At 36.3% G+C, this 59,040-nt stretch overlaps 2 protein-coding genes across 2 annotated transcripts; both read left to right on the top strand.

The window, feature by feature from the left end:
- Positions 1 to 28,322: 28,322 nt before the first annotated feature.
- On the top strand, positions 28,323 to 30,478 carry LOC129241654 (dual specificity protein kinase splB). Its single transcript, XM_054878101.1, has one exon. The coding sequence runs from the start codon at positions 28,489 to 28,491 to the stop codon at positions 29,761 to 29,763; it is 1,275 nt and encodes a 424-aa protein (XP_054734076.1). The 5' UTR covers positions 28,323 to 28,488; the 3' UTR covers positions 29,764 to 30,478.
- A 20,710-nt stretch (positions 30,479 to 51,188) lies between these two features.
- LOC129242463 (polycomb protein Scm) lies at positions 51,189 to 52,366 on the top strand. Its single transcript, XM_054879108.1, has one exon. It carries the CDS (start codon positions 51,213 to 51,215, stop codon positions 52,323 to 52,325), a length of 1,113 nt encoding a protein of 370 aa, XP_054735083.1. The 5' UTR covers positions 51,189 to 51,212; the 3' UTR covers positions 52,326 to 52,366.
- Positions 52,367 to 59,040: the final 6,674 nt, after the last annotated feature.

The raw sequence follows: 59,040 nt of genomic DNA, 5'->3' as shown, positions 1-59,040 counted from the left end.
TCGTATGGCCATCGAACGAGTACAATGTTTACATAAATGCAGGCAAACGTTTGGCATGTCGCAATATCCATTTTGATAGCAAGCACTAAATGCCTTAACAACCGCACTGTTAGTTTTGCCTTTTCCGAGCTGGATAAAGAAGCAAAGCGAATAGGTCTGGTTGGCACACTCGGCTATCGGCACCCACGTCCATGTTGACAGTTATGATTTCGAGGTTGTAAAAGATTTCGTTTATCTAGGAATTAGCGTTTACACCCATAATAATCTTAACCTTGAGCCTCTCCAACGAAGAATTTCTTTTGGCAATAAGTGCTACTTTGGACTAAGCAGGAAATTAAGTAGGAAAGTCCTCTCTCGACGAACAAAACTAAGACTCTATAAGGGCGCGCATGATGTCCTAACGTATGGCGCAAAAACGTCCGTGAGGATGGAGTGTTTAATATATTAGAAAGATTCAGCGAAAGATTTTTAGACCGTTGCTCGTTAGCGATCACGAGTATCGTAGGCGATAGAACAATGAGCTGTATAAGCTTTACGACAACATAGGCATAGTGCAGTAAATAAAGATAAATCAGATTCATTGGCTGGCTCATGTCATCTGAAAATAAACAAAGGCTCCGGCTCTGAAAGCACTTGATGTGGTGCCAGCTTGTGGTAGCAGAGAAAGAGGAAGCAGGGCCTCCTCTTGGAAAAATCAGGTGGAGAAGGTCTTGGATTCGTTGCTTTCTTCAGCTAAGTGAAGGCAGCAACGGGAGTTGGACTGATTGGGTAATGAGGACAAAACAAAATACCTCTATGAAGCATGGAAAGAGACTTAGCGTAGTGGGACACAGTGCCTAATACACAGAGACAATTACAGATGCAAAGGTGCAAGCACTTTGCTTGCTTCAGAACCGGCATAAAACCATATTATCAAATTTTCAGCTTTAAAGCCCAAAACAACTTTTGTCAATAGTTTATATTTTAATACCCGCAGACATTTAGAATCTGAACTTTCTCTCGATAAAAAATAACCAGGCAAGGCTCATAACATTCCATCCTCTTACATATTGTATATAGCGCTGCGACTTGGACGAGAGGAGTATTTGAGAGAATAGAATAGCAAAATGTATACATACAAAAAATAAAATAAAAATAAAAAAAAATAAAAATAATGAGAAGTAGTCATTACTGAAATTCAGCCAGATGTAGCTATGCAACAAATTCGTGTTATCACGAAGTCTACTCAACTACTTCTCAGAAAATCTACAGGTGCTGGTTAGCTCGTGTTAATATTAATACCAAATTGGAACACCTACGACTCACATGCCTCATACGTATCTACAAAGCATTCGAAACCGCAAAGCTTTCGCATCAATTCATCAAATGTAAATCAAAGCGCAAGTATAAACCGCGAAACAGTAAACATGACGACGGATCCGACACGTGAGAAAATATGTGCACATGTGTTATATATGTATATGTGTGTGATGCTGTACGTGCATTGTACATACACCGCATCAGCAAACAGCATGAGGCGTTCCTTCGTGACCGCATTGTTGCAATTAAACGAAAGGAAGCTCAACCACAACCACAACTCGACCGCATCACCATACTAGCTTACTGGAATTGCAGGAGCTGAGTGGCTTTGATTTGATTTTTGTTCTGAATGGTCTTCATTATAGTCGCTTATTCTTTGGTGTGAAGGCGTTGATAGTTTGTGACTTCTAATGCGTCACAAACTTATTGCATTCGTTGATCGAAAAACGTGACCAAAGTCGCACAGGCAGCTCGTTCACATGGACTACGCTCAAGTCAGTAGCACTGGCTTTTTTTTTAAAGCAGGTTACAAATTTTATGAATAAGATGCTCTATATTTTTTTATTAAAGATTTTAGAGCGGAAACGACATTGCACCATTTCCTTTGAAAATGCTGCTGAAAACGCTATTTCGGTTAACTGTGAGCACCATAAAGGTATGATAAAAAGTTTTTTGGGGCCGGAAGTTAAAAAAATGGACTTGGACGATATTCAGTTTCAGCAGCATTGTCCACCGTGCTACAAATACAAAGTCCATGCAACAATCGATATTTTGCGATGTCAATTGGTCATCTCGGACCTATATTATACGAACAAAGCACTAATGATGCAGGCTCTTGAGACAAATATCTGACAAATCAATCGTGAGATAGAGCAAGGGCCTTACACCCCAAGGCCCCAAAACCAAGCGTTCTGTGCCGGTGGGTAGTTTCAAAGGAAGGTGTATCACATCTGTCTATGTGGAGGAATCAATTTAAATAGGATCTTCCGGAATGAGCGAATTACCATTCTCAGCAAGAGTCAGGCTTCACCCCCGTGATATTAAGTCACCACTGGTCTTTGAGTGTTGAAGCTTAGGAGTGAAGAACTAAGGTTAAGGTAGGTCAGCCGACACCACATCATGGGGCTACGCCAGGCGAAATCCTTACTCGGGAGGGCACAATGATGTCTAAAAATCTCTCTATCTCTCTCTCTCTCTCTCTCTCTCTGATGTTTAAAACCTCTCCCCAAGGCTAAACTGAGAATGCTCTCGAGCAGATGGCGTAATCATTTGCACATTATCGGGATTCGGTCCACTAACGCTTGTCGTTTCTGTGCCCAATCCCAGTAGTATCCAATGCACCTTCTCCTTGAATGCAGCGCTATAGCGCAGATAGGGTTGAGACATCATGGCCATTTACAGCAGGAAGGAAGGCACAAAGTCCAACCCAACTCTACCTTAATTTTAAAAATCTTGATGTTGTTCCTCAAATGGAGAGACCTATAGTTTTATGCCGTTTGGAGATTAGTTTTTTATGAAGTGCTTTTCATTGCCTGTCGTAGGACAACCGCTATTAGAAAACACTTTTTCATTTTACTGTTTCATGCACGGAAATTCGAACCTATGCTCGTCGGAATGATAGTGGTAACTTGGAAAAACTTAGAGCCAAAAAAAGGTATCCTAAAACCTGGTAAAATTTATTTATGGCAATTTGAACCCTCTATTAGTAATATTTTCTCCGCCTTTTTCCTCTTCGCAAAAATATTTCATTCTGAAGAAGTGGGCGAATATAGGGCGAATTATAGCTGATACAACATGTCTAGTTCTGTTCATAGAGTTCTAAAATAAAGTTATTAAGTTCTTTGATTTACCAATAGCGAATTTTTTCTGAACTATTTATTTATTTATTTGTCTAACTACTTGTTTAAACGATTTTTGACAGGTTTATTATCTGAAGCAGACTTAGAAATTTCGCACAACTACCTTAAAAACTATCGGCTTTCTCATACCCAACTGGAAGCTTGCATACCAATAATGATTTAATGACTAATTTTCTATCATCGTCAGATCCATTAGGAACTCAAAACAAGGAAACAAGTTATCAAGGGGTTCCAATTTAAGTTTCAACACGGCGGCCATTTGGCCGATATTTTATTTGATACGTAATTAAGCTATACCAATATTATCATAACAAAGAGAAATGATAACAATTTCTTAAAAAAATTGTATTTTATTCAAAATCAACACCGGCCCTTAAAACTTAACCACCCTTTATTTTCGTTTTATTTTTTTCTTCATATTATGTAGAGCTTTTTAACCATATTTTTTAATGTATGTTTAATTAGAACAATAATTATAATAATACAATTACCAACAATTGTTATGCTTTAGTTTGCCAACACATCGGTATTCGGAGAACGTAGGCTCGAATCCCCGTTAAACACCAAAATTAAGCAAAAGTTTCTTCTAACAGCGGTCGCCCTCGGCAGGTAATGTCAAACCGTCCGAGAGTATTTCTGCCATGAAAAAACTGCTCATCAAAAATCCATTTGCCGTTCGGCGTCGGCATAAAAGTGTGCATTCCTCCATTTATGGAACAAAATTAAGGTGCACATCACAATTAGGAGGAGTTGCTTGGCCAAACACCTAACAAAAGTGTACACACCAATTATTTTTTTGTTTTTTTTTAATAATTTTGGGAGTAAAGTGCGTCGGAGTACTGTGCGTTGCGACGGTTATTTTCGATTCTTCTTTATACTTATGTATATAGTCGTTCCATCTCTTGTTCAACTAAACTTCAATATTTACTATAGAGCCCACTGGCAATTCGTAATTGCTTCTTTCGCTTTTCTAGACAACTTTAAGGTATCATTATAAGCTGCTAATTTTTTTCAATTGGGATATTATACGAGGGGTGCCTTTTATATGTCGGGATTAGAGAACAAAAAAAAATTTCAATCATCGAAAATCACTTTATTGTTTTTCAAAATATTCTCCATGAAGATCTATACACTTTTGCATGCGTTTGAATCAATTGTCGAAGCACTTTTGCCACTCTGAATGAGGTACCTCCAAAACATGCATTCTGAATGCCGCAACCGCTTCTTCAGGTGTCGAAAAACGTTGACCTCTCAGTTTGTTTTTTACGTACGGGAATAAAAGAAGTCATTTGGTGCCAAGTCAGGACTATACGGCGGATGACCCATTAATTCGATGTTTTGGGTGCTCAGACATGCAGTTGTTTGAGCCGATGTGTGAGAGCTCGCATTGTCCTGGTGAAGAGTGATCCGTCTTTGGCGATTGGTTTTCCTAATTTCTTGGAAGACAACTGGCAAACAAATGATTGTGTACTACACAGAATTTACTGTTCTGCGTTGTTCTAGTGGTACGGTTGCGACATGTCCAGTTTTTCCGAAAAAACAGGCGACCATTTGCTTGGAAGTGCTTCGTGCGCGAACAACTTTTGTTGGATTTGGCTCATCTTGAAACACCCATACAGTCGACTGCTGTTTACTTTCGGGCTCATACTCGTAAATCCATGATTCATCACCTGTCACGATGTCATCGTATCATATTTTTTGAGCATTTCCTTCGACCAATCGACACGAGCCTTTTTTTGAGCGATTGACAAATTGTGTGGGATCCAACGCGAACAAATTTTTTTGACAGTCAAATGTTTATGCAATATTGAATGTATGCTGGTCCCACTAATGCCTAAGATTGTCTCAATCTTACGATAGGTCACATGACGATCTTGCAATATCAGTTCGCGCACAGCATCAATGGTTTTCGGAACAACAACTGATTTTGGACGACCTTCACGAAATTCGTGTTGGAGTGAACTACGACCACGATTGAATTCACCATGCCATAGATAAACACTGGTCCTTGATGGAGCTTCATCGCCAAAAAATGAATTAAGTTCATCCATGCAATGTTGAGGAGTTAATCCACGTCGAAAGTTGTAAAAAATAATCGCACGAAAATTTTCACGATTTAACTCCATTTTTGGACCGAGATGAATCTTTTAAGTTACTGTAAACAACACAAATAGCGCTGGTATTTCAAAACGTTCTGAGTACGTAAAAACCAAAAAATGTCACACTTTGCGATACAGCTGTCAGTTGCCAGATTGCAACACCAGGACTGCCGAAATATAAAAGGCACCCCTCGTATAGGTACAGTGCAAATAGCAAAGTGGAGACCTTTTAAGTTGCTGAATAATACCTAAAACTTCTATCCTTCACTTTACTTTCTTTCTTTTTTTAATTTTTTTTTTTGATTTTAAATCATTTTCTTAGCAAATTTTTTCATTTCAAATTTCATTTGATTTTTTCATATATGTACAACTTTTTTTTGGACTCCGATTGATACCAACACATGCCACAAATGAATAAAAACAACACCTCATCTTCCAGTTCAATTCATATTATTTCAATGTTAAAGTATTTTTCAAAATATGAATGGCGTCAGAGTGAATGAACCAAAACCATAACCATATGAGTAGCCTAAGGGATACGGATTGGCTGGGTATAGTGATGGCCTTGATGGCGTATCCGGATAATACCCGTATGGCAAGCCGGTGGGCGTCGGATAGTAGGGACCTCGATATGCAAATCCAGCGGTTACAATGGGCACGGCGAGCACTAGTTCGATGGCACAAAGAAGGCCAAAAAACAACAAAATCTGTAAATTAAAAATCATTACTTTTCAAAATAATTTGAAGTGAAATATTTATTTGAAACGCATAAAAAGCGTGCAAATGCATCAGAAGAGTAGTTGTTTTTCCTATGACTCTTTGTTATAAGGTCCACTCACCAACAGCATTAAAATGCGCATTTTAAATACATTGCTGGTGCAGTGGCTTATATACCAGCGGCGTAGTTGCTTGGCGTCTCGGCTTCATTGCGTCTTTTGCAATGGCACTGCCAGATCTATAAAAAGGAGCCTAAAGGGCGCAGCAAAGGCAAACCAGAAATCAACTGAAGCTGACTACATATTGCGTTGAACAGGTTCATACAATTTTCTCTTTTTCGAACAACTCATTTGTCTACATTTAATGAATAAAAAAAGAAGTTTTATTGTTTTTATTTATTTTTAGAGTACAGGTTGTATTTGCATTGTATGTTTTTTTTTTTGCTTTTTTGTATGCTTTTTTGTATATAACTCGTTTTGATTTTCTTCGCATACTCTCGGCTCTGTTGCTTCAATTTTTTAGTAGTTACTTGTTACATACTTTGTCCTTATTGATATGATTACGAGTACTCACACAAGCATACATACAAGTTAAATTTATTTTTGAAAATAAAATAAATTGTTGAAGTTTTATTTTTTAGTTTATTATAATTTAATTTATCTTTATTAAAATAGCACAAGTTTGAATTTGTCTTTACTCTTCAAGGTGACTTTGAAGACTACTTTTAACATTAAAAACTATACTTATTCAATTTATTTTAACAGTTAGATTTATCTTAAAATGAAGAGAGAAAGAGTTCCCCATTTACTATTACAACAATTACAAAAATTAAATATATAACTTACATAGCTATAATAATTATTCCAGTTAGATAATGAAGAGAGCGAGAGCGAAAGGGGAAAGTTACTTATAATATATAACTCGCCTCTCCTTAAAGAATTCGAGTCTCGTCGAATCTTTTACAAATATAATATACAATCCGAAAATTTAATAGTTTCTTATAGTGATACAGATTTAAATCACACTTAACTAATAACTTGAAATATATTTAAGTTGTTTAGCGGTTTTTTTTCCAAGATAAATATTAAACTATATTAGCCATAAATATTCATTTCTTATTCTATAGTTTACATTTTAAAAAAATAAATATAGTGTGATTTAATATAAAAAAAATATTAACGAATAGTTTTCCATGTTTTGCTCTACAAATCCATTTCATTTTTTTTTATTATTATTATTTTTTTTATTTATTTTTATTTTATTTTATAGACTTTAATGGGCGTCTAAATTGTGCAGTGTCTACTTTATTAGGGTTGCTGTGGTGGTATCTGTTAAATCTTTTAGCAGTTTTTTGTCTAATTGCAGTAGGATTTTTAATATATAAATTAGATTTTTGTAAATTAAGTGTAATATTTTCTCTTTTAATATTTTCTCTATCAATGGTTTTCTTTTTAATTGCTTCAGATCTTACCTTAACCTCTTTTAAATTTATATGTAACTTATTTATAAAATCAATTGGTTTTAATTTAGTCGTGCTGTGAATTGTATTATTATAGTAATTAATTGCTTTTAGTACTAATTCTTCAGAGTCATTAATATTTTCAGCGTTTTTTAATATTCTTATATGCTCTAAGAGAGTCGAATGCATTCTTTCTACATCTGAATTTCCTGTGTGCGAATTCGGTGTTGTAAAATGAGTTTCTATATTATTTTCTTGACAGAACAGCTTTATAAGTGCATTATTAAATTCATTATCCATAATAATTTTATCAGGTTTTCCTAAAAATGCGATTCGCTCTTCGATTTTAGTTTTAATTGTTACCATATTTTTGTCATTTAGTTTATGTGCCGTTCCTAATTTCGTAAATTTGTCTATTGTTGTCAAAAAACTAGTCTTTTGTATCTGAAAAATATCTATATGTACTATTTCATTTGGTTTTTCTGGTGTTGGAGTATGTTGAAATATTTTATTTATTGGTTTTCTGTCATATTTGTTTTCATTACATATTCTGCAGTTATTGCAATATCTATTTATAAATTTTAATAATTTAGGATTATAATAATTATCTTTTAATTCTTCGAAATTCTCCTGGATTCCTCTATGGTTACCTTTAATATGAATATCATCAATGATATTCAATAAAGATTCCTCGGATTCAATATCACTAGCAACTTTTGTACAATTTATGAAATTTATTTTATTGTTACTAGAAAATAATTCAATTAATTTGTTCTGTATTATATTATATTTATTATTGTCAAGCTCCGAGTATACCCCAATTTTTCCTCTTTTTATTTCACGTCTAAATAAATCATTCAAATAATGAGTATTATTTAAGTCATTCTCAGACACATATATTATTTTATATTTTTTAAAAAGTATTTCGGTTTCTTTATTTTTATTTTTAACTATTCTTATTTGCGTCCTATATTTATTAACAATTTTATTTATTCTAAAGAAATTAATATTTACATTTTCTTCCGTACTATGATTTACTTCAACTCTGCTCAAAAAATCAGCTACCTTATTCTCCTTTCCCTTAATATATTCAATATCGAGATCAAATTCATCTAATAATATTTTCCATCGGATGATTCTAGAATTGGGCTCTTTAAGTGAATAAAGCCATTTCAAAGGCTGATGATCAGTTTGAACTAGAAACTTTCGACCAAAAAGGTATGGACGGTAATATTTCACTGACCATACAATGGCTAATAATTCTTTTTCCAGCGTTGAGTAGTTTTTTTCATGTCCATTTAAAGTCCTACTGGCGTAACTTACTGGTTTGCCATCCTGGCTCAACACCGCGCCAATAGCAGCATTGCTTGCATCCGTGGTCAATACAAATTTTTTATTAAAGTCTGGATAGCATAATATTGGTGGATTTGTTAAAATTTTCTTCAATTTTTCGAAAGCGTCAATATAAGATTTGTCATTAATATCAATTTTACTATTTTTTTTTAAATATTTTATTATAGGGCTAGCAACAAAGGAATAGTTTCTAATGAATTTCCGGTAATATCCGGTTAAACCTAAAAACGATTTAATTTCTTTTACTGACTTTGGTAGCTCCAAGTTTTGTATTATATTAATTTTCTCGGGGTTGGGCTTTATCCCATTATTTGTTATGATATGACCAAGAAAGTTTGTTTCTTTCGATAAGAATCTACACTTATCTATTTGAACCTTTAAATTGTAGTCATTCAGTTTATTAAATACTTTTTGCAAGCTTTCTAAGTGTTCGGTTAGCGAGGTTGAAAAGACTAGTATATCATCCATATAAATTATACAAATTTTATTTATATAATCAGCCAAAATGTAGTTTAGCATTCGCTGAAATGTAGCGGGCGCGTTTTTGAGACCGAAGGGCATTCGAATGAACTCGAAGTGACCACGGGGCGTTGAAAAAGCCGTTTTCTCAATGTCGCTTTCCTCCATCAAAACCTGATGAAAGCCTTTCGCAAGGTCCAAGGACGAGAAATATTGCGCCTTACCTAACTTGTCAAATAATGACTCTATATTTGGCAGAGGAAATTTGTCATCCACAGTTATTTCATTTAGCTTCCTAAAGTCTATAACTAATCGCCATTTCTGCTGGTTCGAATTATCGGACTTCTTTTTAACAATCCACAAAGGGGAATTATAAGGCGATTTGCTGGGGCGTATTATATTTTCTTTTAACATTTCATTTATTTGCTTTTCTATTTCATTTTCTAAAATCTGTGGATGCCTATAATTCTTGCAGTATACTATTTTATTAGAAGTAGTTATTATTTTATGTTTTACACAGGTAGTTGTAGTTAAATTTTGGTTTTTAATATAAAACGTCTTTTTATTTTTATGTAAAAAATTTTCTAATAACTTATTTTCTTCCTTATTTAAGTTTGTAGGCATTAAATCTTTGAATTTATCCAGCTCAAATTTTTCTATATAATTAATTTCCTCATAAGAAATGTTAAATTTATAGTCAATTAGTTTTATTTCGTTATTATTTACTTTAAGAGTATTATTTTGAAAATCTATTATAGCTCCAAAGGGCTGTAAAATATTTATTCCTATTATGCAATCGAATTTTTTATCAATAAAATTAATTAATTTAACAGACATGGTGCTATTTTTTTCTTTGAATTCATCCGGCACATTTACTATCACTTCATCTATAATAATATTATTACCGACCAGAGTATTTAATAAAATTGGTTTTATTAAACTTTTCTTTATTCCTATATTGGAAAAAAAATTATAATCTCCGAGGGTAGTAGCAGCACCACTATCAATTAGGCATCTTGTTTTTGTATTATTTATAGTTAATATTACTATGGGTAATGATAATTTCGAGGCTGCACAGGAAAATTTTCTGTAACGTGAATTGCATCAATTTCCATTGGTTCTTCATTATTACTTAAATGTCTATTATATGAATTTTGTTGATTTTGTCGTAAATTACTAAAATTTTCTAAGTCATAATTTTGGGTTTGTTGTTGCTGATTATTTCTGTTAAAAGTGTTAAAAGTTTGCGTTTGAAAATTTCTGAAATTTCTGTTACAATTATTAAAACCACCACTATTATTTCTGTTATTACGGCTACTATAATTAGGAAAGGTGCTTGAATTTTGAAATCTTTGAAAACCATTCCTATTTAATGAATTATTTGCATTTTGAAAGTTATTATTTGGAAAGGTATTGTTATTTCGAAAATCATTATTGTTTTGAAAACTTTTATACGCAAAACTATTCGCTTGTTTATTATTTACTAGTTTTATATCTTTTAATAAATTATTTTCTAAATAAAATGTATAAGCTATGTTAATAGATCTAATATTATTTTGTAGCAAAAGAGATTTAATACTAATAGGTAAGTAGTTTACATAAATATCAAAAATTAATTTTTCATTATTTTCAGGTGTATACAAAATGTCAGGTTCTAAGCTATACTTTGTGTTCATTAAACTTAAAATTTTACTTAATTTATAATGTAATTCCTCAATGTTTCTAGCTTCTTCGTTTAGAGCGTCACTTCTTAAATTAAAAAAACTTCTTTTTACTCCAAATTCCTCCTTAAGCTTAACTATTATACCCTCCCATGTAGGGTTAAATAAGGTTTCAACCGCCTTTAACGCCTTACCTTGCAGTCTGTTGCTTAATACTGTTTTTATTGTCTGTACATGTTCTGCTGGCGTTAGCTGCAACACAGTTGCGACGTCCCTCAGGTAGTTGCTGAGCGTATATTCACTGCTCCCGTTAAATGCAGGCAAGCTCCTCGCTTCACGCAAGCTCTCAGCTAGCGTCAAAGCCATTGTGGGTGTTGTTGTTTGTTCTAAGCAAACGCTGCTCTGCTTCTTTCTCTAATGATAGCTGGCTTGCTTTCTCTTTCGTCTTTCACGCCGTTAGCACTGGAATGCACACCGTACACTTTCTTCTCTTTTTCCGTTAACTTTTAACTTCTAGTAATTTCTTTTCCTTTTTTTTTTTGTTTTTTTACGAAGCCAATCTTTTTTCTTGTTTGTCAAAGATTTTGTCCGCTTTAAATATATATATGTACAGTAGTCATATCAATTTGGGCAGTAAAATTGCTCACAAATTATGCACAAATTTGCCGTTTTGCACTCAACTGCGCTAAGTTCAAATTATTTTCAACGATCATAAATTTGTTAGAACTATTCTTTCGGATTAGTTATTACACGAAATATTTTTTTTTTTTTTTTTTTTTTTTTTTTTTTTTTGGTTTAGTTTTTAGTTTTTAAGTTTACAAAAATTTCGCTTTTTGCCACACTTTAGTAATGTCCACTTGAATTATTTGCGGTTCACATCGGTTTGTTGAAAATTTTAACCTTTTCTTTTCCCGATTATCACTGGATATGTTTTAAGTAACATATCCCATCCTCGTCGCCAGTTAAATTTATTTTTGAAAATAAAATAAATTGTTGAAGTTTTATTTTTTAGTTTATTATAATTTAATTTATCTTTATTAAAATAGCACAAGTTTGAATTTGTCTTTACTCTTCAAGGTGACTTTGAAGACTACTTTTAACATTAAAAACTATACTTATTCAATTTATTTTAACAGTTAGATTTATCTTAAAATGAAGAGAGAAAGAGTTCCCCATTTACTATTACAACAATTACAACAATTAAATATATAACTTACATAGCTATAATAATTATTCCAGTTAGATAATGAAGAGAGCGAGAGCGAAAGGGGAAAGTTACTTATAATATATAACTTACATATTTACTTCACGGTATAATTAAGTTATTAGCCTTGAACTTGACGAACAGTGTGGCTTTCCACTTGTAGCAACAAACTACCGTGAAGGTAGCAGTGCACTGAATATAATAACGTGTGGCGCAAAATTAATCATCCATTTTGTATTTGAGTCACTTTTTTACTAAATGCAAAACAAAACGATTTTGGGTGATGGAAATTTTTATTTTGACCTTTATGAGTTCTTTTTATGGTATATTTGTATACCGTAGCGGTTTAGTTGATTGGCATAAGACGTCATTTGCAAAAATTAAAAATCCTCCGATAGGGTGATTAATTTTGCCCCACGTTGTATAGAAACACGTTAATATGTTTCTTATACTGGAAATATTATAATAGTTTGGGGAAAAATTAATAATTTTACCAATTTTGGGAAAATTAATGCGAAAGAGTACCTTTTTCTGATGAAGAAAATTCGATCTGGATAGTCCAGATGATTCGCAAATGTATTGGCATGATAAACGGAACAAAAAAGATGAGAAAATGGCTCGCAATTTCCGAGCGGGTTTTATCGTGATTTGGCCAGTTATTAGTGTTAAAGGTAAAATGCCTATCTGGTTCATATCCACAAAAATGAATAGTCTCAAGTATACAGAACTTATACCTAGACAAAGTACTCATTAATTTTTTTGATGATAATTTCGATGAGGAGTGGATTTTCTATCATGACAATGGAGCCGTTCATGCTTCCAAAGCAGCAAAAGAGTTTTTAGGCAGCGAAACTAATCCTTATTTCAGAATTGTCTGCCTGCAGCACAGACCTTCACTTATGGGTAATACGTAAATTTATGGGTAATACTTTCTCAATCGATTTTCAAACATGGAGGATAGTTTGATAGCGCTAAAACCCTTAGAAGTTCGACTTATGTTGAATGATCAAAAAAAAAAATATATTATAAAAACCTTAATCAAATCGATTCCACGACGACTTCAACAAGTTATAATCAAAAAAGGATCAACACAAACTACTATTTAAGTGCGAAATTATAAACTAATTTTGAGAATTCTGCTTGTTTTTTTTTTTAAATATTAATTTGGAGAAAAAGAACTCCCTTATTGTGTGTGTGTAGTGATCGATGTAGTAAGGTATCACTCAAACAATTTAAAGTTTATACTCGTGCCAAGACGGCATTTCACACTAAAAAAGTTCTTTAGCTGTTTTTTGTTTGTTCCATTCACTTGTGAGTTGCAGGGTGTGAATAGTGGAAGCCAACAAAGAGAAAATTCGGTACATTTTACAGTTTTTCTGCGATAAAGGGCTTTTCTGATGTTAAAGAAAATTTCAATAATGTCAATAACGTCGATAAAATCACAGAAATAATCGACGCCCAGGAGCTAAAGATTGATCTAATAGTTTTTAACTATTTGCGCAAATCCTTTACAAAAAAAATGGATTTCTTTTTCCCCAAACCAATATATTGTATAAGTACATATGCATATACCTATAATATACTCGGTAGAGACGGACAACGCAAATACGTGCACGCCAAATAACAGTAAATTAAACAAAAATTACTCGGAAAAACAGTATTATTCTTTGTGTTTGGTAACTCGTTTCTCCAGTCACGCGGCAGTTACCCTCCGTTCTACACCACTTTTTCAACCTTCGGTTGTACACCTCGGGTCTAGAACCCTATGCATTTACATGCATTTGTATGGGAAATAGTAAATATAGTAAATGCGCGATCATTTATAAGCATCGCAGGTGTATGTATATTTAAAATTTCTTACCTTTCTCATTGGTTTTGGCATACGTTGGGCTACCTACAGAAGAAAAAATATTCGCTGAAAATATTTCGGTTTGTAAAGAAAAACCTTTTTTATTCGTTTTTTGTTTTTTTTTTTTAATTTTTATTTTGACTTATTTCGAAGAAGGTTGACATACTGGATTCTTGCATACAATACAATAGAAACATGTTTTTCGATGAAGCCTTTCGCCTCCTTGTAGCTAAAGACGACAATCTCTCTTCGCCGAGGTTGTATCGGCTCCGGTTGGTTAGTGGACTTCAATACTCCCAGGGATAGTAATTGATTTGTTGAGAAACAACGGCTGGATTATTCATACGATTTTCGATGTTTGCAACGACGAATTTATTCGATAAAGTCGTCAAAAAATTGCGCCTAGCATCACTTTTTCTAAGCCCATCGACTTCCTTGCAAATACAAAACGCTGCCAATGCCATAACATCCAACATGTTGCAAAAGAAAGCAAAGGTCCATCGACTTGTCGGCCGTTTTGATTTGAAATGTGTGACCATTTGATCCATAGAACCGACGCCAGCTTTTTGTGCATTATAATATAAAATAGCCGATGGTTTTTTTACCTCGCCTTCACACTATTTAGTATAATGAACAGTGGAAAGTAAATTGACCGCTTTATTCTTCTTTGGCACATAGCTGCTGATTGAAAAAAGGTTTTCATGAAAACCAAATAATGACGAAAGCACTGGAATTGTTCTTTTTCATATCTGGTGGAAGATAACGTTTGTTGGATTATTGTAGGGCCGCTGTTTACATATCGGTTGGATAATTGTAGCATCACATTCTCCCCTTGATCAACTTCACGCTCTTCTCTTCTGTTCGGCCACAATACAACTTTCCTTGCAACGGATATTTTGTTTTGGAGTCACATGCCCACCAGATTATTATGCCGTTTCGCCGGTTTTGATGGAATATATTGCATGAATTTTGTTCGGCCTCGATATGGAAATAGTTTCTTATCGATAGTAATATTTTCGTGCGGGTCATAATTATCTTTGAGGTTTTCATTTAAGATATTCCATATATCACGAATGGGCTCAGCTTTATCGGTTCTTTGACGAAATTCACGAGTTCGACTGTTATCAAAATGAATATATCGCGTCAAAATTCTGAATCGATGATAAGACATAACTGAACGAATAATGGGCAATGAATCCGAACGCCACAAAACTACCGCTTTCGGCATAAAAGAATGTGCGTGTGAACACATATAGGTATGTATGTATATACATATGAGCTAAATGGTCGTAAAAGGTAGTCTAAATATAGATTTACCATGAAAAAGAAAAAAAAGCAGGTAAAATAGTCAAAATGTAGCATGTCACATATGTTTCCATACATTTTGTATAGGAGTCCAGCCAGACCCAAGGGGTACAATCAAAGGTGCAAATTTTCATACCCTTTTTTTCGTCCTGTTCGAGGATCCTGTTTAAATAATTGTATTCATACATAAATAGAAAATTAAACTTTAAAAAGCTATCTAGAAGCACAAGTCGTAAGCTATAAAAGAAATATGTTAAATCCACATACAAAGTCAAAAAAGTCTAGCCAGAACCGGGTGTACCACGGAGGGCTACAGAGAGTTTCAAGTCGACCCCATGGTGTCATTGGATAAACATTATAACCTCCCCTGATTTAAGTAAAATATTTATTTCTTTAGCTAAACAGAAAAACAAAACCTTCAGCTTGCCAACATACACACCAATTCATTTTATTGAAACCAAAATAAACGATGTAAATAACAGAAACATGTCGCATATGCAGAACTGGCTCCAGTACAGCGCCCCCCACTCCAATAGCCAAAGAAAAATAAACATGATTACGACGCTACAAAATGTGACAATATTCATAACCAAATCTCGCCGCACGTTGCTTGCAACGCATGCTTTATATTTTCATATAACTGGCATTCGTATTGTATTAGCGATACAAATAAGTTACGAAAGCTTCCTCTATTCCCTCGCTAAAAATAGCCATAAACATTCTAAAAATATCGTTAAACAACTGAAGCGGCATTTTCTATGCTAATAACTTGAATACTTAATTGAAATGTGAATTCGCTGAATATAGTTTGCTGTGGGTTTTCAATTGTGGCTCGTGTTCTGCTGGGAGTAGAACTCTTCCATTCAATATCTGTTAAATTGATTTATTATATGTGGAAAGGTTTGCGCTCCTTAAACTATAAATACTTTGTATGTGCCCGCCATAGACAAATGGGTGGGTGCGTAATTACCATTATACAGTGCACAAAATTTTTCAAATCCTTTTTGGCCGGGTAACGCAGTTCACTAAACAGGTTGAGAATATAAAATTAAAAAAAAAACAGAAACATTGTTGTAACAATTTTTTTTATTATAATCCGGTAGATAATTTCATGAGATTTATTTTTATTTTTATTGTTATTATTATCCGTTATATGTCAGTCATGGCTACGAGTTACACGATTCATTCGACCAGTCCAATTTTTGACTGCTTTTTTCCAAGAAATACGAATAACAAATCTAAATGAGCGCAATCAGCGAAAATTATACGCAAACCATTTTTTTAGTCACGTAAGCCAAGATGCTCGGATCACTACCTTGTTGCAGCCAAACTGCGCACACGCCTCTGTGCAGCAAAAAACGTGCATCTACCTACGCAAAGAATGTTCGACATCGAAAAGCTGCAATCACAACAGACAGCCAGAAGATTCGCCACTCGACTCTCACTCCTGCTCTCAGAGAGTACTGCCCAAAACACCGGCATGCACGAACAATGGAGCAACATTTCTCGTTCTCTACGTACCGCCGCCGAAGAAGAAATCGGATTCTGGCGAGCCCGAAAAAACAATTGGTACGACGAGGAATGTCATGCTGCCGCAGAAAGAAAAGATGCTGCCTATAGAGCCACGCTGCGCTCGGGCGTAACGCGACCCATGTGGGATCGCTACAGAGAGCTGGAAAAGGAAGAGAGACGTATTATCCGAAAGAAGAAACGAGAGGCCGAAATACGTGAGTGCGAAGAGCTTGAGATGCTGGGCAACAGGAATAACGCCCGAAAATTCTACCAGAAAGTTCGGCGGCTTACAGAAGGTTTCAAGACCGGGGTGTTTTCCTGTAAGAACAAAGACGGCGAACTGGTGACTGACGTACAGAGCAATCTTAAATTATGGAGGGAACACTTCTCGAACCTATTAAACAGTGACAGCTGCGCATGTCACCGAGAAAGTGAAGATCCCGATACCCCAATCGTTGACGACGGAATTGTCGGTTCGCTACCCGATCATGACGAGGTGAGAATAGCGATAAAGCGGCTAAAGAACAACAAAGCCGCGGGTGCCGACGGACTGCCGGCTGAGCTATTCAAACATGGCGGCGAGGAGCTGGTAAGGTGCATGCATCAGCTCCTATGCAAAATATGGTCGGATGAAAGCATGCCTGCCGATTGGAATTTAAGTGTGCTCTGCCCAATCCATAAGAAGGGGGATCCTGCAATTTGTGCCAATTACCGCGGGATTAGTTTTCTAAATATCGCCTATAAGGTTCTAGCGAGCGTATTGTGTGAAAGGCTGAAGCCCACCGTCAACCAACTGATTGGACCTTATCAGAGGACCTTATCGACCAAATATTCTCAATACGCCAAATCTTGGAAAAGACCCATGAAAGGAGAATCGACACACACCATCTTTTCGTCGACTTCAAAGCTGCATTCGACAGTACGGAAAGGAGTTACCTGTATGCCGCGATGTCTGAATTTGGTATCCCCGCAAAACTAATACGGCTATGTAAGATGACGTTGCTCAACACCAGCAGCGCCGTCAGAATTGGGAAGGACCTCTCCGAGCCGTTTGATACCAAACGAGGTTTCAAACAGGGTGACTCGCTGTCGTGTGACTTCTTTAACCTGATGTTGGAGAGCATTGTACGAGCCGCAGAACTTAATCGCTCAGGCACAATATTTTATAAGAGCGTACAATTGTTGGCGTATGCCGATGATATTGACATCATTGGCCTTAACAACCGCGCTGTTAGTTCTGCCTTCTCCAAACTGGATAAAGAGGCAAAGCGAATGGGTCTGGTGGTGAACGAGCACAAAACGAAGTACCTCCTGTCTTCAAACAAACAGTCGGCGCACTCGCGTATCGGAACCCACTTCACTGTAGACAGTTATAATTTCGAGGTTGTAAAAGACTTCGTCTATTTAGGAACCAGCATTAACACCGATAACAATGTCAGCCTTGAAATCCAACGTAGACTCTCTCTTGCCAACAAGTGCTACTTTGGACTAAGTAGGCAACTGAGCAGTAAAGTCCTCTCTCGACGAACAAAACTAACACTCTACAAGACTCTCATCATGCCCGTCCTAACGTATGGCGCAGAAGCTTGGACGATGACAACATCCGATGAAGCGACGCTTGGAGTGTTCGAGAGAAAGATTCTGCGTAAGATTTTTGGACCTTTGCACGTTGGCAACGGCGAATATCGCAGGCGATGGAACGATGAGCTGTATGAGCTTCACGACGACATAGACATAGCGCATTGAATAAAGATCCAGTGGCTACGTTGGCTGGGTCATGTCGTCCGAATGGATACAAACGCTCAGGCTTTGAAAGTATTCGATGCGGTACCAGCTGGTGGTAGCAGAGGAAGAGGGCGGCCTCCTCTGTGTTGGAAAGATCAGGTGGAGAAGGACTTGGCTTCACTTGGTGTGTCCAACTGGCACCGGTTAGCACGAGAAAGAAACGACTGGCGCGCTTTGTTAAGCTCGGCCAAAATCGCGTAAGCGGTTACAGCGCCAATTAAGAAGAAGAAGCCAAGATGCTTATGTAACATTTTGCACGTAGTCAAGAATTTTACGATATGTTGTGCTCAACGATTGATCATCTTCATAATAAATTTCAATCATTTTAACGCGTCATTCTATGGTGCAAAATTACACACCTGGCTCCTTAAAAGATGTCAAAGATGACAAAAAAGTACCATCTAGGAATTCTTGAGTATCTAGGCGCCACTTTTAAAAGGTCCCGTATTTCTAATTAACCGATCTGCCTGTCTTTCGTTCTCAACTTTTTAAAAGAAGTATAAAGATATGGGCTCAATAAACCGAACAAACGTAATAAAACTTGGCAAGGAGGTAAATTTAAAAGATTAAGGAAATGGGAACCAAAAATATACTCAATATTACTGAACTAAAGAAAAACATAATTTTCTCCCATAAAAGAAATTTAATTTAGACAGTCCATGAATTGACTTCATGAATGGACTCTTATGACATTTATGGCAGGAAAAGAGTCAATGACTGCGTCTTTCAGGAGGACAACGCATCAATCTATATCTCAAGCGCATTGTTAAGAAAATCATCAAGATGGAATCAGGAATTATGTAGCAGATTACGTTATGAAATAATCACATTTTCTGTAGAACATAAAAATCAAACAATCCGACGGGAGGCACAATTGTTCTAACACATAATGACGCTTAGACACTTCGTTGGGCGTTTGGCTGAGCTCCTCCTTCTATTTGTGGTACGCGTATTGATGTTTTTTCGTAAATAGAGAGACCTACAGTTTTTAGCCGTCTTCAAATGGCAGATATTCTTTTATGAGGAGTTTTTTAATGGTTGAAATGCACTCTGAGTTTTATGATTGCCCACCGCCCTTCGGTAGTTATGGCAATTGAGTAATAAAGCCTCCTCTTAATGAGCATAAGCCTCTTATCGTTCCCGTCCTAACGTATCGCGCAGAAGCTTAGACGATGATAATATCCGATGAGGCGTCCCTTGCAGTGTTCAAGAGAAAGATTCTACAAAAGATTTTTGGACATTTGCACGTTGGTGACGGCGACTATGGTAGGCGATGGAACAATGAGCTTTACGACGACAGAGACATAGCGCAGCGAATGAAGATCCAGCGACTTCGTTGGCTGAGTCATGTAGTTCGAATGGATAAAAATCCTCCGGCTCTGAAGGTACTCGATCAAGTAGAGAAAGACTTGGCTTCACTTGGTGTGTCCAACTAGCGCCGGTTACCACGAAAAATAAGGGTCTGACGCTCTCTTTTAAACTCGGCCAAAATCACGTAAGGGGTTATCGTTCCAATCAAGAAGGAGAAGAAGAAATTATTGCAGAGAATATTCGATGCATAAATATATGTAGGTTAACAGTGTGAAACAAAATTTTATATTTTTATCTCTGGAAACTTATTGCTTACGTTTGATAGCTTTGAGGTGCTAAGTCCTCATTCGGCTTAAAAAAATACAAAACAACATCTCTTCAAAGTTATGGGAAAATTTGACTCAAATAATGACTTCAAAGGTCAGAAATGATTATGGAAAAGATATACGTAATTATCCATATGACAGTACTAAAAACTGCATAGATATTGTTAGACTTTCACAAACAATATTTGAAGCTTTAGCCAATATGGCTGGCTCATTTCATTCCATCGCATTACAAGTAATTTTATATTGATACTCGTAGCAAAATTTCAAATTTCAACAACATTTGGTTTATCTACTAATTTTTGAAACATGACAAAATTTCATTTCGTAACGAAAATTTTGTTTAAGTTGAGGTAAAATATAAACTTCGAATCCAGCATCCTAAAAACCAATATATTTTATTTCTTGGAAAAAATCACTGCGTGGTGTAATTATTTAATACTTTACCTTTAGCAGCCTTGGTGCAATCAGAAACGAATATTCTCACTCATATTAAACTGTGTGTTTTTATAATAAAGAAGTACTATGTGTTAAACTCGGCATGGAATACTTTTCGTAAACACATTGCTCTATAAAAATGACACATTTGTTTTGTTTTGCGATCAGTTTTCTTGGGCAATGTACAATGAGCACACAATTGAAGCAAAACAGACGCTGTCTGCTCTATTAAAACCAAATTAGAGCAAACTAAGTGGAAAAAGCGTGCGTATTCGTGAACTGGATAACTCTAACTTCGCAATAAGTATTATATATAGAATTATATGCCAACGCTTCGGTTCAGCAGTATCTCCCACTGATTTGCTATAAGAACATAACTCGAAAAGTTATGGAGATTTCATTATGAAACTTGCAGGTATAACTGGGAATAGTTTCGGCTTTTAAAAAAAACGCCAAAAAAAGTATTTCCCCAAACAATGATAATAAGAAATTAAATGTCTTTCAAAAAAAAAAAATAAAATTAAAAAAAAATATGATTTATCCAAAAAAAAATTAATCATAATGTTTAAAAGAACCGAAGCAGTTGGAGTTTGTATGTATTGAGTTGAGGAATAAGTTCGTAGTATTTAATCGAAGACTTTTGTTTAAACAAAAACCGATAATTTTATCAATAAGTTAATCAATTACACTTGAATATTCGCCGTTGCTGTTTACAACTTACTCGCACCTCTCGACCAATTTGCTGATGCCGCTCCGCCAAACGGTTTGGTGTCAAAAAAGTTATTGAACCAGTTTTTAAGGACCTCTTTGTTACCGAAGGTAACGCCTTTCATATGGTTTGACAGAGAGCGGAAAAGATGGTGATCGGTGGGTGAAGGGCCGCAGAATACGGCGAATGCCGAAGGACCTCCCATTCGAGCTCTTGGGGTGCGGCTTTGACGATTTGTGCAACATCGGGCCTGGCGTTGTCGTCAACCATGTCGCTCAAGCCTTTTCAGTCGAATAGCCTCGTTCACGCGGTGTGGCTAGGCAATGTAGAAGTCCTTTTTGACCGCGGCATTCTTTTCGAGCATTCTCCAGTGCTCCATACCCTCCCAGTCCCACCAAACACATATTATGATCTTCTTTGGATGAATAACTCGAATTCAGAATGCCTTTCACTGCGGGACGTGTCATCGACGTCAAAGTCGCCATTTTTGAACTTTGCAAATCATTTGCGAGCTGTAAACCCCTTCTTATACACGTCGGAAATGTCTCGGGCTGCTCCGGCAACTTTTTGACCTCGTTGAAAAGCAAAGAGGAGCAGATGTCGAAAATGTTGATTTTTGCCTTCAGAGTGTTCCATTTCTAAGCCTCAAAAGTAATAAAAAATTAAATAATTCAAAAATACAATTAAAATTGTTTTGTAGAGCAGAAAGAGTTGAACTTACCCCTTGCCAAACGGCAAACAAATCGCTGTAAAATAAAATAAAATATGAAAACGCTACAAAGTTATTCCCCAACTTAATAATACGAAGCTGAGCTATTCAACACTAAGTATCCCAGGGAGGGACTCGAAGCTCCACCTGGGAAAGGTTAAAATTTTAAAAATCTCATAAAAGTGTATGTCATGAAAGCAATGTCGCATAAGGTACACCATATTTTTATGCCAGCGTGCACTTGTTAAATAATTTTGTTCCGCAGCATACAAGAATCAAGTTAGATATAGACGCATATTTACCATATGTATGTGCTCGTACACAAAAATGCTCAGAATGATGAGAGAAACCTATTTAGTCACGTCTGTCCGTCCGTGTGCACAACAACTCCAGCGAAAATTACTATATTTCAATGAAACTTGGTGAACAAAGTGCTATTACATTTTACTCTAGGTGTAGGTTGACGCTGCAAATGGGCGAAATCGGGCAATAACCAAACCCACCTTCCATATAATGTTAACTTTCAAAAAAGAAAAAGAAAAAATGTGATGTCTTTGTAAGTAAATAAAAAACCACTCACAAGCCCTGGAAACTAGTTTCCAACAATTTTATATTTCGCAAAATGGTATAACAAGCACATGCAAAATTAATTACAAACTTTTTCAATTTTTTTCTTAAACATATTATATTTGAATAATATGTAAGTCATATCAAAATTCAGTGCAGTGAAATGCTACGAAAAGTCATACATGTAACCCGATTTGGTTTATACACGGAATATGTCTTAGAAAATGTTTCAGTAATTCGGAAATTTGTACGAGCCTCGAGAATCAAGCTCAAAACAAAGTATAACAGCTAGCACTCCTTTAGTTATTTTAGCTCCTTATGTGAAGATGTTGCAAATATAACGATTGTACAGAGGTCCTTTCCTGCAGCCATCATACCTCACTATAACGAGTCTCACCTTTTTCCATTTAGTCCTATCAACGGCGTAATTCCATCTGTCCTTCAGTTCACACATACGTAAGTACCGGGAATGTTTAACTGACTGTTTTCTTCAATTGCCAAGGCGTAGTGCACCATGAGTACCTTCCATCGGGGCAAGCAGTCAATAAAGAATATTATTTATCCGGTTTGAAGCGTTTGAGAGATGCTGTACGTCGCAAATGGCCGGAAATGTGGGCAAACAGTTCTTGGTTTTTGCATGATGATAACGCCCATTGCAGCGAGCCCAAAATTGTGCTGGATTATCTGACCAACCACCAAGTAAATACCATCGTGCAAGCACCGTATACACTTGATATGGCCCCGTGCGACTTCTTTTTGTTTCCCAAGTTGAAGTTACCACTTTGTGGAAGGAGATTTCAGTCGATAGAGGTGATCAAAGAGAATACGGCGAAGGAGCTGAAGGTAATCCCTTCGTCGGCCTACCAGGGGTACATGGAGAACTGGGTTAAACGTGGGCACATGTGTGTTGCTTCAGACGGGTCATATTTTGAAGGAGATAAACTAAATTTGCCCGAAATTTAACTTTGTTTTGTTTTATTTATTTATTCCCGGAATTTTCTGATCATAGGGTACTCCTTTGACCTAATGGTGTTTGCATCAATAGCACTTCAAGCCCCAATTTTAACCTGGTGAGGCTTAGTATTATACTTTCCACAGTGCTGATGGAGGGAATAGACCTTTGCGCCCCACTTATATATTAGTCTGTGAGTCTCTGAACTACCTTCGAACTCTTGACATGCCTCTCTTCATCTACAGCGGCCCACCATACCAAGTTGTCATAAAACCTTCACTAAATATTGTAATAATAGAAAGCATTGTTACTCAATGCTAGTACGGTCATGCATCAGTCTTACTATCTGTGAAATACTTGCAAAACGCAACGAAAACAAAGTATCTGGTCGTCAAGATAGATCTAAAAAGAGAGTATAAAATACGAATACCCGACAGAAAAGACTGGCAGACCAGAGTCAAATCAGTTGATATTTATACTGATGACTCTAAGAAGGACAATGGCACTGGAGCGGAAGTGTACTTGGAACAATTACATCTAAATTGCTCCTTTAGACTCCCAGACTAGTGCTGCGTCTTCCAAGCTGAGATCTACGAGTACACCATAGACCAAGCAGCAAAAACGATAAGACTGACAGACTTACCTCCAGCAAACCTTACCATGTTTATTGATAGTCAATCAGCGATCAAGGCACTGGCCTTAAGGGGTTACATGGGTTTCGTCGGGTAAAAAAAGGATTACTCTCAATATTTTTTTTCTATCTTTTTTCTGTCTTATAGATACATATTTAAAGAATAATTTCTGAAGTTTTCAAAAAAAAAAAATTATAACACCTCCATTGTGACGTCATTTCCGGTGACCCCACGAAAAAAAGGTGCGTCCGCGTTGTCAGCATAACTCCTGACACAATCATCGAAAATGACAAAACAAAAATCAGTGCTTTAGTTAAGACCATAAACTCGAGCTTGAACGAAGGAAAGAAAAAAAAGTAAAAATTGGAATTTTGGCAGACATTTTTCCAAAAAAATGAAAATTTCTGTCAAATTTCCTTGACATTTTGTTTTTTTTTTTTTAATAATTGTAATTGAAAAAAAATCCTTCGTCCAAGCACGAGTAAATTATTTCTCGAACACCTGTGTAAAATTTCATCAAGATCGGTTGAGTAGTTTTCGAGAAAATTTGACAACCGACTTTGAAAACACGGTTCCGAAAAAAACGCGTTTAAGGTTTTGAGTAACAATAAAAGTGGCTTGGATAGCACACCTTCCGAAGACTGTATTTCCAAAACTATTATTCGGATCGACTTGAAAATTTAGGATAATATTCTTGAGATGTTGTAGAAATTAAAAATCGATTTTTTAAAGCCACGAAACCCATGTAACCCCTTAACGCGCATCAATTCAAGATTAGTTAAATAATGCAGGAGGTCGCTCACGGTCATCCAGCAACACAACACAACACCACACTTTGTTGAATTTCCGGCCACTCTGGAGCGGAGTGAAATGAAAAAGCGGATTAATGTACAAGGCTAGGCGAATGGTAGAGGACATAAGCATTCCTTTAAACGAACTTTACACTACGATTGACCTAAGCGTAATCGCGGAAACCAATACAAAGTGGTCTCTGACTACTAACTGCAGGCGCTTAAAAACCCAAAATGTCTGCTTGGATTCAGTAGATAAACTACCAGCAGGGTCCTGACAGGTGTTATAACGGGTCACTGCACTATTGGCACTCTAGCCAGTGGAATGGGTGTATCTCACAATGACTTCTGCAGGAGCTGTGGAGATGAAGAAGAAATTGAGTCGGTACAAGAGCTCCTCTGCGAATGCAAAGAAGCCGTGCCAAATATCGTGACGATTATTTCAATGAGGACTTGGGAAATTTGTAAAATATCTCACTGGAGGCACTAGTTACCTTCTTAAAAAGATCTAAGTGGTTTAAGCAATTTAGTCAAGAGAAGGAAAATAAATGCAGGTACAACTTACTCTCTTTCTTTTCCAACCAAACACTAAACTGTGACTCGACTCCAAAATGGCCTAAATGTATAATTCACGGTTTATCTAATGCAATAAGGAGATTTTCTTTTGTTTTATTAAGCCGGAAATGTTTTGTGAAAATATTTAGTACGTATATATACATATGTCTCACCAACGTGAAAAACTCAACGCAAACCAACGACAAACCACTTGAAAAGCAATAAGTGTTCGCAACAACGTCAGAAATCGTGCAATGGAAACTTTTTGGAAACTTTTCATTCTGACAATTTTCTTCAATTTTAGTGCCAATAATTGTTTATAAAGTATGGAATATACGCAGGTATAGAATGACACACGAAACTCACGTGCATTTGCCGCTAAACGAACTGGAAGTGCAATGAAGCGAAGGGATGAAAGCAGCATAGCCACTGCTACACAAAGTTGGCAGAAGAAACAATAGCGCCAACAAAAGTCACGTTTAATACACTTACACCTCTAACAAAACACAACACTTCCTTCAACTGTTCAAAGTGTTGGCAAGAATACCGCACAGGCGAATGACTGCTCGAGCGCGTCGTAGACAAAAGTTATTGAATAAGTGCATAGCCGAGTGATTGCAATGCTACTTGGTCACGTGCAAATAGAAAATATTTCCACAGCACTAGAATGTTTACCTTAGGCGCTCTTTCAACCGCATACTTACACATCTCAGAGCTGATGGCCACCAAATTCACGCGTCTTTAGCGGCTGAGTAGCGTATGCGACTCTGCATAGAGCATTTCACATATGAAGTGTTCAAAAAATGTGGGCTTGGCATTGTGCGTTCGCTTTTGGCTTCATGAGAAGTTCACGTTATGCGTCCAAATACACCCTGTAGAATTAGGATTTAAATTTAAAGTTTCTGTGAGCGAATGAGCGGGGAGGGGGCCGCATTAGCTTCGTTATTCGTGCAGGTTATTTAGATACAATGTCGCAGTGGACGGCTCGTAACGTGCGTTCGCAATCGAAACGTATTTCGAGATCAATAATTCGTGTGTAACAGTTTGTCATAGATTTTGGTCACGTTACAATTTTCGACGTTTATGTGATGCCCCAAGTGAAGATTTGATTCGTTCATGGGTACAAAGGTTCCAGCAGCAAGGTCGGTGCCAAACAGTCCACGGCCGGAGCCCAGCTGGACATCGAGAACAAATAAAAATATTGAACTCGACGCTAGAAATTTTCACGATAATCCACATCAGTCCGTGCGCAAGAGAGTGACTGCCTTGCGACTTAAAAAAAACTATTGTGCATGAAATATTGAAAAAGTATGTTAGTCTTCAACCTTTCAAAATTTTGGAGTTTAAAATGGAAATTCAAATAAGGGAAGTTGCCCTTATTGGTCACCTAAAGGCCAGAACTCATTATTAAAATATCAACAGTCACTTCAAAACCCCAAAGTATTGGTTTGGTGTGCATAGTCAAGCAATGAAATAATTGGACCATATTTTTCTGAAAATCGCACAGTTTCTGTGGACGGTGTCTCTCATGGACGCATGCTAAACGATTATTTCGCTTCAATAATGAGAGAACATTCTCCTTTCAGTACGCACACATAGTTTTAGTAAGATGGCGTGATGCCATGCCGCACATGAGCGGAGTGACAACGGCGATACTGCGTTATTTCTTCTTACCCCCATGGACTTTTTGCTGTGGGATTCCTCAAAAATCAAAAGTCTATTAAAAGAAAATATCGTTCGCGAGGTTAATGGCATCCCGACATAACTTCTCCAGCGAGTGGCTCGAAGTACGGAGGACAGTTATTGAAATAAAATTGTATCATTAGTAATTCTCTTTTAATTTAGCTTTTAATTAAAAATTAAACAAATTCAGTTATGCTATGAATGCACCCATTGCGTGAACCTCAAGTGAACTAAATAATGTCAAAGATATCGACTTGTGATTTACTGAAGTGGCATTGAGAAGCTTAGTTCTAAGGCATATTCATACTCATAGATCCGATTTATAGGTGCTTAGCTAGTAGGTAGATAATTGTATGCCTTAGTTAAATAAATAAATGAATAAATAATTCCTAATTCTGCCACCGGCCTCCGGCCACCCTTTATAATAACTATGTCATGCGATTGACTGCTGATGCGGCAGGCTGCTGCGAATGTAACGTGAAACGACGATTGTGAAACTTTCATAAACATAGCAATACAGTTGCACGAATCTTTTTTCCGCACACGACTACAAACGAGCACCAAATGACGAGTCGCACACTTCCAGAGAATAAAGTTCACGAACACTTGTTGCTGCCTCGCAACGCCGTTGCCAAAGCTCGCTAAGCTCAGTTCGTGTCTGCTGTAGCAATAGTTGCAAGAATTCATTCAAATTTTTCTATACATATATGTATGAGTGGTTTGCAGTTGTTGTTGCGATTGGTGCGAAGGTTGCATACGACGCAAATAAGCTTCGCTATAACGGTTCCCATTGAAACGATGCTGTGATAATGTGAACGAATACGGCCCCGTCCCTGAGGCAGCTGGGCTATAAAAGCGCTGACTATGACTGGTAGCAGGCATATGTTTGTTGCGCTTCAAAGCTGGAATATCTCAGTGAAAATTGCGGAATATACAGAAAGTGAATAAAACCGTTACTATTTGAAAATACAAGAGAAATTGTTCAAATAAAAACGTTTTGAAAAAAAAATAAAAGTGTGAACAACAAAAAATAATTTCAATAAAAAGTTATATAAAGCTTGGCAAGTACTAAAATAAACTAAAAAAAAATACAATATCTTGCAAAGAACTGCTGAACTAACTGAAAATTCTCAAACTGTGTGGTTACACAAAAAGTGTTTTTAAAAAAGCCAAATCAGCGGTTTAAAGAAAATAATCACTAAACTGCTAAAAATATTGTGAAAACAACCAAAACTACAAATATTTTTGGCAAACATGAAAATGGATAACTTAACGCCGAAAAAACACAACACACAATCAACAACTCCTCTCAAATCTACACCCGTTACATCAATGTCTACCCCAAAAACCACTCCCCCATCGCCACACCACGTCGATAACAAACTCTCAGCGGAGTCTTCGACGACCGACAGCAAAACACCTAAAGTCAAATCAACATGCGATCTTAAGACAACACGCAGATTTTTGAGTTGCATAGGCAAGCACTTGGGTTGTTCCTTCTTGCAACAAAATCCGCGTCATCTCCCACAAAAGCAACTTCATTCGTATGTGTACAACAGTCAAGATGATTTACCCAGCTCTTCGACAGATTCATTCTCACTGAGCTATGAGCGTGGCTCCCGCATAGGATTTCACCTCACCGGTTCAAATATTGATCTGAGTTACAGTGGCGCTGATAATCTGGTACAAGAGTCGAAAAACCAAAAACAGCGAAATCATCATCAACAGCAATCGCAGCATGCCTCGCGTTACACCCTCTCCTCCTCAGCGTACAGTGGTTTATCATATTCGCCTGCTTTCTGTCCATTCGACGTTGATTGTTTGGGGGATGCCTACAACGGTGATGGTGATGATGAAGCGGATGTATGTTCTTCGTTCAAAATGTACCGCCAGCATCATTCGTCCGATGTCAATGTGGCGCATAGTTTCAGCTCCGGCCAAAATAGCGATACGAATAGCAGCGATGAGGATGATGAGAATTCAAATCACAATGAACGTTGTGAGCAACAACAAAAGCGCAAATGTACGCGTGAACATCACCAGCAACATCACGGTCAGCAAAAGCAGTCCAGTTCACATAGGCGTCTGCATCTTAGCCGCATGTCTATTGCTTCGTCGGTGACACGTATGTTGAGCCATTTCATCAGCAGCCCGTCGATGAGGTCGTTGTCGTGCAGCAGCACACCGCTACGCTGTTTCAAGGATGTCAAACCGAAGGAAACCGATGACGTAGTAAATTTGAATGACAAAAATAAGAAGCACAGTTTGCCAGAAATGTTATCCTCCTCGTCAAGTCGCAGCAGTGGAAATAGCAGCAGCGGCGACGGTAATGCCAGTGCTAGCAGCAATTCCTCCAGCAGTAGCAAAAATAACAATAATCGCAACGGCAGCAGCAGCAGCAAAAAGAAGGAGAAGAAGCAGCAGAGCATACTGCGACCACCTGTGCATTATGTCTACATGAAGGGCATGTCCGGTTTGTACTCGCGTGTGCCGCGCTACACTGTCTGTTCACCCTATGCAATGCATTAGAGGGATAGGGCGGGCGGCGTGCGCAGCATTGCAACGAAAGCAGTGAATGTAAACGTGAAACAAAGGAACTTTGAATCAACGTAGACGTATCGCAAAAGAGGCTGATTATCTAAGTAATGTAATTATAGACACTTCTAGCTTTGGAGAAAACGAAATGTTTTTCACGTATACAGTAAAAGACTTGTAAAAGATAATTGCATTAGATGCACACATGTACATATATATAAGTATGTACATATGGCTGTAGTTATACAAGAAGTTATGCCTAAGTACGTAGCTATAAGCAGGAAAGGATTCGGATTTGTTTAAGCTAAAATCAAAAGTATTAGAAAAAGCTGTGCCTCGGGTTAATGGTTAATGAAATGTTATAGAATATAGTTTGGTTAATTTGGCATAAGAAAAAATTAAGCAAAAAAAACGAAAAATATATAAAAAATAATAAATTGTAAAAATTAATATAAAAATAAAAAGATATTCAGTGTACGTAGCGATGGTAGTCAAACTATTTTAGATTTAGCAAATTAAATGTAAAGCTTAACAAATTTCTTCCACGTATATAAAACTGCTTATTTCCAGAAAACAAAGTGGTAAAAAAGTATTTAAAACTCTATTAAAAAGGCACTAAAAGTTCAAAGTATCTTCCAAAATTACAAGGAAAAGTATTAAACTATTAAATAGTTAAAAAACGAAGCTTATTTATTTGATTATTCTAAAAATTTAGATTCTATAGATAGTGTAAGATGTAAGACATTTTACTTGTGTACCACATATTTTTTAATAAATGCTCTATTTTGGAAATATTACAAAACACACTTCTTTTCTGTGAATTCTCTGGCACTGGAGCATCCAGCATTTAGGACAACTGGCAAGAAAATCTGCGGCATATGAGTACTTATAATATAAATTTATGAGTTTAAAATGATGGAAAACTAGAAAAAGATTGCTAGGAAAGCAAATGGAAAGCACCTAGGAAAGGATTGCTCACACAAAGCACGTTAACTGGCATTATTGCAGCTCTGGTTAGATATTTTTTGCACCCACTTCTTGTGTGCTGACAATCCTAAATGTATGCTACAGAGTGATGTAGAATGCATGGGAAAATCAGTAGCTTTTGCTTCTGAGAAACCCTAAGCAAACAGGGCAGAGAATTTAATGTTTTCCCATTACTTCAAATATGTCGTGAGATGTTTAGCTGCAAGGACGTCTTCTACAATATATTTAATTCGCTTCTAGTTCAAAAATAAATTCATATTAGTTGCTAATTACAAAATATTATAGAAACGAAATCACAAATTGCAGTAGGCCATAGTAAAATTTCCAATACAAATTTATATACAAATAAATTTTATTGCAAAAAACTTTACTTTTATTGTATTTCGCATATTGTAAAAAATCCAATTTGCTCAAATTTATTTAAAATATAAAAAATAAAAGTAAATAATTGACCGAGCTGCTCCTCCTATTTTTGGTGTTTTTCCACAAATGGCAAAATATTTAAAATCTATTTAATTAATCTGTTTTTATCTTTTTAAATAAAAAATGGCAAAATATTTAAAATATATTTAATTAATCTTTTTTTATCTTTTTAAATAAAAATTTTCCAAGTTACATAAAAAATTTTCTACTCCAAACAGTACTAAAAAGGCCTCTTTTTAATTAAAATTTAGTAAAAAATTTAAAACGAAATTAACTAAAATTTTAATTTTAAGAATTTAAAATTTATTATATTATAAAAAATATACTAATACATTTAGTAGATTTTTACCGAAATATTTACTAAATTCTTCTTTACCCAGACGATTATTAAAATTGTACTAAAATTTTGTTTAAAATTTTGCTATTTAATTATTTTATTTTAACTTACTTAAAATTATTTTTATTTTTTAATTAACTTTTAAATTCAATTTCATTTTATTGTATTACATTACACTGTACCTCATTATATAGTATTCGATTTTATTTTATTCGGTTTTATGATTTTATTTGTTTTAAATCATTTAATTCATTTTTTTTTTTTTTATTAACTTTTACATTCAATTTTATTTTATTGTATTATATTATATTGTACCTCAATTTACTTTACTTTATTCGGTTTTATGATTTATTTATTTTGAATAATTGATTTAATATTAAATAATTTAATTAATTTTGACTATAAAAGTTTGTATCGAATGATCGAAGTCTGATAGGATTATAGTAAAAGCGTCACTTTAAGTGAGCCGTGTGCCTGTGTATGTGACGAAAGACGAATTTATTTAACCAAAATTGTCGAAACCATAAAATTGTAAGCAAAACTTGCATTCAAAGAAGCGAGTGAAAGAATATTAAAATGCACATATAAATGAAAAATATACCAACTACCTGCATATTTAGAATGCATTCGTAGCATTATTTTTGTGATTATTGAAAACTGAGTGTTAAAAAAATTAGCAACTGTATAACTTATATCTATGAACAGCGGATAATAAAAACATGAATCTAGTTAACTTATTTTGTAATGTAAATAAAATTATTGACACATTTAGACTAATTTCGAAAGGCGTATGTGGCTTAAGATATTAATAAAATACAAAACTAATCTGATTGAAAATCTCTTACAAAAACCCCAATCGTTTTCTTTAAATTCAACATTTGATGGATTAGAGTGGTCAAAACATGCAAAACTAGCGCCTAATAAAGCTCATGGCAGCAAATTTGCCGAAAGCTCTAATTAAGCAGTTGTTCACAGAAGAGTATTTGCATTTCTCCAATACGTTTTGAACACCTTCAACTAGCCTCTTTACACACTCTCTTCTGCAAAATTATAAACTTCGCTCACATTCTCCTTCTCTATTTCTCTTAATACATCTCACACTCTCTCTCTCTCTCTCTCTCTCTCTCTCTGTCTCTCTCGTTCCCTCACCACTCGCTGCGCAAGCCCCTTTATATAATATTTGTTATGGGAACACTTCAGCGCCAAATAGGGTAAAGTTCATATTTAGCACGTCATCGACAATAACAACAAGTTGTGTATCTGACGACACACCTTTTCGCATTACAGTGTTGTACATAAGTAGTGCACCAAAAATGCTTTGCACTACCGAAGGACACGCCAGCGACCTAACTGCCTTGTTTCGATCGAACTTAGCAAAGCTAACAAATGACGACAAACATTCCATTGCCAAAGGAATATCAATGATTTGCCAGTGCCACTTCAGAAAATTTAGAAAGCTCTGGTTGAATGGAATTTTAATACTAACCGATAAAAATAAAAAAAGAAAGTGTGTGGTAGTTCACGGAACCCGCACGATTGAAGTGAAACTTCTTTTATCAACAAATCAATAATTTAACTATTATTTCAATATAATGCATGCAGAAGTCATGGAAAGCATGGAATGGAATTTTATTAAACAGAATTATTTATTTATTTTAATATAAAAAGAAATGAATTTATTGTACTCAATTACATTTGGTTCTCGGCATTGTCATTATCATTATTGGATTCGTTTTCCAAAAATGAAACAAGGGCTTTATGGTAACTGAAATACGTAAAAAATGATCTACATTCTAATCTATCAAGGTATCGATGAAATACTGCATCAATGGTAGTTCCGCATCTTGTTGTTGGTACTACAAATTATCACTTATCGTACAACCGGAGGATTCCCTGTCACGGTGTTCAACAGTAGCTCTTAATTTTTTACGCTCCAAATACTCACGTTGCCGTTCAGCACCTGTTTTCGGTTTCCGTTTTTGTTGATTTGATGCCATATTTAACAGAAATCAATCAACAAAACAAAATATGTTTGTAAGATTTGCTCAAAACTACACACACACTCTATGACGCGTCTCGCGTTACTAATAATATTGTGTTTGGGATAACTGTCAACTGTTTCCACCGAAATGCGTTCGCAAAGTGTATGGTCTTTGGTATGGTAAACAGATTTATGATACATTATTTTGCGGCGACAGCACAGCGCGATAGCCCAGCGGCTAGCAATGTGGGCTTCCGATCCGAAATCCTTGGTTCGAATCACAAGAAAATTTTTTTTTTTTTTTTTTATACATTTATTTCATTTTGTTTTATGATATGTTTATGAGCAGATTTTTTTCATGGCAGAAATACACTCGGAGGTTTGCCATTGCCTGCCGAGGGGCGACCGCTATTAGAAAAATGTTTTCATTAATTTTGCTTTCACCGAGATTCGAACCAACGACCTCTCTGTGAATTCCGAATGGTGATCACGCACCAACCCACTCGGCTACGGCGGCCATCAATCAAATGTCATATTTACAAATTACATTCGATAAGAATGCAATAATAAACGACCGCATTACATTCACGACGACACGCCACGCCAGTCTTTTAACAGATGGCGCTGGCATAGCGTGAGTTTTACGTAGTTTAGCGTAGTTTTACTCCTCACAGCGTTTCATCCACGCCACGCTTTTAACAGATGGCGCTGGCGTAGCGTCACATATCGATGAAACGCTATGGTTTTACTCCTCACAGCGTTTCATCCTTCGAGACAAAAGAAGTTTCACTTCAATAAAAAAATTTGAAGGTTTTTACAAACTCACACATACTTAGTTTACTTAGTTACCAACTACTGAATTTGCATTGTGATTCGCTTACATTGGCATGCCGGTATATAAATGCGTTGTGTGAATGAGTTCAGGCTGAAAATAGAAATTTTGGTTTTTGCGCGAATGCAGCTTAAAATGACGGCCAATTCGGCATTCAACTGCGCACACATATGTACATAAATATATACATAAATATCAAATATACTATACTTATTGCATCGCATATGCACATACACACGCATACTCGTATGTACCATACATGTTTCTGCATTCAATGTGCAGCTGCTAAGGTCCTCGTTAACGTAGCCGTAAATTATTATGCAGCATATTACAGATATCTCTCAAGACTCGCTAGCTAAATTAGGAAAGTGCTTCTCATCAGCAAAAATAGATATATTGAAGGTAACAAAAAAGCGTGTAAAATTTGTATATGTATAAAAAGTGTATACAAATACACATAAACTTTTAATCATCTCCTAAGGACTCAACCGCCTGGGTTAAACACATGTAAAACAGCGTTATTTTCGCAAATAAAAAGAAATTGGCTACTTCATAGCTTTTGGCAAAGAAAAGTAGATTTTTTAAAAATTATTATAATATTTTGCTTATTTAAAAGGGTTTTGATAAGGTTTTTCTTAAAGATGTAATTAAAATTCTGGAAAAACGCAATATTGACAACATTGCCCTGGTTGTAATTAGGATTCTCATTTCCGAAGACATGACTTCCGCCAAGACTAATAATAATAATATAATAATAATAAAATATCACCCCAATACCGATGGCAAGAGGGAGGAGACAAGGAGATGGTTTAAGTGCTATATCATTCAATCTGATTATGGACAAGATAATATCTGTTGTAAAATCTACACGGTCAAGAGGATATTTGCTGGGCAATGAAATCATGATGCAATTATAATGTCGGACAACGAAGACGAGCTTCAGCGGAAGTTGCTTCGAGAAAGCTTATTCTGCATTTAACATGCGGATATCTGTAGCCGAGACGAAAAGCATGACAAAATCTAAACAATCGCTCAGGTGTCAGCTAGCAGTATATGGAAAGAGTATCGGGCAGGTTTGGAATTCTGCTATCTGGGTACCATAATTACATCATCGAAAGAATAACAGACGAAATAAACAACCACATGAATAAGGCAGCACGAATTTCAGGATGTTTACGCAATGTATTTAATATGGCGAAATAAGCATCTAAGCTTAAAAGGCAAAGTCCAAAAGTATAAAACATGCATCCGACCAGTACTCACCTGTGCAATTGAAACCCTAGCAGATACAACTGCAACACAACAAGCAATGACCAAAATTGAGGTGGTAACATTGCGATCAATCACAGGACCTATGCTGAAAACAGTCACCGACGTATCGTAGTCCCTTACCGCAGCCCCTAGAGAGCACAAAGTTGAGCAAAACTCATCCCGTAGAGAACAACTGCGTTCTTTTAGTTACATATTTACACAATACATCGGTTTGTGTGCGTATGTGTTTGGTTGTATCTACAATGTTGATATTGATATTTTTGCTTACACACTTTTTCACACATCCGCGTTATCAGCTACAATTTTTCATTGCTTAATAAACCAAAGCCATCATCACCATCATTCACAGCATTACAACGCGGCGTGCGTCAAAGCTTCCTTCACAAAACTCCTCCAAAGTGTTCTATCGCTTGCTTTTCCTTCGTAGTTGCGAATTCCCATTGCTGTGAGATCGCTTCCTACTGCGTCTATCCATTGGTTTCTCGGTCTTCCCTTCGCCTTCGCACCAACTATCTTTCCAGTCATGGCTTTCCCTACAGCGGATTCAGCAGGCATACGGAGCATGTGACCTAGCCACCGCGGCGTTGACGCGATCTTTGATTGCGGGTGTTGACTTACCGCTACAAGTGAACATAACACCTAGATATTTAAATTGTTGCAGCGCTTCAAAAGTATATGCACCTACATGAAGACTTTGTGCATTTGTGTGCCGTCTTGATTTCAGCATGTATTTCGTTTTACACTCGTTAACGAAGAGGCCAATATCGTTGGCAATTTTGTCAATTTTTAAAAAGGTTTCATTTAAGTCGTTCGTGTTAATGAAATAGTGCTGCGAATATATAGCCTTTCCTATTTAAATGACAACCTCACCCACTGTCTTTTAGACTTGGTGCCCTCTGTTCCCGCTAACGAGGCAATGCCGACCGACTAAGCGCGGTATAAATCTAACATTCTGGCGCAGAGTAAATGCTTTTGCCACGCGGATAAAATTATCTGCAACAAACTTGCCAATAGCCACGTGGACTTAGGGCTGACAACCCCATTCTACGTAAAACGAATAAAAGTCATGATACCTTCGCATAAGCCTCGGAAGAATAAACCAAAGCCAAAAACCAACAAATGCAAATAGTTCTTTTATCTATAATTAACATTATTTAACATTGTTTTTAAGTTATTTTAACAAAACTTAAAATTTTTCCAAGTTTATTTTGAAAATTTTCGAAGTGTAATGTTTGGCAACATACACAGCATTTTATATGTATATATATGTATAACTGGCGGGTACACCCTTCTTGGGTGTTTGGCCGAGCTCCTCCTCCTATTCGTGGTGTGCTTGTTGATGTTGTTCCACAAATGGAGGGACCTACAGTTTCAAGCCGACTCCGAGCGGCAGATATTTTTATGAGGAGCTTTTTCATGGCAGAAATACTCTCGGAGGTTTGACATTGCCTGCCGAGGGGCGACCGCTATTAGCAGCATTAATGCTATAATAAAGAAGAAGCAGGTAAAACTGAGAATAAATTGCAGGTAATAGTTTCGTGGTATAAACAATAACTGATATGATATTGGTATTGTTTATGATACAAAAACTGATATACTCCGCTGTAAAAATTTCAACTGAATTGCAGAAAGAATTGAGAAAGAAGTCCTTCCCTATAACTACTGGACTTGTGGCTCTACAACTTCTACACACTTTCTCTGAAGCAGCTTAATACGTAAGTCTGAAAATTGTTTTATCTTAATAATTTGCAATTTCCTGTCACATTAACTTATAGAAAAACTCTTTGTCTAGCAGTCGCCTCTCGATAGGTATTGCAAACCTCCAAAATTACTTCTGCCATAAAAAAGCTCCTCATAAAAACCATCCGCCGTTCGAAGGCGGCGTAAAACTGCAGGCTCTTCATTTGTAGGGTAATAATAAAAAGCGCCCCCAAAATTGGACACCCAACAAATCCTGTGTGCCGCAATTATAATGGGTGATCAATTTAGAGGCATCGGATTTTAAAACGAAATAAAACGACGAAAATTCAAATTGGTTGCGCAATCTTTATTATTTCTGTGTAGAACCATTTATGACATTTATTTTTTAAAGATAGTCCCTTTCAAATATTGGCCGCAACTGCCCCGTAATTCGAATGGCTCTCTGGAGGAGCGGGTTTATCCACAAAGCATTTAGGCTTTTTCATACCCCACAAATAAGAGTCCAACTATGTGATATCACATGATCTTGGTGGCCCATGCACTAGGCCGAGACGAGAGATAAATTGGTCACCGAAATGAAGACGCAGTAAGTCTATTGATTCATGGACTGTATGGCAAGTAGCGCCCTCTTGTTAGAGTCAAATGTTACAGAGATCACCGGCTTCAATTTCCGGTATAAAATGGCGTTTTTTGTGGTGTGATAGCGTTCGCTATACACTGTCACAATATCATGGGCGCCAACTTCGTCTTCGAAGAAATATGAGCCGGTGATGTAACACCTATTCTTGAATGGTTTCGCCTTGCTCCTCAGCCCAAATACGGCAATTTGTTTATTGACGTAGCCATTAAGCCAAAAATGGACCTCATCCTGAAAAAAATTCTGGTCCGAAAATGCAGATTTTCGACGAGTTTTTCAAGAGCCCAAGGACTGAATGATCGTTGCAAGATAGGTCGGTGTCAAATCTTTGGCGAGTTATATTTTATACACTTTCAAATCGCCTAAGTAGAGCCTTAAGATAGGCCTAGTTGTTGAGATCGGTGCCAAATCAATTCTTCAGAGCCTTCGGCAAAAACTGTCATTCATAGCCGGAATATTCTCTTTACTTCAGGCTGTACGTGGTCTAATCGGTCGAGTATCATCCAATAATATAAAATCATTCTCAATTTTCTGATGATTTGCCAAACAGTGCGTTCGATAGGACGGTTATGTGCACCATAAGTTGGTCTGAGCGCGCGATGAATTCTTTTTACAGAGCGTTGGTTTTCGTAATAAAAGTATATGGTTTGTAAATATTGTTGAAGCGTAAGTCATTCTATCATGAAATGTCAATAAATACTGAAAAAACTATGTATTTAGTTTGATCTGTCAAAGAAACCCTATTGGAAAAAGAACCTCCAATCGGTTCACCCTTTGTGTATTATATATTATATATTTTTAAGTTTTTGCATAATAAGTACAATTTGAATTATGAAGCCAATAAAAAAGCCAATCCAGAAGTTTTTTTTTCATAAAATTTAAGCAATCATACTCTAGCATTCCTTCAGCCTTATTTTCCAATTATAAACGTATGAATTCTGCCAATGAAGCGGCTAACCTCTTCATTAATTAGTGATTTGGTGTCCTCCGCCTGTTAGTGATTTGGAGTTTGAGTATAATGCGAATTCGTCTGTTGGCATGGTCTTTCGGCTGTGCTGCTTAAAAATTGTGTTACACTTTCCTACCCGTTCCAGTTGATCTTCAACAAATCATTATAAACAGGTAATTTTATTGTGTGAGTGGAAATTGACTTTTGTTACACCAATTTTTAAAAACGGAAATACAAATTATGTGTGTAATTATATACCTATGTATTATCAGGCTTTCGATTATCTCTTAGTTGTATGAATGCATTGTAAAAAAAAAAGATGTTTTTTTCAGTCAAAAGGACCATTTCAAATTTAACTGTTTTTTCATAATAGCCTATATAGACGATGCCGTTAATCGTGATTAACGACTTAATTCGGAATTATCATAGGAATTAAGTGCAACTAATGCGGATTAACAACTAGGCTTGTTGAGTGCATGCAAACATGCATAGAACTTACCGCTTTTGTCAAATATGTTTTTATTATAAACACCTAAAAGGTTTTTCAAATCTTGCTATTTGTAATAATTTTCTATGAAAATATGCATGTAGGTTGATTGCATGATTCAATTATAGAAGGTTAGGTAAGTAATGACAAGGGCGCTTTGACACTCCCTTATTTTAGGACTGCATTTACGAAGGATGAGAAAGAGGGAAAAATGTTTTCCCCTTCTTGCCTAAAGGTAGTAAAAAAGTACTTAAAGTAGCTAATTAGTCCTATAATAAGAGAAAAACTAAGTATATTGGTTATTACTTCTACCTTAAAACAAAACAACAGAAAAATTATTGTTTTTGTTTTAAAGCGAATATAATATTTATTTAGAATATTTTCGATATTTATCTAACACAAGAGCACGCAGAAATATGTGATGTTACTTCTGTATGTGTTTTAAGTTAGTTCGCAGTGGTAAAACAAATACTCGTATTAGTTAGATGAGAAACGAGACAAAAGTAAAAAAAATGGAGTCTCTAAAGGAGTATTTTCATAACATTAAAATGGAAATGCAGCTAGTAAACAAAAATATTTTGGACAATTATTTCACTCTTATGCATATAAAGCCATGTTTAGTAACCTTTGCATTACGACGTGTTGCAAATTTCCTCATTTCAGTATCGTACGAACGTAAATGTACGTTTCATAACTGTTTTTACAAACTTTTATTCCTAAAATAAATACTGACTTTTAGCATCCTTCATATGCATTGAGAGAGTAACTTGTTAAACCATTGAATTTGATATAGATTTGGCTGCCATGATATGTTAACGACAGGAATGAGATAAAACAGAAAATTTAATTTCGTATTTCGAGAATAACAATATATGTATGCCCATTTGTTACCGTAAAGACATTGCGAAAGCAGAAGTTCAGTCGATCATTTCTACACATAAGAAAAACATTGGAGTTAGAAGAGTTAATATAAAATTGAAAAAATTACAAATTTATTATTTTATTGTTTAAAATTTGTCTACCTTAATATACTTGGCGTCCCTAATATTAGTAAGAGTTAGGAAAATATATTCATATAGTCTAAAACTAATTTCGAAAATTTTCTATATTGATAATATAATCCACTTTTAGTAATTGCGATGATTCGGGCAGAAATTAAAAACCTGTAAACCAAAAATCTTAAAAATTGTTAATTCATAAATATATCACAACTATATACAACTTACGTGTAAATGTAGACGTAAAGCGCGAGGACTTGCTCGTGTAGGTGTTGCGCATGCATCTACGTACAGCATATTGTTCTAGATCGGGTAGGGTATCGACGTGAAGAGCTAGTTCGGAAGCCAAATTGATTTCAGTGGTAGCAGAACTAGGCACATAATGACCGTGACATGTGAAACACTTAACTAGGTATTTGCACCATCATTCACAGCACGATCAATGTCATCTATGAAATTGTCCGTAACACCACATGTGACGATGGTAGAAATACGCGCATACTTGCCTCCGTTTCTAAAAACCAGCTCTTCAACACACACCTTCCGCTGCACTTGTTCGTCTGTGAAGTCCTACAAATAAAAACTTTTAAAACCAATTTATTAGCAAATATTCTAACAGAACTTACTAACTGTAGTTTATGTATTGTATATTATGTAAGGTGGTCACTATTATAATTGCAAAAACGCTGATCTAAAAACCTATGAATGAAAAAGTTTAATAAGAATTTATACAAATGTCTGATCTGGACTTACGTGTATGAAAATTCACCAACCGGTAGTTTTCTGCAGCAGAAAGGCGACTCCAAATAATCGACTACCACCATATGTAAAACATAATCGACTTAAATAGTGAAAAATGACATTAATTTACAAAATAATTAGCTTTTATTATTATACTTACTTGAACGTTTACAAGCAGATAAATGATTTCCAACGAATAATAACAAAGCAAGCGTCAGTGAAAACGATGTTGCCGACCACATAATTTGCACCAAAAGTTTAATTTCTACTACAATTTAAAAGTTTTTTCGTAATAAATGTAGGTATATTTGTAAAGAAGCAACATGTTTTCAAATAAGGGAGCCGATTTGTCAAGAGGGAGCGAGACAGCTGCTTACTTACTTGCAAATAAATATGTATATAAGGGAAAATTTTGGAAAATAAAGGTTGTAGGTAAAATGTAATTTGAAACATTTGAAAAGATCTTATATTTTGAAAACTCATTTCGATTCCCTCATCATCATTTATTGATCCGTTGAGTTGGATATTCCACGCAACATATACAAAACCTTTAAGCGTTTACGGATTTGGATTTTTCCCGCAACATTTATTGACGCAACAAATAAGGATATAGGATTCTCCACGCAACGTTTTATTACCGCCTCATTATTGGTTCTTCGAGCCGGATACTGTCACTCCGCTTGACTATTGCATATACGCATTCGCTTGTGCACACACATACGTACATACGCATAGCAATCGGAGCAACCAATTATTGAAAAAAAATACGTTCTGGTGTTAAAAGTGTGCGACTACAAATTTAAATAAAATCTCTATTCTTATATAACGTGTATTTATCGTGTGTACATTTGTGCAGCCGTTCCTGAAATTTACATCGCAAAATTCTAAAAGTCCGCCGTGATTTTCCTTTTAACAGAGGACATCACTGGTACATCAAAATTAAAGAATAAGTCAATTTCCGTTAAAACGCACGATTCCGCTCTTAATGCCATTAAACGGAATACGACAAAAATTATTGATGAGGCATTCACTGTGGATGCAGAAAATATTACGATTTACCTCCAGTTATTGAGTTAACAAGGCTTAATTCTCATAATTTAAGCGGGTTAGAGGAATTTTCGTTGCCGAAAAATTACAGTTCAAATCTATTGTGAATTAAAATTAATCAAACTTTTTTTAAAAGAAGAACAAGAAAAACTACATAGATGCAATGCTAATTTGCACTAACGTGTTCGCAATTGCATTAATTGTTTTCGGAGTAGTTTGAAGAATTGTAATTTAATTTTTTAATAAGGAATTAATCGTATTTGTTGCCTGCGGTCTATCTTTCACTGACAAAACTATCCAATAAATAATTCAGCTGTTCACTAATTCGCGTAATAGCCGCCTGTCACACTATAATTTTAATCAGATTAACTGCCCGGTGATCCAAATTAACGCCTACGACTGTCAATGCTATAAAACCATTAGTCCTGCAGAGAAAAGTTCAATGCACCAAAGTTGTTCCTTCCATTATTGGCGCTTTCATCATTTGCGCTTATGGTAATTTTTGTTTACACTGGCAAATGAGCAAAAATATGTTTTCTGACCTCGCTAAATACCTATAAAAAGTTTCTACAAGGCAGCTTCGTTTTAAATCATGATTCTAGATTCGTTGCTTTCAAGCCATTTACCACAGGGCAGTAAAAAAAAATTCTCCACCTTAGTAAATAGTGTAACAGTTTAGGAATTGTTTCCGAAAGAAAAGTATTTAATATAAAGGGTCTCTCATAAATGAAGTATCTATATCATCTTTGACATTTATCAAATCGCAAAATTCGTGTTTTTTTTTTGTAGAAATAATCGTGCAAAAAAGATTTCAAGAAACTGATTCTGTCTAGAAATAAGACTGGCAGACCAAAAACTGGGCGTGTTGCCGAAAAACCTTCAACAAAGATATCTCGACGTTCTCAACAATTAGGTATTCATGAGTCGACTGTTTGACAGATTTTATCTGTATTTAGACGAGTTCATGGTGGACATTTAAATGATGTAATTTTTCACATATAATGTATGTACATATGTAAATGGCCGCAATTTGAACAAAAATAGTGAAACTTGAAATAATCTAAATGTTTACATGTTTTACAATATTTTAAATCAAAGCAAGCGTTTAGTATCTATGCAAGTAGATATATGTGCTCACTAATCATTAAATAAAGCACATTCAATACATACTTCGTTTGACGATTTGCACATCGGATGTCCCTGAATAAGCCATTTGATAATCGTAAGCAGTTTTCTTCCAGCTGAATGCACAACAAAACCCGCAACAAAACCATAAATCACTTGCTCACCAACATTACCTTTTCACTACTAACACCACTAATTCTTCCGCTTTGGCTAGTAACACTTCAACTTTGCAGTTACCTTTTTATTTTTTCCGTATCTCTAGTTAATTGCTACACCACTTGTCTACACATCCATGTATACATAGGTATGTTAATGTATCAGTGTGGGTACAACGAGAAAACAGACAAAAATATTAATCTCATTTAAGGGCAACAAATTGATTTATCCTTATCTACTTTTATCCGTACGTACTTTCATGTTGTACGTATTTATATATTTTTTTTATATTAATGCTTTTAATAGTATTTGCTATTATATTGACGTCTTTCTTTGTTGATATGCCGTCGTCGCGACACGATGGCGTTGATACTACTACAATAGCTTGCCGCTGATGTAGACACTTTGATAGAGTAAAGGTGAGTTGTGAGTATGTAGAGGTGTGCTTTCTTTGGCGATACCATTATTACAGACATTCAATAAATTCAATTGCACCAAATGTATCAAACAAATATCAACACCAAATTGATTTCAGTTCCAACAGGAAAGTAATTTGTATGTATTCTATTGGCTGAAAGCGGGCTCCTCAAAGTGGTGAATATGTTTTGTGAAAAGAAATAAGGAACCAGCATTAACATCGATAGCAATGGCAGCCCTGAAATCCAACGGAGAATCTCTCTTGCCAACAAGTCCTACTTTGGACTAAGTTGGCAATTGAGTAGTAAAGTCGTAACATATGGCGCAGAACATCCGATGAGGCGTCACTTGGAGTGTTCGAGAGAAATATTAACCGGAAAATTTTTTGACCTTTTGCACGCGGCGAGTATCGCAGGCGATGGAACAATGAGCTGTATGAGTTTTACAACGACATAGACATAGCGCAGCGAATAAAGATCCAGCGGCAACGTTGGCTGGGTCATGTCGTCTGAATGGATACAAATCCTCCGCCTCTGAAAGTATTCGATGCGGTACCAAATGGTGGTAGCAGAGGCAGAGGAAGGCCTCCTCTGTGTTGGAAAGATCAGGTGGGCAAAGACTTGGCTTCATTTGTTGTGTGCAACTGGTGCTGGTTAGCACGAGAAAGAAACGACTTGCGCGCTTTGATCAACTCGACTAATATTGCGTAAGCGATTATCGCGCCAATTAGAAGGAAGAAGAATAATAGAGCCTTGAGTACCGCCTGACTGTAGCTCAGAAAGTCAATTCGCTCATTCCGAAAATGTCTGTTTTTGCTTATCTCTGCACATAGACAGATGTGTTTCCGCTTCGAAGATGCTTGGAAAACTGCCCGTCGTTCTGGGGCCAAATATTCCAGTGCTTATGCCTTATGGTGTCTTCGAGCCATCTTCAATTGGAGAACTACAACTTAACTCAAAAAATGAAGAGACATGTCGCTATATCGTCGCTATATGCGCAATATATCCCATATTTTCTTAGGTGCGGCCGATCATTCATTCATAAGGCTCGCAGTGAATTGGAAGCATCATGCGGGAAGCAAACGCAAAAAACACGAGTAATATTCTGACTCTGTCCGATCTGCAGAATTTATTCAACAAGTGCAAGCAATCATTGACGAAGACCCTTCCAAACCAAAGAGCATCATTGCGAAGGAGTTTAATGTTTCTTGGGATCCTACCCGTCGATTTAGCCATGAAGATTTCCTTTATAAATCCTACGTTGACACAGAAGACAATCTATGTCGGAGCAAACACGAGAACGGCGAGTTATCCGATCAAAACAGCTTCTAAACAAAATTAAACATCCTGAAGCGCCTGAGATGTTACGGTGTTTTTCTGTTAAAAAAAAAAATGTTACCAAGACCAAAAGATCAACCGCAAAAGTGACCAGAATGACAGATGGCTATGTTGCAATTCCAAAGAGTTTCCTGTTGTCATGCACACGAGGTTTCCAGCTACTTTAGTGCTTGCAACAAAGGGCATGGCATGCCACAACGTTTCTTTACTCCAGGATTTTGACCTGCATATCTCGAGGTTCTAAAGGTAGAGTGAAACCCTGGATTGATATGTACGCGATGCCAGCCCATACATTTTTCCTTCCACAAAGCGATGGCAACACAAAATTGGATGGCTGAAAATTTCCATGACTGGATAGCACCGAAGTTATGGTAGCCTAACTTCCGAGACTACCACGTATGGGATGTAGTTGATCGTGAGACCAGAAAGCATCCTGAGAACACCATTTTTTCTATGATGGCTCAGATTAATATCGTAATTATAAAAATTAATAAGGAGCATTTGATTCAGACATGCAATCGTTTCAGACCCGGATCAAGGAGTTTATTGCAACAAATGAAAATGATTTTGTAGATATACTTTTATGCATTTTTATATGTTTAGTAAACGTAGTACATAAAATTCGTGGCTTCAGTGAATTTCGTTCAAAACAAAAGCTAATTAGTTTTACTCTCAAGTTGTCCTCAAGTACCGCACCAAACCTGTATATAATTGTGTGTGCGCCTCTTTCCATCTATATTCTGTAATGGTTTTAAAAATATCCTTTCAGTAAACGAAGCTATAAAAGTAGGCTCTCCACAATTGCACGCGTGTGTATACGAGTATATAAATGACTTAAATTTAAATTTACACAAAAATGTGCTAATTACTGTAACAGAAGTAGAGAAGGCACCTTATAATTTACTTTTTGGAGACTAGAAAGGGGCAATTTTGCTACTTACTCACTACGGTTGTGGCGCATTCACGAAATAAATGCTTTTTTTATAAAGGGTGGTTAAGTTTCAAGGGTCGGTGTTGATTTCGAATCAAATAAAAGCTTTTAAGGAAATTATTGTCACTTCTCTTTATTATGATAATACTAGTATGGCTCAATTACGTATGGAACAAAATATCGACCAATGGCCACCGTGGCCTCGGCGGCACACCTCCTTCCGATGATCCAAATTTTCGATGACGCTGAGGTATAATTAAGGTTCTATGCCGTTAATGTGCCGAATTATCTCATCCTTTAGCTCTTGAATTGTTGCTGGTTTATCGGCGTACACCTTTTCTTTCAAATAACCCCAAAGAAAGAAGTCCAACGGTGTCGTTGACGTTTAGGTGTGGTTGACATTCAACATCGGCCCTTGAAATTTAATCACCCTTTCCTTAAAACACATCTGCATGCGATGAATACATTTCAAAATTTAGGGTGTTTTAATAATACAACTTATCTGTAAGTAGATCTCCTAACTATGCGCTTGTGAATATTCAACAGTTGTTCGTGTGTACGTACAAATGTAAAAGCAAGAGCGTTTAGAATATCACATAAAGTTGTAAATGATTCTGTAATCCCCTAATGACTGCATTTGGCTATTTTTAGCACCGCAAATGGATACAAAAATAACACGCACACCTACCTTTGCATGGATTAGGTAAATACCGGCTTAAATTTCCATGGTTGAAGCAAATGTACGCACATTAAAGGCAAGGATAGAAACACAATACATATACATATAAGCGTATAAAAGGTACATACATACTTTCTTTGTTACAGGTAAAGTGTTTTCTTTGCTTTTACATCGTGCTGGTCATTAAAATACAAGCATAGCTATAGTACAACAGACACAATGATTGCTTTGAATTTTTTAGTGCACTTCAATTTCTTTCGCAGAAGATGCGAAAGGATAATGACGCCTATGAGAGTTTAGAAATCTGAAGTGCAATGCAAAAGTATGAGAATGAATAAGAAATATGCAGAGAGAGAGATAGAGAGAGAGCGAGAGCGAGAGAGAGAGAGATACTGAAAAAGAAAACTTTTGGAGTAAATAGTAAAAGCTGAAACGCTTTGAAGAGCGATATATTACAAAAATAAGAGATATGTCTAAAAACAGGAGGTCAAGACGACTGAAACGCTTTTAAAAATCATAAAATTCCTTAAATTGATTTTAGAAAGTATAAAAGATATATTTTAGTAAAAAAAAATGCGAATTGCTTAAACCAAAATATATATACATACATCTTTCTCAAATTATCAAGATTTTTTTTTGCAGTCTTCCCTTCGATTTAGTGTAACACCAAACGGCGGATATAATCCAGAAGCCAGTGGTCATTTTGACCTCATCATCTCATGCCGACTGATTTTAATACTAAAGGCAGACGCCATCCAATGGAGGACGAAACGGGTACGTGCGTGGGATGCTGCGAAACGTGTCGAAAAAAATTTATAACAACTCATTTAATACCGGCTGAAATTTTTTTTGTGTATTGTTGACATTTAGTGGAATAAAAAAAATAGTCAGCCGCGCCGTAGTGAGTGGAAAATACGTCAGCTGATCAGGCCAACTTGTAAAAAAAATGGAAAAGTAAAACTACTTTATGCCGCTTGATATTTTTTTAAATAATTTTGGAAGCGGTGGGAAGACCGTCAGCCGAAGCATTGAAAATTCCGCGCACCGCCGAGATGTATGAACGAAATGATACATTCTTACTTCGGCTAACGGTCCTCCGACCGCTATAAAAGCAGCTGACCATCATTATTATATATTCATATGTCTCCAAAATTATGTAAAAAATATCAAGCGGCATAAAGTAGTTTTACTTTTCAATTTTTTTTACAAGTTCACCTGTTCAGCAGACGTGTTTTCCCCCCTCTACCGCGCAGCTGACTATTTTTTATTTATTCTACTAAATGTCAACATTGCATGAAAAAAATTTCAGCCGGTATAAAATGATTGGTAGAAATTTTTTTTCGACACGTTTCGTACCCTCCCACAATCACACCCACCGCGGGTGCGCCAGCTGACGTTCACTTTCGTTATTCATGAAAGCTAAATCAGAAGTATAGTCAAGAATTTAACGGTATAAAAACGCAGTCCAAAATCGACCCCGGGCTCCCGGACTAATAGTTGTATTAGATTTTTCCAATATAACCTGATAGATTTGAATAGGCCGATTAGACAACACGCAAAACACTTTTCTTATTTATGCCTCTCACAAACAAACTAAAGATCGCATATTGTTAAAACCGTGAACATATCTTCGAGACGAGTATACCAAAATAATAATCGAAAATCGAATGTACGTAGCCCCCGAAATTTCAAAATTCACCTCATTTTTTTAACAGACCTCGTATTAGATGAACATTTTTTCCTGCTTTAACAAAAACAAATGTAGGAAAAAGTTATTAATTAAAGTTAGGTTAGATTATACTGGCTAACCGGAGCCACGCAGAGACCATTTTGATGACCACACCGATACCAGATCAGAGTCATGTTGTTGTTGTAGTGGTTGGGTATTCATGCTGAAATATTCGTAATTAGCGACTAGCGCCATTCTACTACCACTGTTCTCGTGTGATGATGTCTTTTTGTTTTAAGTCAGATCCATTTCGTTAGATCTAAGTATAACAGCCAACTTTTTATCTCTACGTCTGAGATTTCATTGATTTGCTGTAAGAAGGGCTTGCCGAACGAGCAAAGTCTTGCACTAGCTAGACCTGGACATTCGCATAGATAGTGGAAGAGACTTTCTTGCACACCTACCCCTTTCACAGCTTCTGCAGATGGGATTGAAGGGGAGGTTAAGTGTCTGGCTGCGTGATTCCCGACTTTCCAGTGACCTGTAAGGGTTGCAGTTAAAGTGAAATGTTTGGCCGAGAGCATGCTAAAAGGTAATTCGTCCTCTAGATGTTGTACGACGGCCATGTTTTTCTTGTAGTACTACACGTATTTACCTGCTTCCATCTTCTTTCGGCTGTTTTCCTAACGAGTCCTATTTTAACGAAAAGATGTATCACTCAAAATGCGTGTACTGCTCGCGAATTTCAGGAGTCGCTCAAGCTCTAGTTCAGCGATACATTCTAGTCTTTCAAAACTGAGAGCACACAGGTAGCATTGTCTAGTTTTCGAGTGAACCGGAGAGCAACATAGAAAATGCTCCAGGGTTTCTCTTGTACCCGGCTCATAAAATTTCCTGCAAGCATCATTAAGAGTTAGATTTGGGTAGAGTTTCCCTCTATCGAACGATATAATTGATTTAGTATACCTGTCTTCATAGGCGTGTTTATTAGGTTGGTTAGAGAAAATTTTTATTTCAATTCTAGCTTTTAATTGTATCACTCAAAATTCATTGTGTTTATTACCTTTACTTTGTATCTGTACCGGCCCGTCAATAGAATTAGACGGGCTCTTAGGAAGAGGTTCAGAATGCGAGAAAAGTATTGAAGAAGATACATACCCCAAAAAAACTAAAAAAATGTGATATATAAAATGTACTCGTATTCTATGTTTGATTCGTCATATGATTCTGATTTAGCATTTTAAACCCTTAACATAATACAAACAATATTCAGAAATCGTGCTTCCGATCAACGCATCAGATTTACTACGCATTAAAAAGTATGAGCTCGAAATATAAGACATCATAAAATTTAAAAAAAACATTTCGTAATTTTATTAATATATGCAATTAATTACATTATATTTACAATTGCTAATTTTGAACTTCCAACCTTGTGGTGCATTCTTTTTGATAGAATTTCGATACTAAAGCTAACAAATTGCAAACCAAAATATGTACGTGAAAAAACAAGCAAATTTGGATTTTCTACTTTTACACCTTGTATGGATTCGCCTTGAAAAAAATGAAGAGTCTCACTGCTGGATACAGTAATAAAACGAAACAAAATGGAGCAAATCTAATCATGTGAAATATAACCTGATTTCAAGTGTTCTTTTTGCTAGTCGGATGCATAAGAATACAGCAATTAATACATTTCCTCAAATGGCGTGTTACAAAAACAAGGTAACCGATTTATTTTTTTTGTTTTTCACCAAAAAGTTACTGAGACCGTAAACTAGTGTGACTATAGCTGTATTCTTTTGAGCATCTTGAGTTTAAAACGAACAGATGTCGATTATGTACTTTCTTCAAAAGCAGCAACACAACTCGCATATACATATAAGCCCAGTAGAATCCAACTCATATGAAGCTATACAACTTCTTGTGAGTTCAACTATGGCACTACTGCGATTTATCATGAAAGAACTTGGAGTATTTGCGTTTTAACCAACACCACTTGAGTTTGTTCTTTATTTGCTTAAATTTGTAAATCAATGAAAGTTTACGTCAATACTGCCATTGCTGAGTTAGCCGAGCTGGACTGTACTTTTGCAACTCGTGTAAATATGTATATTTGTGTATTATCATCCAGCGCTTAACTGCACCTAACATTTATTTATATTTTTTTGCTTATTGGCAACTCTGTCTAAAAAAGCATTTACTATTCATATTTGAAGCAAAGCAATAAGAAATATTTCTCTCACGCATATTACAATCCTGCGCGGTTTAAGCGGAGAACCGAAGAGCGACCTGAATTTTTTTCTTTGCAGATGCTTTGCAGACTTGCAACGCATGCCAGCCTAATCTATATAAAGAAGCCGCATACCGAAAACAATGTCATACGCTGCAGGAAAGCACCAGTGTTTACACAAAAAGCGAAGCCGGCTAAACGCGCTAGACAATAACAAGGAATACAAATATACGCTAAAAAATCGGAATAAAGCAAAAATATATGTAAATAAAAAAAATGTGCTTTAAACCATCAAATTGAAATAAATCGTCTAAGAAAGCATGAAAACGCAAAACATTATATTATAAAAAGCATACACCAGCAGTTAAAAATATTAAAAAAAATCTCTTAATTAAATTTTGTATAGTGTCAAAATATTCACTATTGCCGTGCCTACTACGTTTTTCAATAACACAAAAACTAAAATTTGTTCACATAAATCGAGTTCAGTGCACCTCGCAAGCGATGGGCACTTTGCACGTCTGCTTCGCCGATCTGCCGCATTATAAAAGTGCCACTTCAGCCATAGCAGCGTCATCCTTAACCACCCTAAGTCAAACCGGAGCACTGGCTGAACTAAGTGCAGCCATGGACACCGCTAACTGCACTACAACAATGACAGAGCAAACTGAACTCAGCAAGGACATGCCACCATGCAGCCTATCGCCCGGAGCCAACAGTGCACACAGTACTTCGCCAACTCCACGCTACGAGCGCAACATGAGCTTCTTTCACCAACTCAGCCGCCGCTTTGGCCTGCTGCGCTCCAGCGATGACCCAGTTTTCAGCGCTGCCGAAGATGACTCGACCGATTCGTGTTCCTCGACTACAGGTGCAATAATGTCGATGCAACGCTCAATCGGTGTATCTGCGACGTCATCGTTATGTGCGCCAAACGGCGAAAATACTGTAAGCAGCAGTCGCAACAATAACCATGAAACACACTTGCAAACAAGTACCGCTTGCATGAAGGACAGCCAAGGCTCGAGCAGTGAACATATTTCGTGCGCTTCCAGCGAGACGAGCAGCACAACCGATATGGAGGAACCACAAGAACAGCAGACACATTCACCAACAGCTACTGCCAAATTGCCAACATTGAAGGAACGACCCCTCAGTGCACGAGCGAACTTATCACGTTTTCATCGCCGTTCCACATCTTCCATACGACGCGCATTCGAAAGTTTCTCACTATCAACACGTTCATTATCATGCGGCGGAGCTACTTCGAATATCACGCCCCTAGCCGCAGAGCACACACAATGCACCACCAACAACAGTAATACAACTATCAAATCGGTACTCAAATATAATTCTAATATTGAGTTAAATAGAAAATCGCAAACGGGAGGTGGTGGCTGTAATACGTCATATTCCGCTTCAAGTTTACATTTTTCGTCAGCATCAAACAAAACTGCAGCGTCGGCGACATTAAAGTCATCGAAAGGCAAAACGAAGCCACCACCGCAACGTATACTGCGCCAACCCATCTCCTATACGTATCTGAAGGGCATATCCGGTCTACCGACGCAGCGAGTGCCTCGCAGCGCTGTCTGCTGTCAGTATGCAAGGCGTTGATATTCCCGGCATTGGCTTTCAGCAGCGTAGAATAAAACTAGATACCAATAAAGTGTTCATATAAGATACTCGTAAAACATAAATGTATGAGACCGAAATAGAAGGCGTTTTTGCCTATACGATTATTAAGAGTACAAGCATATATTGTACGACTAGTAGACTGTTCAAGAGTTCTTTGTTGTTGGTTTGCATTGAAATGACGTACTCATATAATCCATTGTAGAAAGTTTTTGAATGTATGTACGATATACTTGTAAGTACATACACGGGATCTATTATGCGCATCATAATTGAAAGAGACAAGCAAATTAATCATCAAGTGTATTGTAAATCCAGCTATTTATAAGTTTCGCATTAGATAAGCACCAAACGAAAACTCACGCACACACACGGGTGCATACGCAGGCACATCTATAGAATTTATATTTTTAAATTGCATTGAAAGCGACAATGCTTGTAAATATATACACAGATAAGCACATATTTTTTATTTTTTTTTATTTATTCCTTTATTCAGCTAAACGACTAAACGAGCAAAATTCTTACTAACTCTTGGAAAAAATCTTAATAACTTTTTAAATTAATCATATTATAGCTTCCGGCCTGCTCCGCAAGTCAGGGAGGGGTCCGAATAAGGACAGCATTTAACTCAGATAAGACTCTAGCCAAAGGAGCAACATAATTGACATAATTGCATCAAAACATCTGTGATAAATATCATTTTCATATCGGATAGCACTTAACAGTCATGTTTCAATATGGTGTTACAAATTTCAAAATACTTTCAAATTACAAAATTTTTTTTCAAAGTTGTACATATAATATTTTTTGATTTACTAATGAGTTCAGAAAATAGCGCATAATTTTATTTAAAAATTATTTATACGTACACGTAATTAAGTTCTATGTTCATATAATTCCTGAGCGGGCTTGCTTGTTGGGCGATTACCATTTGGAAGTGCACAGGTACGAAATTCCATGCATAAAACACCAGTTGATAGAAAACGTTCTTTCGAATAGCGGTTGCCCCTCGACAGATAATGGCACGCCTCCGAGTGTATTTCTACCATTAAAAAGCTCCTCATAAAAAATACAAACCATCTGTCGAGTAAAAGATCAAGACACACACAACAAATACCCAGGTCGGTTAAACACTCAGAAAAGATGTAAGCGCCACCATGTATGTATATGTCTTTATGAATATATGTAAACGTAAGAAATTATCTTCGATACTTATATGTATGTGTATGTATTAAAATTGGGTATTAATTTCTCAGTGGAAAAATTTTAGTAAATAATCTAGTTAAGTATGATAATTGGCTTCCTTGTGCTTGCATTTATTCATCCTATTTAGATGTGAACAGCTGTGTATATATAATATAAGTTATCAATTGTAAATATTCGGTTTCACGTCGCAAACAAATTTGTATCTTAATGAAAATTAAATAATAATAAGAATATTGCACTTGAAAAATAAATTAATTAATAAATAAATTTTTACACTATTAAGGAAATACTTTTTGCAAATTTTTTTGTGCCACTTTATCAACTCAATACTTAATTAACTAATTCCAACAAACTAGACATTTTACGCGAAACTTAAACAGACACCCGTTAATACAGTCTTAGCGAAATGAATAAAGCACACGACAATACTAAGAAATAAATAGCGAAAAAAAACATTTACAGATTGCTACATACATATATACATACATACGGTATATGTATACTTCATTATCTAAACGGAAATACGTATAAAGGCTAAAAATAAAAGTTATGTAATGATAAAAATACTAAAAAAACGCTAATTAGATAAACAAATCTTTACGACTTTATACAATAACAACAATGATATTGCAAAGCAACTCGTGCGGAATATACCCAAAGTAGCGAACCGTCACACACACATTCTTATTTACATAGCCATAGCATAAAATATGCCACGGGAAATATCAAATGTGTGAAAAACCTACACTTGCAAGAATCAATAAAATTTTACTTAGTTATTCTATAAATTATGCACGTGAAACCTTTGTCGAAGATGTCTGAGAGACTCGTCTACACGACTATTACATAGTAACACATCGTTGTAAATAAAAATATTTCCAAGTACACAAAAATTTTTACATATTTATTTATTTTAAAATCTGTTATACTTACATATAAGTATTTGAAGGTAAGTTAAAAGCAGTGAAGAATTTCAAATTCGATTCTTCGATATGTAAACTAAGCAAAGGGACTGTTCACACCACTGAAAACAAATTGATGGCACTTTAGTTTGTTATGCTATCCCCTAAAAAAAAAGCATAAATGGATAAATACGCCTGGAGGCAGCTCAGAAAATGCTGGGTCAGCCAATGTCTTATCATCCTTCGGAGCTTTCATATAATTTAACATAACCGAAGTAAGATAACATCTTATCAGTCAAACCAAAATTCGGCAAATTAATTCGAGTTATTACTCGGTTGGCTGGTTGGTTTAGGTGATGGTTCGTCCAGAACGCAACTAGTGTTTCTGCACCATTTTACTGCCACACAGCCTCGTCACCAACTTGTTTAACGGTTATTAACTGCATGACTATATCCAGTCTGTGCGGTTCAGGAACCTTATTGTTGTTGACATCTAAACCAGACAGTTGCTCAAGACTCTCGAACAATGGTTTCACAGAGGAAATGGAGGATAGTTTCCTTTTTCTCCAGTTCATCAATGTTGACGATTGCTTGTGGTTGTAGGTGGGCTTTAACGTTCTGCTCATTTTGCATGTTGTCTGGTTTCTCCATCTACAATCCGTGATTCGGAGGTATTTTAAGAAAATCTTATTCTTGACTGCACCTAATGGTGTGAATACCGATTCTGCACGAATGTTGCTCATGACAGATCGCCCTCTAGCCAGTTCATCTGTTTTTTCGTTACCTTTCAATGCTTCGATGTTCCTGAACCCGGATTAAGGTAACTTTAGAGTTTTCACTCAAGGTGGTAAGGCTACTTCTGCTTTGTTCTACCAGTTTAGAGGTTGTTGCAGCTGAATCCAGTGCCAGAATTGCAGCTTGGCTAACCGAAAGAATAGCGATATTGTCATTAAAAGAAAAATCTAAGATTAGTAGCCTACTCCATTCCTTTTTAAATGGAATAAGAGTGGCAAGATAGGTAGGTAGGTTGGGTGGTTGTCGTAGCGATACACTTAGACCTTTCGTAGATCCATTGTGATGCCAGCAGAGCTTAACCTTACCCTACAGGTTCCTTTTGAAACCATCCCGTAGCTTTAATAAACGAGCAGAGCTTCGTTAGTTTTAGATGCGCTATGTCCGCTTCTCTTCTTCTCAATTGGCGCGATAACCGCTTACGCGATTTTGGCCGAGATTAACAAAGCGCGCCAGTCGTTTCTTTCTCGTGCTAACCGGCGCCAGTTGGACACACCAAGTGAAGCCAAGTCCTTCTCCACCTGATCTTTCCAACGCAGAGGAGGCCTTCCTCTTCCTCTGCTACCACCAGCTGGTACCGCACCGAACACTTTCAGAGCCGGAGCGTTTGTATCCATTCGGACGACATGACCAAGCCAACGTAGCCACTGGATCTTTATTCGCTGCGCTATGTCTATGTCGTCGTAAAGCTGATACAGGTCATCGTTCTATCGCCTGCGATATTCGCCTTTGCCAACGTGCAAAGGTCCAAAAATCTTGCGCAGAATATTTCTCTCGAATACTCCAAGCGTCGCTTCATCGGATGTTGTCATCGTCCAAGCTTCTGCGCCATACGTTAGGACGGGCATGATGAGAGCCGTTTAGACTGTTAGTTTTATTCGTCGAGAGAGGACTTTACTGCTCAATTGCCTACTTAGTTCAAAGTAGCACTTGTTGGCAAGAGAGATTCTACGTTGGATTTCAAGGCTGACATTGTTATCGGTGTTAATGCTGGTTCCTAAATACACGAAGTCTTTTACAACCTCAAAATTATAACTGTCAACAGTGACGTGGGTACCGATACGCGAGTGCGCCGACTGTTTGTTTGAAGACAGGAGGTACTTCGTTTTGTCCTCGTTCACCACCAAACCCATTCGCTTTGCCTCTTTATCCAGTTTGGAGAAGGCAGAACTAACAGCGCGGTTGTTATCATCGGCATACGCCAGCAATTGTACGCTCTTATAAAAAATTGTGCCTGAGCGCCCGCGACTTTGTCAACTACGCGAGAGATAAATATGCTCTCAAATTGTTTATGCAAAATTTCCATCGTAGTATGCGATTTTGAGCCAAAGGAAATTTATAACAGCCTGTTTTTAGCGAACACCGTTGACGATAATAGCCTCACTACCCTTGTTTGGTTTTTGGTCGACCTTCTCCTCCAATTGGTGGTGTGTGTCTTAATATTGCTCCACAAATGCCGGCCCTAAGGGCATTTTTTTAGTTATATATAATATTATGTTCCGCTCTAACTGATTCTCTGTTTAATTTATTCCAAAATTTAATTTAATTGAATTTAAGCCAATGACATTTTTAAAATATTTCTTAAAAAAAGCTTCCTGAAATTTAGCTCTGTTTCCTTTAACTATCATCGGCTCGAAAAAGTAAGTTATTTACAATATTACCATTTATATACTCGACCATCGTAGCCGAATGTGTTATTGGTTGACTAGCAGTCGGAAGTACACGAATCTCCATTCATGAAACACCAAATGATAGAAAACGTTTTTTCTAATAGCTATTGCCCCTCGGCAGACAATGACAAACCTCTGAGTGTATTCTGCATCTACAATAAGCTGCTAATAAGAAACCATCTGCCGTCCGGAGTCAGCTTATAACCGTAAGTCCCTCTACTTGTGGAAAAACATGAAGACGTACAGCACAAACAAGATTTAGTTGCCTCAAATAACTTGAAAATATCAATCCAATAGCAGCAAAGCTTAAAATATGTCACAAATCATTTTAATAACTCAGCAGTGCTTTCCAAGAATGTCAAATTACTCCTCGTGCTGTTCTGAATATTTTCATAAACCAAAGTACCGATTTAAAGTTTTTAAGGAATTTAACGTCTGTACAATAAAAATATAATTTAAAATATCAAATAATTAAAATTATATCACTTTGGTCTAGTTGGCAAATTGTTTTTCAAACAAAAGACATATAAATAGTGAAAACGGCATTAAGAAAAGGCAAGAAAAGAAAGAAAAAGTCTTTGACCTCATATCAAACTCGCTGATTAAATTCTATTCATATATGTATAAGTGTCTGTATATGTCTATAAATGTGCATACAACACTTTTAGTATGAGGACAATGTACAGGATAGTCCCATTCGTGGTTTATTTTTACAAATTAAAACAAATTACCAAGAATCACTTGGCAGGGCTTGGCAAACTTCCGAGCGTATTTTATTCCCTCGTAAAAAGCCATTTGCCGTTCAGAGTTGACTTAAAACTGCCATCATATAAGGTGGGGCTCGGCCAAACAGCTAACAGAAATATACGCGCAAAATATTTATTTTAACAAGAATCAACTTTTCACGATTTCATTCATGACGCTACCTCGGATGAGCTCGCAGTACTGCATACATCATTAATGCAACAAAAAGTTTGACGGCATCAAATCGCAGCAAAGAGATGGACAATTTACATCACCAACAGAGATCGTCCAAAACCACGTTTTGGTCAAAATAAATCGTTTACCATGTCTCTGTAGCGCTCACCGTTGACCGAAATGGTGTTACCAGCAGCATTAAAAAAGGGTCAATGAAGCCACAGATCCACAATTCACACCCAAATTTGCGCTCTGAGGATACATAGACTTCTCGACTATTGGGAGCGGATTTTCTTTTCTGCAGGCGTGCCAGTTTTGCTTGTTAGCATAGCCGGCCAGATGAAAATGTACTTCGTTAGAAAACTAAAAAACTTTTTCTTCTTTTTGGTGTTTCACCGAGATTCGAACCTATGTTTTCTCTGAATTCCGAATGGTAATCACGCACCAACCACGCGACCGTCGTAGTGTATGATTAAAAACAAAAGCACTATATGGACCACCCTGTTTTTGTGTAAATGTAATGCATATGTATACTTATAACTCATCATCCTCAATTCATGTGAGTTTTTATTATTCTTTGTATTTCCGCATAGAAAACTTTCCACTACAGAGTACAAAAAACTGCAATAATAATAATCTCCAGTGACCTAAATTTGTTACAAAAGTAGGAAAATTCTCACAAGCAAACCGAAGTGGAGTTCTGCCTCACAATTCAATAAGCATTCTTTGGCGAGAGTCAATAGTGAAGTGGAATAAAATTGAGGATTAAATAAGGATACAAAAGGGTGGCGAAAGAATGTATTTTTTTTTTTTGTTTTTTCTGTTTTTGTAATTCACTTGCACCTACTTATATAGCTGAGAACATCAAAAAAAATTAAGTTTGCGCTATTTGGGAGTAACAAAACCTAAAACACACGGTAAATAGGCAAATTCAATAATCATATATTCGGATTGCCTTTGAAGTGCTTACTATGTTAGCTACTTTTTCAAAAGCGAGAATGCCGTTTCAGAACGACAAATGATCAATAAAAAATAACATTCGCAGAGAGCAAACAAACTGAATGATTTTAAAGTAAAATAAGGTATTAATTACAAATTACCTATAAAAATGCGAGATAATTTATTTAAATCTAATTTCAAAAACTTGAAAAAACCTTGGCAAAGGTGACATCTTGAGTACTTCTAAATCTATTTTTATTAACTAAT

The sequence above is a fragment of the Anastrepha obliqua genome, chromosome 3 (assembly GCF_027943255.1).
Source record: "Anastrepha obliqua isolate idAnaObli1 chromosome 3, idAnaObli1_1.0, whole genome shotgun sequence".
Lineage (NCBI taxonomy): Eukaryota > Metazoa > Arthropoda > Insecta > Diptera > Tephritidae > Anastrepha > Anastrepha obliqua.
Note: the sequence above shows the minus strand (reverse complement) of the source record. Positions and strands in the feature narration are given on the sequence as shown.

What these genes read in the sequence shown, in the direction of transcription:
- LOC129242463 (XM_054879108.1), top strand. Translation starts at nt 51,213, where the DNA reads ATGGGCACTTTGCACGTCTGCTTCGCCGATCTGCCGCATTATAAAAGT.
- LOC129241654 (XM_054878101.1), top strand. Translation starts at nt 28,489, where the DNA reads ATGAAAATGGATAACTTAACGCCGAAAAAACACAACACACAATCAACA.